Source organism: Hippopotamus amphibius, chromosome 6, assembly GCF_030028045.1.
Source record: "Hippopotamus amphibius kiboko isolate mHipAmp2 chromosome 6, mHipAmp2.hap2, whole genome shotgun sequence".
NCBI lineage: Eukaryota > Metazoa > Chordata > Mammalia > Artiodactyla > Hippopotamidae > Hippopotamus > Hippopotamus amphibius.
In genome coordinates, this window is record NC_080191.1 from 20,468,808 (window position 1) to 20,540,896 (window position 72,089).

Below are 72,089 nucleotides of genomic sequence, written 5' to 3' on the forward strand. Positions count from 1 at the left end.
CCACACATTTCTGGCTTTCAACTTCTTTGTGGAGAAAATGTAAAATCTGGAACAGTTGTGCACAAAATGCCTGTCATATAATAGGTTTTCAATAAGTTGAATAGAAAAATTGTGCAGAAAAATTTGTGTGGATGCTTACAATAATCAAATAGATATATGGAATAAGTTAAATATTATAACTTTCAGTTAGAATTCAATATTGCTAGTAAAGCAACTGATCACATTATTCCTAGACACATGAATTTATTGTATCATTAATACTTAAGTGCTAATTATAAAGATATCTTTTTATTAAGTCCCAAATCTCAAGACCTTCTCTTAAAATAATAACATATATTGGCCTGCTTGTATGTATTCTTTGGTTTAAATGTACATACATGTGCCCAGGTATATTAATAAATGCAGGCAGCACTCAAGATGAATAAAAAATTTAAAAATCAGGTTTGTGTGTTCTAAGTTCACAAGGTATGCTTGGAAATATATTTGCTTTTGTGTTTATTTAAATTAATGTACTTCTTAGAAACAGTTCTATAGATTCTTTTAATTGTTACACTATCATTTCTTCATATTCATTTATGCAAGTTATTCATTCATGCATTGGTCATGCATACTGATGTACCACTTTTTAACATTTCTGGATACCATCCACTCTACCAGAAACTTGAATGGATTTTAAGGAGATGTAAGGAATAATTTTCACTGACAAGATATTAGCAATATGATTGCAGAGACCAATCCATGGTGATGCAAGTTAAAAAGTTAAGTGTAAAATAACATTAAAGAGAGAAAGGATGAGTTAATGTGAGCTAGATTGGTTAGAGAATGCTACAAAAAGAAGGGCAAATTTAAAGAAAAATGAAATTTATCACAGATAGAAAGGTGGAATTTGTAAAGCATTCAGAGGGCATGTAAAATGAAAAGCATTGTGATCTGTGAAGAGAATAGACTGACTTTAGGAAAGCTGCTGCCATGACGCTGGGCTAGCTTTTGCATCTTTGGGTCAGTGGCAAAACCTCATAGTTGACCCATGTATGAATTTAGAGAAGACTGTGGAATGTATATTTGATAAATAATAAATAAATTTTCCTTCTCAAATTGATTGTCAGGTATGACCATAATTATTAGCTATCTAATAGTTGTGCTCCTCTTCCATTAAATAATTTTGCTCTAGGAAAGGAAGTGGCTTGCTATTTCCCAGCACCTACCACCACACCTTTACCTCTAAGTGGGCACTCGTGATTGGTTCCAGCCAATGAAAGGTGAGGGGTACTGCTGTGTGTTATTTTCAGACAGTCTAGAAATGGTTAAGTGAGTGTGCTTGTATGCATTTCTCATAGTCTCTTTCCCCATCTATTATCCAAACAGAGGATTTCAAGGCCCTAGAAAAAGGCAAAGAAACAAGATGGAAACCTGGGTCCCTGAAAGAGCATATGGAAGGATCATGTCAGAAAGACAGAAATACTGTTGGGTTAAGCCACTGAGATTTTGGAATTTACCTTTATAGCACCTAGCTAATACATCAGTATATTTGTCTCAACTTACCAGACAATTAAATTTTAATCATAATATTATCAGAGAATCGTATTTTTATTCTTCTTTAGAAAAAGAGCAACCAAAATTTGACTTAATGTGACTCAATATACAGAATTCCTTTTAATATTCCATTCTCTGAAAGTCAATGTTCTAAAAGAATAGAAATAAGTTTTTAGAAATAAATTTACCTACAGAGGCAAAAACCCCACAAACAAACCAAACAACAAATCATGTAGCCTAGGAAAGCCAGCTACTAGCATGAGGATCTAAAGAATGGTGTGCTGAAAATTTTACAGGTAGATAATGCAGGGGAACTTTTTAAAAAATGTTTATTTCAAATTCTACTACAAGGTGATTTAGGAAGCATTCCCTTTTTATAGCATCATTTTGGGCAGTGTCCAGTGTCTTTTAGCAGACAATTTAGCTGCTTCAGTAGATTTTATTGCTTCTTTCTAAATTTGTCAAGTTGTCCTTCGCCTATAGCATCAACTAGAATGGATGGCAAGAGAATTGCCTCCAGTCGTGATTGCTCTGTTTCCCTATGACACTCTGAGCCCTCAGTGTTAAGGCTTTTCCCAAGTGTTGTATCAACACTCAGATTCAAAGGTTACTTTGTTTTGTTGTTATTTGGTGGTATGTCACCCCGCGAGCTCATCATTTCAGGCAGTTTGTCTTTTGTTATAGTGTCCTTATGTCCTAAACCCTCAGTGCATTATTTATATTACTAGCAAATAGAGCTGATTTTAAAATGTAGAGCTTTGTTTTATTTTATTCTTTCCCTTTTTCTTTTTTGCCACTTAATAGTGATAGGTACAACTTTTTAGTATCTGAGAAGGCATGAGTATTCTTAGCATAATCTGGCACATTAAATGCAGACTTGTAAATTTAAAATCTGCAATACTTCCTTCAATGTGGAAATGTAATAGATGTGTTTAAGACTAAATTTATGTTTTCATTAGGTACTAAACATTAAATACATTCCAATCTAGTGCCTAAGTGTGAAGGGAAGGTTAAAAAAATGTGTGACTGTTTATAGGTATCTTGCAAATAATGACCACTTATTGATTAAGAGAAACAATCTAGGCTTTGCTACACTAAATTAATCTTATGTGACCTTATACCAAACTGTTGAAAGACATTGTATCCTTGCTATAACATCTTCTTAAATTGTAAACACATATGTAGGACTTTACAAGCATTTTATTGTTTTATCTGTGTGTATATTATGCCCCTTTTCATAAAAGATTTGAAGAAATTTTCTTTTTTAAAAGACCTTTTTAACAAATTTAACTAAATGGAGATAAAAAGGGAAATGAAGATCAAGGAAAAAAAGAAAGTGTTCTAACTATGGCTAACTCTAAAGTTATGAGAATGAGAGAACATTTGTGTCTGGGCTTCAGCAAAGCCATGTCAGCCATGTCATTCCAGAAGCACCAGTCTGAGAAGCAAGCTCACGTTCAAGTTCCTGTTCTGCAGGTCAGCAAGTCTGGGCAAAATCACATTATTTCTTCAAGCTTCAGTTTCCTCATATGGAAAATAATGGGTTAAACTAGGTCACTTCTAAAGTGTCTTCTAGATAGAAAACTGGTCACTGTGTTTGCTAACAGAAACTCATAAGTTCTTGGAAATGAATTCACGAGAATGCTCAGTTGGGAATTTGCTATTTGTCTTCCTAGCCATTATGCTAATACCCCTACAATTCCCTCCTCACCCAACCTAACTTTAAAATGTACTAATAAATCTCAGAATACTGAAACTTATTACGGAAAGGAGTATTTTGTTTTAACTGAATTATTTTCTATGAATATAGCTTATCTGAGTAAACTTTAAAAAAAAAAACAGATTTGTTTGAATGGCCGAAGAGACAAATGAGGAATAACTCTACATCTGGTTAAGTAAAAACACCAAGATTCTTGTGCATATAAAAGGAAACCTCATTTAATTAGTTCTTCTCAATCAGAAATAGAAGCTTTCAATAGAGCATGATATTTATTTTTCATTGTATTAACTTTGTAGCAAAATACTACTTGAAAAAAAATTCAATTTTTTAAATGCATTTAAGAAATACATTTCTTAAAGTATGGAGAAAATATTTTTTGACATCTTAGAAACTGCTATTTTTACTTACAAACAGATGATATCAAATACAAATGATACCAGAATTATAAATAGGCTTTTCTTAAGGTGCCCCTTAAATAGAAACAAATTGTTTCCATATTCTGAGATATTTCATCAAAATTCTCTTTTACCTCAAGTTTTTAAAAAGTTACTTTGATAAATTTTGGGTTTTGACCTTTGTCAGTATTTAGTCTAGTTACCACACCATCCCTGAGTGCTATATCCTCTTATTGTACATGTACTTATTGTCTACGGAGTGGTCTACCATCACTTTTTATTTAGTAGTCTTTTTCCACTTGTACCTGTATCTTTTTGTGTTTTCTGTTAAAGGTCAATGAACAATTTTTTATACCTTAAAAAAATTAGTTTTACTATGTGGTGGAGCTATTTTCTACTTTCACACCAACCCATCATCTGTCCCTTGAGTCTCTTAACTTTCCTTGGGCTGCTGAGCATATTTAATGGCATCATGGTAGCAGAAATCTAACTTTTCTTTAAAAAAAATTATATAGTTTCTATGTATTTGCTAGAGGTTAATGTGCTGAATCAAATTTTATTTTATTTTTGATAACACTGATAATTTCAACAATTATCATTTAACATAATATTGGATGTATTAGGTGTTAAATTGTAGGAAGACCTGCATTTCTAAGCAGTTGTATCAGTTAAAAAGGATTTGGGTTGTATATCATAGAAAATCAAATTAATAGTGCCTCGAAAATGTCAGGAATTTATATTTTAACTGCGATGACCAAGGAACTATTTAAAAGTGACATAAAGATATATCCAGAATAGATAATATTTAGGTTTGTGGTTGGCCTGGAATCACGTTTCCATCCTTGTATAAATTCAGTACCCGTAGGTAATAAATCATAGATATTTAGTGAACATTTTGTTGTTGTATAAGTACTCAGTGGAAAATTTCACTTTGAAATCCTAGTGTCATACAATGTCTTGGACTATATTTAAGTTATATCAAACCATACTTAGGTAGGCATATATTGCCATAGTTGGTAGTACTGAGAATGAAACCTACTGTCTTGCTGAAATAGTCTGATAACCTTCAGGGAAGATGTGAAAGAGGAAACAATTATTTCTGAACATTATCGACTATTTTAAAAAGCTACCAATTTTGGCTCCTAAACACATCCAACATGCCTGCTCATCCCAACCCTCTTTATTAGGTAAGGGTAAAGGATAAGTTCTTGTATCTCACAGAATATGGATGTAATTTTAAAAAATAGAGTAAATAGGCCTTAAAGACAAATATATGTGACCATAGTTATCCAAATATTCAAGCAAAAACAAAACAAACAGGATTCTCACTTTTTCTTACCTAATCCAGATAACTGAAAAAAAAAATTAGGCACTTATTTTTGAGAGTGTTTCAGCACGTAAATCTCTTGACAGTTGTCAGTTGTCTGATGTACTTCAAGTCATGGAGACCTGGTGTTCATTGCAAAATCTCACAACAGGAAAAAAAAAAAATTCTCTGCTATTATTAATCAACAGCCCATAATACCAACAAAGGTTTAACTCAGTCTACGCTGCCATTAATTCTATGCAAAATGCTTTTGTTAATTTAATGTAGTTGAATATTCACATCTCTGTAAGAGATATTACCAGTCCCATATTTTTAGCTGATTGGGTAGTTTAAAGAATTTAGCTAATTTGAATTTTGAGAGGAAACATCTTCCTTATCTAGATGTTACGCATGTGTATATACACCCGTCCTCATATTGCCCTAATAATCTATGTGTACATATGCATAAACATATGTGTATATGGATATATGTATCTGTACCTATGTGCATATATGTATGCATTTCATATTTCCTATGTAGTTGTATCACTGTTAGCTTTGCTCTGAGTGGAACTTGTTGCAAACTAGAGAGAGCAAGCTGCTGATGGCAGCATTTCTTTTAGGCTTAGGCGTAGCTCTGAATTGTGCAAAATCTGTATCTAATTTGATCCCCTTTTCCTGGTCTGTAGTATTTGTTTTCTTTTGATGTTTCCTTTTAAAACATTTGGGACAGATTTTAAAATACTATCACAGGAGAAAATAGATTATTAAACTTTTTTACAATGAGTAAGGAGGCTAATAAGAGTATGAAACCAAAACATAAAGACTAAGTTTCTAATGGCTGGGTTTCAAACATTAGGAAGAGAGTAAGAGTGAATTCAGCAGCCTCCGCAAAACCTACAGCTCCTACAGGTGCCTAATATTTCCATCTACTTATCAGTCTCACCCAAAGGAGAATAGAAGTGCTAAAATTTTTAAAGTCAGTTAATGTTTAAAAATAGCTACATTCTATAGGTTTTAAATATTTGCTTTAGAAGGTATCTTATAGGTTGTGAAAGAAAAAATACATGTGAATTTGATAAAATTACATTAGCAACCACTAAGAAAACAATCCACATGTCCTCTCACTGTCTGGCAGGTCCTTTAACATTTGAAATCTGAGCATGGGCAGACAAGGTTTGTGGTATGGAGAGCATTATTAGCCCACATAAACTTTGCTAGGTTTACCTACCACACCTTAAAATGCAGTCCCAGACCAGAATTTCTAGATTCACTGGAGTTCTTTGATAAGGTAGACTGTACACATTTATCTCCTAAAGCCTGATAGGTCTAGATTAATCATTAAGCTCATCAGTCTCAGACCCTTTTCTATTGATATTTCATGGCAAATAGCAGTGCTGTGTCACATTTGATGTGCTTTGAATGTCAAAGGTGTCTGAGTAACTCTAAGAGGGAATTGCCAAAATATATAAGAATTAGAGTTTCATTTACTGCACACAACCTTCTCAGCACAAACCTTTATGTATTGATTGTAATTTGGTATTAAGCCATGAATTACTAGTTACTTAATATTTTGGAAAATCACTATATCTGAATTGCTGTGGCTAAAATACTATAATTGAACTAACTAAAAACTATATCTGTTGTTTGTGTATATGTATGTTTGTGTGTATATGTAAGTCGTGTGCTAAGATCTTAATTCCTTGGGAAACAAATCATATTATTTAAGAAAACACATTATTTCACTATACATATATTTATTATCTATTATTACACTAGGCTCACTACTTTCAGGGGGTCTAGATAAGATGGATTTTTTCTTATGTGTATTTTCCTATTTTAGGCAAGCATCTAAAATCTGCTTAGTAGTCATGTTACCAAATTAATCACCGTCCCCATTGGTATGTTTGTAAAATTTCAGAAGTATGTCCTCTCATTTCCAGAAGAGAGGTAGTTTGTTCCAATCCAACCAGGACTACATAATCCTTATACCCCAAAAGGCACTTGACTGCTTTCTGATCAAGAGAAAAGAACATTTAAAATTTAAAAATAAGTAAGTTTCTAATAATTAAATACCTCTCTTAAACATCATTTTGCTTTTGACAAGCAACTTTCTTTTGATTTCTTTGTATAAAAGAGTATGAGCTTCATGCCAAAACTATAAAGTCAAAGGCGATGCTCTCTCCTTTCACAATCTAACCAAGGAAAACTAAGCCATGATGACAATCCCTGGCTTTTGCTATCAAGTTGTAAAAGAAGAAAACAGGAAACACCATGGATCCTTATCTCTGTCCTTTGAATAAGATTTCTTTAAACTAGAATGTGGAGAATGGAGTTGAGGACACTGGGCTGGGGACAAAGTGAGATAGTAGCATTGACATATATATACTACCAAATGTAAAATAGATAGCTAGTGGGAAGCTGCTGCATAACACAGGGAAATCAACTTGATGACTGGTGATGACTTAGAGGGCTGGGGTAGGGAGGGTGGGAAGGAGTCACAGGAGGGAGGGGACATGGGGATATATGTATAAATACAGCTGATTCACTTCGTTGTACAGCAGAAACTGGCACAATAGTGTAAAGCAATTATACTCCAATAAAGATCTGAAGGAAAAAAAAAAAACTAGAATGTGGGATGGAGAACCCTATGAAATCTTAGTTTTCAATTTTAGATAATTATTTTCTTCACACATTTAATACTTTTATTAATTTCCATGAGAACAGGTACAACATTGGCAATATTTGTATTTCTTCCAACAATAAAAACTACCTTTTTTCATGGACCTCTTCCTGGACAATCCTCATCCATTTTATAAACTGGCAGGAATAGCCCTCCTCAGCTCAGTTCCAAAGGGAGGCTCTTCCTTGAACGTTGCAGTGAGAAACATAGAAAGCATATTTCCTTGTGTAACAGGGTGGAAAAGAATTAGTCACAGCAGGAAAACAAGAGTGATTCAGTGAAGATGCCATGGTTCTTTTGAAGCGTAAGCTGAGGTGATAGCATAAACTGGGAAGCAGGTGCAATTCCTGCTATTTTCTACAATACTTGGATGTGATTGATGCAAAATTTACTTTCTGTTCATAATATCACCTACTCAAGGCACAAACTTAACTACATACACCACTGTTTCCTCTCATATGCATTTAAAATAGTGCATTTTTAAAATTCTCACTTTTAAAATAGGTTTTTAGCATTACTAGATTGAGGTTACTTAACGTTTAGATCATGGACTCAATAATCTCATGAAGGTTATTTTCTGTCTCTCTAGAAAAATATGGATATACAATGTATACAATATATCCACATTTTACATACAATTTTTCAAGAATTTACTGAATCCATACAGCTCACTGACTGTAGGTTACAGACTTGTGTCTGAGGTTACAAAATGTAAACTTTGATCTTTGATTTAACAATTAAGCAGTTAAGATTAAGTAACTCTAATCTTGTGTGTAGTAAAAACAAACTATTTCAATAAGGCAGCATTTTCAAAGTGTGTTCTGAATGTAAATAGTTTTGTTGAATGTTAAGGTATTTTACATTGAAAGTATTTCCTTGGCTTCATCGTTAAATAAGCTTTTAAGAAACACTGAGTTAAACAAAAGTTAATTATAAAACAGCTTTCTCTTGAACAGGGATTTCTCAGAGCTCTTAATATTCTAATCTATGTTTTGATTCTTCAATAAGGGACATAAATTCAGAGAGTTTGCAGAATATATTTGCACATTGAACTTTTTTTCTTTCATGGAGCATTTCACAGGAATGGTGTTTCTCTGAATCTCAAGAATTTGTGAAATGCTGCAATAACCTTTTCCAAATTATACCACAAATATTTCCATTAGAGATGTAACTACTTTGGACAGCTCTTTTAAGCTGTTTGAACACAGCTGAATCACACTGATTCAAGCATATTGATACATCTTGAAGTTCTCACAAATGAGTTTCGTTGATATTTCAGATTTTAACTGGCATTGACATGCAAACCAATCAGTAGGGTATTTCTCTTATAACTATGATCACATATTTAAGAAAACTCAAGAACATAAAATAAATGAATGTGAATCACTTTTGAACACATTCAATGAATAAGTCCCTTTATTAAGTGAAATTGCAAATTGATTTCTTAAGAAACAGATTCAATATTATGTTTCGTGTCTTGAGTGGAAATTCCTTTAGTAGAGGATTCAGAACCAAATTCCAATCACACTCTGATTCTGACAATGAACTTAATTAAAAGCTAGCTATTCTGTGTGTCAGATTAGGGTCAATTCTACTTATTTGGTTTTATTGGAGTTATATGAACATGGAAAGAAGAAAGATTCATGAGCCTAGGACAACATCTAAAGATGCTAGACCACTAATCCTATTCAGCATCTAAAACATTAAATATATATAATTAAGATCAAGATGAGTATGTTACACTGTAAGCTGATCCAACAGTAAATGAACTGAGCCAATTTTGCTTAAGTATATAAGCTTCTTATATGGAATAAGTTGATTGTTTTCGAAAAAATCAATTAATTTATGACATTTAAATTCACCACTTCAGTGACCTGATGAATGCAATGACATTTCCAAAGTACTTAAGATATCTTCATTCAACAGTTAACCAGGAAAATTTAGGCCAGAATATGTGTAAGTATTCAGAAATCTTTGAATACAACTTGCTCCTTCTGAGAGAAAGACAAATACCATATGCTATCACTTATATGTGGAATCTAAAATATGACACAAATGAATTTATCTATGAAACAAAAACAGACTCACAGACATACAGAACAATTTGTAGTTGCCAAGGGGTTGAGGGGTAGGGGAGGGATGGATTGGGAGTTTGAGATTAGCAGATGCAAACTATTATATATAGAATGGATAAACAACAAGGTCCTACGTGTATAGCACAGGGAACTATATTCGGTATCCTATGATAAATCATAATGGAAAAGAATATGAAATAGAATGAATGTATATATGTAACTGAATCACTTTGCTGTACAGCAGAAATTAACACAACACTGTAAATAAACTATACTTCAATTAAAAAAAAACAAGTTGTTCTTTCTCCATCTTGGTTTCTATTTCTGCCTCTGTCCTCATCTTTATCTCTGCCACATCTACTTTCATATCCATATCTACAGCTACATGTGTATCAGCATATAGTATCCCTCTCTCCTAGCCAAGATCTTGGGAAATATAGTTATTTTCCTCTTATAGATTTTTGGTGTTTCACAAATAACTCTTTCATATTTATAAAACAAATTCATAAAACACATTTTCGAACAGGAATGATTTCTAATGTCTAACTTAAAAATGTGATTTTAATATCTTGGTTTCTTTATTTCCCAGGAGATTACATTCCACCATAGATTCAGTACAGGCATATTCTATCAGGACTCATAATTAGAAATGAAATTGCTCTGGAATAGTTTTGTCTGTGGTGGAATCATCTTACCTTTAGTTACATGCTTGAACGGATGTAGCCTAATTATCAGCTCTCAACTGAAAATGAGTACCCCAAGCTTCTGCTGCTTTGGAGCCTGCATTTCATTTGCTTTTTTTTTTTCTCATCAGTGAGGCAAGTGTAGCATAAATCTGTGAGACACAAAACTGAGACTGGAGACTCAACACTTTTTATGGCTAAATTAAGCAGAATGTCATACAAGCAAACACATTGCTATCTACAAAGTTAAGGGAGTGGAGTTTATAAAAATCCAATATTCTGGTCAAGAGAGAGTCACTATATCACACCAGTACAAAATTATACATTTCCAAAGGATTAGAATATGACAAAAACCACAACTCTAAATGTATAACAACAATAACTTGACTTTTCTTTGATTAATAAATGGAATTCTCTGGGTCTTGGAGTCATTATTAATAACTGCAATCATGATAAGAATAAATACAGAGGTGTTAATACACATTTTAAATTTTGCAATTAATATACTGCTAGAAAAAGAAAGTCTTGATATATTTTATCTACATGTCAATAAAATATACTCTGAAAAACAGTTAACTCACTTTGGATTCGTATTGCATGCAAATTGAATTATTTAAAGTCTCTTGGAATGTATGAATTTGGGTGGGAAAAATATGTATGAATGTTCTCAATTTCTATACTCTTCCTTTAATCGGCTGACATGGGAGAGATAAATAACAATTGCATTTGCTTGGATTTCTGTACATGGGCTTATGCCTTATGTTCTCCCAAAGGTTGAGGTTCTAAAAATTCTAGATGTGTGAAACTGAATGAGAATTGTGTACTGAGTATTCAAAGGAAAAGGAGAATTGAGCCTAGAAATTGTCGTATTTACTCATGTTGTTTTCCTCCTTGCAGGAGTGACCATGGAGTGCTTCGAGTAGGCATAACGGGAAGTCTGCCTAACTCCACCTTTGTGGACTGAATTTTTCTGATTCTTGTTTATGTAATATGTGTACACCAGACAATTGCTTAATCTCAGTATTGCTCTGAGTTGGCTTAATTTTAAAAACAAAAGCAAGTATTTAGACAATGGTATAGCGTTTCAGTAATACCACTTTAATGCTTTCACAGAGCAGAAATCAAACAATTGTAGCTGCCTTGTTTAATATTTGCTTCCTTTATTTCTGTATGAATTACTGTAGATCCTCTCTAATAAATTTTCTTTCAGCAGGTTGATTAGATTTGTAACCTTTTTGGAATTTGGTTCCTGTTTTAACACAATATATTTCAGCTGAGCTATATATTAATGTCATCACTGATCATCTGTAAAGTCCTCCATGGAGAATTTACATTTATGCTAGATGTGCTGGTAATTTATTGGAAAGAAAATCCATAGTATAATTATAAAACAACATGGATGACCCATTTTTCTCTATTGATTCCAGTTAAATGTATCTTTGTTTTGTTGGTTAAGCTTCAAGGTGGCTCTGTATCTGCTTCCACTGAAAGTATGATAAAGAATTACCAGCATGAAAATAATGAGAGAAAAGCACTTCTGAATATATTTTACCCTAGATGTTGATTTACACCTTGGGGTGAGATGCGTGGATGCTCGTATCTGTCATGCATTGGTAAGCTAGACTGCTGAGGGTCACTTTCTTAAAGCATTCATTAGGTTGTACAAACAGAACACAATTTCTAATAAAGAGAGTAATGTTAATATAATTAAGTTGTAGGTTAAAAGAGAGGTGACTTGTATGTATCCATTCCTCTAACTAAAATGTATAATGCTACTACATATCTAAGAAATAGGAAGCTCTCTTTCAATCACCAGAGCCAATCATTATTCTCTGAATATTTTTAGACTAGCAGCGCCTAAGATTGGCAAGAACCATTTTAAGACAAAACTCTTTTCTAAGTCTGGCTTGTAAATAAACTGGAATAAACAGGAAGCATCATGCTGCTTCAATTCAAATTAAATATTTACTGAGTGTACATAATGTGGAACAGCAAATTGCTAAGTGATAGGGAAGGTTTTCTTAAATTGACCTTTTTTCCTGCTGGTGAAAATTACGTATATGGATCTCTATGCCATTTTAGTTTGATTATATAAAATAGCAACTAAAAAAATTAACAGAATTGAAGCATGGGTTATCCTAGGTAAATGAGACATCTAAATGAGAGCCATTTCAGCGAACCCTGGGGGCACAGACTGAGCTAGTGACTGGACTAGGGATGGCTCTCTCCCTCAGGGTGTGCTAATTATTTCAGCCTTGCAAATTGACTGTGAACCAAAATAGTTTTAACAGGAAATGGAAACTGGATGATAGGTGTATAGGAAATGAGGATTTCTGAATTAAGAAGACACTGTCTAGAAACCTTGTTAAGGGGAAAACAGAGCAGCTAGTCTTCTGATCGGCTTACACAGCCATTAGTATGGGAAGATTGAAAACCTTAGATATAAAAATGCCATTGTTAACTGAAGGCTAATCGTGTGTGACAACTAAAATGTAAAGGACCTAGAGAAACAAAAAAAGTGAACAGGAGAAAAGTATGGCTTATAGAATTTAAAGCCAACTATCTTCCCAACAGTGTGATGGAGATGTAGTAGACCCAATGGAAGGACTGAAGCAGAGGGGACCCAGATCACAGGACATTCTTCTCAATGGGGGTTGGGCAGAGGGAGCGGGTCATGGACTCCAGGGGCTAGTAGAGAGTCCACAAAGAGACATAAATGAGATATCTGAATATTCAGTGCAAAGTATCCTGCAGTATAGAAATAAATTCAGTGGACAGAATATTCCTTATTTAAGAAGATGAGGTAACAGGGAAGGAGTCAAGACCTATGAAAAGATTGAGAAACTGCTACTGGCAAGGGCTGATGCTCAGGCCCTATTCAGAAATGGGAATATTTTCTCAGTTAAAGTACAAGTCATCTGATTGTTTTCCTGCATCCTGTAATGAGGCTTCTGGATATGATCTGGTGAGGAAATCATGTACTCTAGATTAGAAATTAGATCAACAAGAACTTTATAAGACTTCCTGATCCATTATAAATTCCCTACTTCATTATTTTTGTGATTCTTCATTTCTTCAGATTAAGAATCTTCAAAATACTAAAACAAAAAAGATGGAGATGATTTGCTGGCTGGGAAGGACACATTTAGGCTCTTCTCCAAAGTCAATCTTTGGAGGAAAGGTGTATCCCAAAATGGCAAAGAAAACAAATAATTGTAAAATGGAAAGAGAAGTAGGCTTTATGTTTGAGTCAGTATGATGAAAAGAGGGCTTCACAGGATATAGGCTTGGAAATCTCTGTTACTTAGTCTCAGGGAGACTGACATTAGTGGAGGATACACCCCTACGGTGGTCATTTGTCATGTTTACCACTGTGTCTCCAGACACTCTGCCTATTAGAGGAAACTTCCAGGACAGCTGGAAAGTAGGCCCCTGACCAACATTCACTCCCCCAGCTTCCGGAGCCAGAGCATGGGCATAAGCTAAAACGCTTGATACTCCTGTCCAGAGCTCTGGATCTGGGGCGAGTGATGCAAAGGTGCCTGACAGAGCTTAGAATTCACACCAGTGAGAACAGCAGAAGTGGCATCTGGTGCTGCGGCAGCTGGGAGGTGGTGTGTTCATGTCCGTTACCAGCCACTGTGGACACATCAGCAGGGGCAGCACAGTGGCCCATGTGCTATTCCTTTTGGATCATTTTTAGCTGCAGTTCTTGCTCCCTAGACAACTTAAGCTGTTTCCAGTTTCCCAAGTCTGTATTTTTAGCCTTTGTGTTGATTCTGTGAAATAATGCCATCTTTCCAATAATTTCTTTTCACTCAATATGAACCAGGGTGGGGCTTCTTATATTTGAAATCAGCAATTCTGACTGAGAAACCATTTTACCAAAGAAGAAACTGTTTGTTGACATAATAGTGGAGGGAAGACCATTTGAGAAGAAAGCTGTAGAAGTGATGAGTTATGTATAAGGAATCAGAGATATCTTAATGTGGATATGAGTCTGGTGTGAGCTGTCTCTAACATATAGTTGCTATTTGCAAATTAACCTCTTTAGATTTTCTTTATATGTAGGGTGATAATACTTATCTTGTACAATCACTAAGAGACATTATATATAAGATGTTTAGAAAGAGGCCTGGAACATAGCTACGACTTAATATTTATAATTATTGTCCTTATTTATTTGCAATTCTTTTCATACATTTTTATTGAATTATAATCATCACATGATATACACCAGGCACTGATTTTGGCACTGCGGATAGAAGAGTGAACATGAGAGTTAAAGACCCTCATGAAACTTACATTCTAGTAAGAGCAGAGGATTTCCATACTTAGGGACAGTGTGTGGGGCAGATGTTGGAAGGCAACCAGGATGAGCAAGGAAGCATGGAAGGCTGCAAGGCCAGCTCATATTTAGGGAATAGCAAGGGTCATGTGTGGCTTCTCCCTCATACAGTTATGCAGGAGACACAGAAAACTATGCTGAGGCACAGGAACCCAGATGAATATCACTGATACCTGAAAGTGTGCAAACTTTCCCACTGTCTACTGACAGGCCTCTGGCATGACACAATTTTTTGCCCTTTTTCAGAAATTCTGAAGTGCGTCCTCCTCAGTCTGGTAAAAGGTAAGGTGATTTTATCATAAAAAGTAGACAGAGTAGCGTGAAGAGAGATTAAGAATCTCAAGGGGACATGGGTTCGATCCCTGGTCTGGGAAGATCCCACATGCCACGGAGCAACTAAGCCTGTGTGCCATAAGTACTGAGCCTGCACTCTAGAGCTCTCGAGCCACAGCTATTGAGCCCAAGTGCTACAACTATTGAAGCCCGGGCGCCTAGAGCCCATGCTCTGCAACAAGAGAAGCCACTGCAATGAGAAGGCCACGCACCGCAACAAAGATTAGCCCCCGCTCCCCGCAGCTAGAGAAAGCCTGCACACAGCAACAAAGACACAACAAAGACCCAACACAGCCAATAAATAATCAACTAATTTTTTTAAAAAGTCAAGTTAAAGAAACAAAATTGTTATCTGTTTGGTGATTTTTTACTCAGTTTCATTATCATTTCATATTTAGTTTTTATTTGTTTTCATTTGAAAGACTTTTATTTGAAAGCTTATTATATTTGAAAGTAAACAAGTTAATAATACTTTAGCCGCTTTACTTATATGGAAAAAGCTGGCATGATTTGAGCAAGTGATTTTTGTTTTTATTTTCCTAAAATGTTTTGATCATAAAACCTTTAAATAGTTTTTCCTAAATATTCAAGCATTATGCTTTTATCTATGCATCTTGATGTGCTCAACATGAATGTTTGTTTTGGTTTTTGACTACTTGCTTAAGACCACAGATGAAGGTGAAAAAAATTATGTGTCTTTGAGAGATTTATAGGAATAAGTTAATGAAGATTTTCCACGCAGTTCATTCCTGATTTTTCTGAAGTCCACAGTAGATGAGTTTCCAGATGAAATTTCAGTTGAAGTTATAAAACATATGAAAATCGAAAACTCAATAAATCTTGCTTAAGTAGTCCAGGAAGAGCATTCATCATGCTGTTCACACTCTCCAATCATCACATTCAGAATTCTTAAGCAATAATGTGAATTAACCATCTCCATTTGATTAAACAAAGATTACCTATTAACATGTCAAGACTGACTAAATGAAAGTCACATTCTCCAAAATGACTCTCTTAGTAAGGAGTTGTATGGATTCTAAATGAAATTGATTCTGTTACATTTATAGGAGAAAATTGCTACCAATTTGAATACAAAGTGGAAACACTGGCCTCATTTCACATCTTAAACAGTGGAGAAAATCAGAATATATTGAAAAATATTTTAAAACGAATACTTTCAAAAATTGATAAAGCATCTAGTTTCACAGGATACTGCTCAGAAGTCCTCCCACTGTTCTTCCTTTATTTATTAAAAATGTCCACAACTCTTGAATATGTAGTGCCCAAAGACATAGTTGGTAAGCTGAACACACCATTTTGTATAGTAGCAACACGATACAAATATATTTCAGATCTGATATAAGTAGTTTATTTTATCCTACTTTTATTTGCCTATGTACACCAGCTGCCACAGCTTAGATTTCTCCAAGGAGAGCATGAAGTGAAAAATTTTAAAGTATAAGCTATGAGCAGTTGAGGTTTAATTCAGGAATTTATAGACTCACCACTGGCAATAAGTTCTAAGCAGTACATCTAATATAGTGCATTATGGCTGCATCATTCAGTGTACTGTTAAGGGCTTGTCAGCATTTCTATTTTAAACTCTTCTGGTGTTTATGATTTGATCATTAAGAATTGCTGGCGCTTGAAAAAAACAGTTTGTAAAGATTGAGTTTGGCAGCAAATTGTATCATTTTCATTTTTGACTGGTAGAATGAACAGCAAAGTTGTATAAAAGAGTCAAATCAGGTCAATTAAGTTAGGACTTCACCTTGTGAAAGGAGGGGAGGTAGAAATCTCTTAAATGCATTGTGCACTAGATGCTTCAAATATATAGCCAGAAGTGGGAGAATTTAACAAGAAATTGAGTTTAGGATTAAGAGGAAAAGCCAACTGAAAGTGAAGAAAATCATCTTTTTCACAGCCTTGTTGTTATATGTGATACACACTTAAGATATCACTTATTTAACAGGAGAATGCTATTGTGTGAAACATAGTGTTAAGTTTTTGGGAAATGAGTTATATAAAAATGAGAGATATTAACACCTGGCATATCTAGGAATAAGGAGCTTTGTTTCCTCTGTGGTGGTTGTCTATAAGCTACCATAGGGGTTTACATGCCAGCTCAGGATGCTGACTCTGAGCTTACGTTCCAGCATTAAATCAGAGAAACACACAAATAAAATAAAAACCTTTGTGTGTCTTTACTTACATGACTAGAGTAAGAAGAGAGGAAAGTTGCATGGTGGGAGCAGAAGTGAGAGCCAACAATTAGATATCACAGTGTAGAAAGAGACAAAAAACAATCCCCTAATAATGTATATAGTACTACAGTCCATAGTTCCCATCATAGACTCTTCTTAACCAATTGTAGTGGGTTGGATTCACTTTCCCACTTTTCAGGAAAGTTACATGACACCAATTCCTTAAATATCCCGTGTTTATTCATAAACTGTGATTCTATAACCAAGCAGGACCCTATGGAGCCTTCCTGGAACAGATACCACCACCACCCCCATCCCTCCTTCTGCCATGTCCTTTGCCTGCCTCTTGTCTGTAGAAAAACTTTAGCTCCCTAGACCTTCCCCAAGTTCCAGAGGATTAATTTAATCAGAGAAATAAGAAAGGAAAACAGTCAAGCAAGACAAAATAATAATACTTTAGCCATTAAGTTAAGGAACTTTAGCTCCTCCTTTATAGATAATATTCTTAGCTGTATCCTTTGAGCTATTTTGCAGATACTAAAACCGCTGCTAGGTGGAAAAAGTTAACTATATGTTGCCTATGTGCTGTAGACCCCAGACCGGTTAAAACCAGAAGGTTGATGATGTTGACTCCCAATTGCCTCACCACCTGCCAATCAGAAGAATGTTCACAGCCTGATCACACACTCCACAATCCCCCTCCCTCACCGTATCTTTAAAAAGCTTTCCCTGAAAGCCTTCAGGGAGTTCAAGCCTTTTAAATACTAGCTACCTGGACTCCTTGCTTGGCACCCTGCAATAAATGCTACAATTTCTTTCACCAAAACCTGATGTCAGTACATTGACTTTACTGAGTGAGGGCAAGAGGACCCAAGTTTGGTTCAGTAACAATTCCACTCCATGTCATCAGTTAATTGGTTCAGATTGAGCCTCAGGACTAAGCTGAGTCAACTAGAATCACCTTCCCAAGGACTTAGAATTAGGAATAAAGGAGAGCAGGGCAAAGGACACCATTCTACAGGGAGAAAGAGAGGAAGGGAACAGACATACAAAGAGATGTAAAGATAATAGAGCAGAATTCTAACAGCTTCCTGGTTCTGGTTTGTTCCTGAGGCTCAACTGCATATCTGTTCTTGAATTCTCTTGATACTCCAGTGATCATTAAATTAATCCTCTTCATGTTAAACTTCTTAGCACCTATTACTTAAACTAGGATCCTAATGAATGCATAAGTTAACAAAACCATATCAGTATAAGAGCACTTATTCCATTTCACAAAACAGTAAGACTTCATTCATTTTTCTGATTTCTCATATATTAAGCTTTTCTACACTGGAGATCAAATTAATGAACTATTTTTTAAGAGTTATTTTATTATTTCTGCATTTATTTTATTTTTGACTCATTGGGTCTTCGTTTCTGGGCACGGGCTTTCTCTAGTTGCGGCGGGTAGAGGCTACTCTTCATTGCGGTGCACGGGTTTCTCATTGCAGTGGCTTCTCGTGTTGTGGAGCACAGCCTCTAGGTGCACAGGTTTCAGTAGTTGCGGCAGTGGGCTCAGTAGTTGTGGCACACGGGCTTAGTTGCTCCATGGCATGTGGGACCTTCCCAGCCCAGGGATCAAACCTGTGTCCCCTGCATTGGCAGGCAGATTCTTAACCACTGCATCACCAGGGAAGCCCAAATTAATGAACTGTTTTTGATCTTAATGTTTCATTCAAATAGAGTCCAGATTTACTGAAGCCTATTTTTATTACCAACTTTCTCATTTCCCTCCTCTGATTGTCTATTAGTTTATTATTTTTTCTCCTTGGTGTCTTGTCCTCTAAGATCTGATCCCTAAAGTCTTAGTATTTACCTGAGATATAAAAGCTCCAGATTGATCCTAGTCTCTGATTTTAGATTCTTTTGATGATAAAAGACAAAAGTAATACAGAAATAATAAAAACCTCAAATAGGATTAAGTAATAAGGGATATTTTTCAAACCTAGGTGGAAAAAAAATAGGTCTTATTTCTAAGGAAACCAAATCTAGTTACCTTTTTAGGCCCCCTCTTTCATAGTCCCCCAAAGCTCTAGTTTTTTTGAATGAAGTTGCAACATGACTACAGCAATTCCAGCCTTTCTACAACACATTACAACATCCCAAGGAAAATAGAGAATCTTTTCCAGTAGCTCCCCAAAAAAGCATGGGATTCCTTTTAATGCATTGGCCCAAACTAGGTCAAGTGACCATCTGGGCCAAAGGGAATGAGATGTGCGAAACCGGCCTAAATCAATAAAGGTCCACACTTAAGGTCAGGAAAAAGGAGAATCCCACCCAAAATGCACTTCTGATAATGGGAGAGATATAACTTCTCAAAGAATAATCATAATATGCCTGGTGATATAAAGAGGGAAAAAGTATTGGGAAGGCAACAAGAATATAGCTGCAGTACCATGCATCTGCATCCTTTCCCAGAAGTGAGGTTAGTTTAGAGGATGTAGATCAGATGGTATGAAATCTCTGTTTGTGTGAGAAGATGAAGAATGGATGGGCCACAGAAGAATTAAAGATGTAAGATATAGGAGCTCTGTGGCAATACAGGTAGTATTTATACAGGCAGATAATAGTGAGTGTGCAGACCACTAGAATAAAGGGAGCAGGGGCACAGAACTGTTAAAGCAGAACACAGCAGCAGCAATAAATCTAGGAGAATGTGAGCATCCTAAATCTGTATCTGAGCTCCCCAGACCTCAGGGGAATGAAAGAATCAATGTCAAAAGAGGAGAAACTCTGAGACGTTTTCACTAATAAACAGAACATTATACTTTACTAATAGAGAAAAGGACTGTTACATACTTAAGAAAGCAAGTTAAATTATACTAGATGACAGATGTCTTTATTCGATTCTTCAGCCACTTGTTTCACAAGTTTGTATTGTCTACTTATTTACTGTGTCTCATGCTGGCTCCAGAATACACAGATGTAAAACAGACAGGACAGTGACCTCCTGATGCTTATAGTCTAGGGAACTTATAATTACATTATTAAAATACTCTAATAAACATCTACCCAGGTTGCTCTAGGAGCAAATAAGAAGGGCAGCTAATTCACCCTGGAGGTGAGATCTTAGAAGGCTTTTGACCATAGGGATGCTGAGCAGAATCATAAGGAATTAGTGAGAGATAGTTAGGTATGGAGAGTTAGCCAAAGTGTTCTAGACAGAGGCACTGCTTTTGTGCAGATCCTGATATAAATAAAAAAAAGGAAAAAAAAAACAGGTCAATCATCTTCCTATTTCTTCCTGCCAGGGACAGAAAATAACATCATGTATTTAGAGCATTTTAGAAAAGAAATAGATCTGGTCTTCTTGACTAGATCTTAGAATTCATAAATTCTCAGATCATAAATTCTCATACATTTTCAGACAGGGGTCTGAGAATTCATAAATATCCTGCAATGATTCTTAAGGGATCTATGAACTACCCCTAAATTGTATCCAAAAATGTATTTGTGTAAACGAATCTTTATCTAAACAAAAACTTTAACCCAATTATCATATCTGCAAAGGAGTTTATAACACACAATAAGAAGATAGAAAGAAAACTTCAAAAAAGAGTAGAGAATCTCTGACAGACAGGTCATTTAGAGGACAACAAGAGAGGATGATTAGAGGTTCTAAAGAAACTCTTTGCTTCTACAGGTCCTCCTGGAAGTAACTGATGTTACCCACCCCAGTGGTCTCAACAGTAGCTCCTTAGATATTACTTCTTTCTTTATATCCTTTAAAAGCTTTAATTCTGCTCTTAGAAAACAGCTTTTCGTAAGCTGCCTGCAGGCTCCCCATCCACTTCCTCAGATTGTGTTGTCTCTCTGGGAATAGCTTCTCTGGTGTTTTGTTGATAGAGAAAATTACAAACATCTCTTCCTGGTTGACTTTAACTGCTCTTGTAGTTTATTTTGTTCAGCCACAAAATGGAGATGGTTCCAGTGTGCTCCACTGATGCGTGGCTTGTTCCCTCGCAAATCTCCTAGGAGCCATGAGAAGACTGGCTTCCTCTCCCCACTGAACTCCAAGTAGTCGCATCACAACACCTCTTATGATATCTATGTTCCTTATTTGCCCTGCAGTGTAGTCTTGGCCCTTCATTTCTTCTGTGCTCCACATAGACATGAGGGACCTGCAATCCATACACTCTGGGAGCTGGAACTTAAGAGTGTGGCTCTGACTCTCTTTCCATCTGGCAGTTGCCCACCAGGCCAACTGATTCCAGTTCTCTTTTCTTTTGTGCTACATGCGGCACAGAGAACTTAGCAACTCTGCTGCCTAAGCAGACATCCCAATAGGGAATAAAATTCTCTTCCTTCCCTCTTAAGAAAATCCCAATATCTATGATTGCTTTTTCTTCAAGTCATATTCCAACTTCTCTTTGAATAGAAGGGGACTCTTCTTTCTCCTGATCGTCATAAAAAAAGGAAACAGTCTGTCCACAGAGTGCTCCTCACAAGGTTGGGGTGGTGTTCTAGTTGGACCTCAATTGTGGCATCTCTCAACAGATGCAGTGAAGGTTGCTTTCAGTTGCTGGTGATTCCTTTAGAATATGGCAAGCTTTGCTACTTTCATTGTACTCTTAAACCTACCTCACCCTCTCCAATCCTCAGAGCTGGACCCACTGTTTATCTCACCTACAGATTCAACCTCACTCAAATTCACTGGACAATCCAGAAGGAGCAACAAAATAGCACATTTAGGTGTGTAGGAGTGGGGCATTTAATAACTAAGCCTCTCTCTCACTTCCAAGGCAGATATAAAGCCTTAGTTCAGCTCCATGTGCCATTATTCCTGAGAGGCAGACTTTTTCCACTTTTTCCACTTCTACTTCTGAAGCAGTGGAGAAATGAAGTCTCATGTTGCACATACACTGCCTTGGGACACATGGGCTACAAATGTCCTTATGAGCTGAGAGTGAGGGGTGGGTGGGTAGGGAACATATTACCGTGCCAAAGGATGGGAGACAAAGTGGAAAATACTGAGTCTCTACTGAGCTGGCACGTGGAATTGGATGATCCACAGGTCCTATAGATCCTGCTCTATTTTTCTACTTACCTGAGGAGATTGCTGAATATCAGAAGGCAAACATTCTATTCAGCAACTACTTTGAGTGTAACCACCAGATTTGTAAAATGCATGTTTACTGGGTTTTTGCTTTATCCTTTTACAGAGATTGAAATCCTGGCTTACTTCCTTAGTCCATTCCTGAGTGGTGATGATTTGCCAAGAAATCACAGACTGCTGCTCGCTTTCCCTTCTAAAATAGCTGTTTCCAATTAATCTGTAAATGACCACATTTTAAACTCTAGTGGAAAATTGCCATTTAGTATCTGCTATCTATGATCTGTTCACCATTTTCAATTTCTATTGTAAGAGAAGTCACTTTATGTTTTGGTGGAAAGCAGACCTTGCTACCCACACTCAACGCTGGAAACAATGAATATTCACTTCTCCCAATGCCCATTTGAAGCCAGAGCACAACCACCCAGACTAGGCTTGGCTATTCAGATGCAGCTGCCCTGAACTTTGATGGAGAGAAGCAAGGTGGTGGTAGGTGATGGCTAAGTCAGTGGCAACACTGAATTCCCAGGTCCAGCAGTTTCTGATTTTCCAGTGGGGCTTAAAGTGTCTGGAGGCAATGCCAGTGGGGGACCAGATGTGCTCAGCATCACCCAGTCTTCAAGAGCAGTGGCATCATGTCCTCACCAGGTGCCCTTTTTTTGGTATAATCTTTCTCAGTGGGTTTGGCCACTGTTCAGTCTCCCTGGCCCCAACCAATTTCTGAACCTGGTTCTCTAGCAGCATCCCAGGTGATTCTGAGAACTATCCAAAATCCTATTCTGCTTAAATCAGCCAAAGACAATTTCTGACACTTGCAACGAAGAAGATAAATTGAAATTTTTCTCAACCTAGCTTAAGAGGAACACAATATTCTGGCTGGCTGGGTGAATTCTACTATCAGCTCACATAGCTGACTTTGCTCTCTTGTGATTTTCATATTTGGGGCTCTATTCCTTCCAGTTTATTTTCTTGGGGAGAAATTAAACCTGAGAAATGACAGAAATAGAAGACAAAAAAAATGAAATTAATATGGTAATATTTATTGGCTGGATACGTCTTTTAAGGAAATATCTTAAAAATGTGATTGTACTTATGGAGATGAAGGATGTATTATATTATTTGTGGAGATTAGCTTCCAGATATAGACATATGTCAAAATGTATATAATGGCATATCTAATATGTGCAATCTATTGTACACCAAACATACATAAATAAAGCTGTTCATATTTTATAGCATGCAAATACTTCATTAGTAAAATTAATAACTAATGTTTGTAAATCTTTATACTATATAAATCATGCAAAGAAAATTCTTACAAAAGAGCCTGAAAAGGATACCAGATAATTGAAAGTTGTTAAGTGATTATTATGACAACATTTTTAGTTGCTCAAACATATCACTTGGAGAATTAGTCTTTGCAATGAAGCAGTTTTTTCTGAGAAAGCAAAAAGCAGACCTTGCCAGAAGGGACCCTGACTGGCACTCACAGCTGGGCTGTGATATTTGCTTATTTAACATTAATTTCACAAAGAAGCCCACCATATTACCATGACGGATCAAGGTAAACACACGATCAATGTGGAACTGTACATGAACACACTCACAAAAAAAACCCAAACACCATCCAAGCCATAAAAATGACCAAAGATCTCCCAGTCCTGGCTAATAGGAGTAACTTCTGCCCCATCATGGTATAAGCCTCTCTCTATTCTTCCCCACTTTCAGAAGAGAATGATCACGGCTGCTTCCTCACAGCAGCCATTCCAGAACAAAGCTCCACCACCACTGGAACCCTCCCCCGAATCACTGTACACCAGCCCCAATCCTATAACAAGTCCTACTAACACCCTCTTACTGAGACACCCTACAGCTCCCATAGTGTGCTTTCTCTGTCATGCAAAGAGGCAACTGATACAAATTTGTTCAGTTACAGGTATATTTCTGGTGGTCTTTGGTCCAAGGACATCGGCAGTTCAAATATAAATTGTGCTTAGTTTTAAAGTACACAATGGCCCAAAAGCATGTCTGCATTTATCATTAATGTTTACTTTTCAGGGATATTTTTTCCTACCAAGATATTATATGCAATGAGTAATATGCTCCATACAATTTTCTTAAAATTAACATTAAACTTAATGTTAATCAGAAAACTTAATATTAAACAAATAGGTAATTCTTTTTTGTTGGTCCATCAGAAATCAGGATTTTAAAAACCCCGTGTTTTACAAAGGGCTTTTTGTAACAGATTCATTTTTCTCTGCTGCCCTCTTGTTCCCGTATTAATTACAGAACCATAAAAGCAAATTATGCTTGTCAGGAGCTACCTGCTCTTCTGTTGCTTGAATGTCATATTGCTATTTACATTTAACTCTAAGTGTGATTTTCAAGTTGCAAAGGATATCCAGACCATTTTTCTTTCATACCAAAAAATTGCGGTTGAATATTTAGGTCTGAAGAGAATCTTATTTACACAAAAGATAAGTTCATATTTCTACCATAAGGCATCTAAAGAAAAGAACTCTGTTGCCCTAACAAAACTGAGTTTACTAAAGTTCACATTGACGTTACTATCATTTTTAGATCCTCTGGTCTTTACTGTAAATTTATAGCAATTTCCTTTGATAATCTTTAAAAATAAATATTCAGGTGAGAATAAATATAGATTTCTCATTGAGGTAAATTTTAAGCTGAAGAAATATGCTTTCATCAGTCATCTTGCCAGCAGCTATCCAGCTCTACACCAATTCTAACAAATTTTACACAAGCACAGAATGGAAGGCCTCCAACTGAGAGCAAGGAGGTGGGGGGTGTGGCTAGTCATGCCTCGCATAAAGTGACTTACGATGCTCAACAGAAAAAAGGACAAACATTTTTTATTTAGTTTTGTTATGGTCAAAGCTAGATGCTGGAAACTTATAATAGAAGGTCTTTAAAATATGCAAAATATTTGCAAGTGAATTCAGGTAGAGAATTGCAAATTCATTAGATTTTTTAAGAAACTGTTTTCTAAATGTATGTATGACATGTATTTCCACAAAGTTGAAAAAAAATTAGTATATTAGCCTATGTTCACAGAGAACACAATTTAAATAATCCAGGTATGTTTGAATCTTAGCAAATACAATTTTTCCATAGTTATTAATCAAAGAGAGAAAGGCTTTTTTGGACGAGAAATGTCAAAGGGTCATTTCTAATATGGTATAAACGGCTTAATAATTAAAACCTTCCATTAGTGACTCTTAAAGTAACTCAGCTACTGATTCACAATTCTTAACACACATCAGTGAACATTTTGTTCTCTGTAAATATTATAGCAATGGTTTAATTCATAAGACACCTGAACAGGAGCTAGCAAAAAGGTTTTGCATTGGTTGATAAAGCTATCTAAAAACAAAAAAACACAAAACAACAACAAAAATCTTTTCAGGTTAAGACTGCCTCCCTGATCTGGTGCACTTTGCACTCCTTCTTTTTGATTCCCAGTGCACTGACACACCAGGTCTCAGACTTCTCAGTGTTTCTGCATTCAAAGTCAAACTTCCTTTTTTTTATGTGTTTTTTCCTTCTGTGTTCCATCAACCACTAGGCACCTTCTGGCCTCTGCCTTTTCCACACGGTCTCTGTCTGCTCTTTAGCTGATATCCTACTTACATGTAACTTGTCAGCATTCTCTGACATCTAGTAATGCCATAGGGGTGGGTTGGAAAGGTATTTACTTGTATGATACATATTCTTTTGGGGGATATATAGATAAATTCAGATAAATGCCATTATCATATCAGAAGCATGAGGCTGACAAATTGATCTTGTTGGGATGATCTTTACTTCTTTGGAACCATAGCCTAAGGACTGAGTTAATAAAGGAGAAAAGATAAACCAAAATGCAAGCAATTTAATTCTCCTTTCCACAGGTGTTTTTCAAGAACAGTGCCTACCACAAGGTAAAGGGTCAATAAATAGTTACTGAATGGTGAACAAGTGTTAAAGGGGAAAGGGAATCCAATCCTGATTTATATTCTCATGTTTATATTAAGTGACATTTACTGGTTAAATGTAAACAAGGCATATGATATTTAAGGGAAATATAAATGCCACATTGGAATAATAAAGTTCCCAGGGTTCCCTCCATCCTCCCAAAATAGACTAGAAAGATAGCCTTAAAAGGAAACATACAACAGTTTTGCAGTCTGTACATCAGTTGGTACCTATAATAGGACTACAGGACTTTATAGTTAGCTCTGTGTTTCCCTTTATATCCCTTCAAAGGATTATTTTAGATATGCACTGTTTTTTTGATACACATAATTTGTTTAAAAAAATCCCTTGAAGTCTTTTAGATCCTTTTTTGAAAGCACTGCTACACTGGGAGGATGAATCAATTCTAAGGAATCAATTTCATTTTATTTTTATACAGATCCCTTTTGAGAAAGAGACCCTCTAATCTTCACCATAAAAACTGCTCATAAAAAAAGAAAAGTGTTTTTTGTATTGATGAAATAATCATGAAATTTACACAGAATAATACTCTGAGCAATTACAGTTAATCAATGTAATCAAGTATCAGTGTGTCATCTGCTCTTAGTAACAGAAACTAATAATAGTTGATTTTTAAAAGAAGACTCTCGACAGTAATAAATAACCAGTGGTCTTTTTTAATTTATCCTGAAACATCTATCATTTATGATTTGGGGATACAGACATCTTTAACACAGAGTTTCAGCAAAGACAGATAGGCTTATCTGTGTACTGTTCCAAGCCCCTTAGGGTATTATTTGCAATGCTGTTCATTGCATTCATGTTGCTTCAGTTAATCAAAAATAATGATTAAGGTCAAGCATATTCAATTATTTTTAAACTACTACAGATTAATCATAGATTTTTTTTTTCTGTGTTCTCTCTCTTGTACCGTTTGCATTGACCTACAACTTGACCACTTTCTCAAGTTACTAGTCTTATCTCAAGATTAAAAAGGGCAAAAACAACAGCAACAACAATAAGAATTCTCTATACTTGGTGAAAACTGAGGCCCTCCCTCTTTTCCAAGATACCAGGCACCTGAATATGTAAAACTATGAACAAATTTATGCTATGAATAAAAATATTTTGGTGTGCCAGATTGTTTTCCTGTTACACTTCTGACATAACTCTTCTGATGTATTTCTGTTAAATTTCTGATATATTTCATGACTTTACCACAAATAACAAAATTTAACTTTTTTACACCTTGAAAATTTCTTCAAGTAATAGTTCATTCATTATCTTTTAAAGAAGGACTTGCTTATTCATGCAGTTTACGAGAGACAGAGATCTCATTTATCTACAATATTTATGTTTTCAGTGAGTGATTAGTAAACACTTATAAAAGATATACGACAAAATGTCAAAAGTGAATTTATTCATGCATCTCCAAAATAGCTAACTTCACTTACAAAAAAGGGGGGAAAAGTCTAAAAATAACATAGCAACATAGCCAGTATAGCATTATACTAATTGTATCATTAATTACCATGAAAATAAAAATGTAACTCCTTTTTATACTTTTTAAAAAACTATATCAGCTATTTTATCAATGAATCGGCAGAAGTGGCCATAGGCAGTGTTAAATTTGGGGAAAATAAACAACTACCACTAAACATTGAAAGTCTAAGTTATGCTTGTTTAGTTCAGTCCTGGGGGCAAGCCTGGTTTGGGGCAAGCTGAGGATGAACCCAAGTGCAGCTGTCCTCTGGTACCTCATTTGAGGATCCCCAGGTCAGAAAAAAAGACAGGATTTTCTCGGAAATCATTAACTGTTACAAACATCCTTAAACTGTAAGATACATTTAAATGTTTCTTCCACTGTTTTGGGATAATTACGGCAACAGAATATTTTGCTTGTATTAAATATAATTTTTTAAAGAAGCCCAACCGAGTTCTGTATCCCCCTCAAACAGATAAATTTCACTTCACAAGACAAGAGGAATTTGTAATGTTTACCAGCTCTGAGAAAAATCTATTTAAAATTGATCTTTGAAATTTAATATTACAACTAAACAAGAGAGAACTGTGCATTAAACCTAGCCAAACTACATGAAGAGAATCACGACTGTACATCATAACTGTCAATCACATCTCTGCAAAGATTATAAAAGGGCCAAGAACACCTCCTTCCTTTGAAATGACATCTAATTAAAGATAAAATAGTCAGCGTTTGCTTTAAAAATAAGTGGATTTTAGTTAGGTTCTTAGTCTATGAAGAAAAGACTAAATTTTATAAAAGATTCAAAATTAGTGTGGTATTATCTAAAGAACTATAATATTGTCTTTACTAGAGAATATAGGTAAGAAGAATACCATGTTGGTTAGTTTCTAGACCACATTTCAACCTGGTATATTTGCCCCATTGTTTATTTGAAAATAACTGATTCTTATGCTTGGGCTAGAGAAGGAAGTCATCACTGACATTTGGCAAGTAATAAATACAAGAGGATGAGGGTGCCTGCTGTTGGGTTAAGAGGAAAACATTATAACATGATAGAGAATATAAGTTATAGTAGGAAAGGAAAGCAAGAAGGGTAATCCTGGTTATCCAAAAAGTAGATGGGAAAAAAAGAAGGGCAAAGAAATAAGTTCTATACATGGAATGGGAGGTTGGAATAGAAGATTAGAGGTAAGTTCAAAATGCTTTTCTCATTGGGCTATAATTTGACCATTTCCTCAAGTCAGCAATCCTACATTATGGAAACAATTGGCTAAAACACATTTCTCTGTGATTATCATATAGTACACAGACAAGATTTGATGAGGCACTCAGTCTTTCAAAAGATTAGAAAACCCAAATAACTAACTTCACTAATTACATTATGGTACATATTCTTAACCTCATCAAAGAACAAGGCTCAGAAAGAAAGGTAAAGTAACTTGGTCATGTTTCACTGGCAGTAATCCAAAGAACCTCATTTTAAACCCAGGTCTCTATGATCTGAATGCTCTATGACTTTAGAACTTTTGCTACTCTTTTAACCAGTGACAATTTACAGCCACTTTAATGCAACGTCAGTAGATACCAAAACCAATTGTATTGAAGAACAGGTGCATCTGGAGGGCTTTTTAAAATTACAATTTCCAGGGCCAACAAATGCAGATTTTTAATTCAGTAGCTCTGAGATATACCCCTAAAAGCTATTAGGATATTCCCCAATTCTTTTTCAATTCCTTCATTTACAAAGTGATGTCAAAATTTCTTCTCTTTTTCACTACTTCTCTTTAGACCTGGGATGTCCAATATGGTAGCTACTGGAAATACCTGGTTATTGAGCAATTAAATGTGGATTGAGATATAAAATGAATGTAGAATACCCATTAGATTGTAAAGACAGTACAAAAAATAATGAAAATAATTAATACATTTTTGTTGGTTACTTTTTGAAATAATTTTTAGAAGTATTGTGTTAAATATAATATTGAAATTAATTTCATTTACTTATTTTAATTTTTCTCCTCTTAGTAACACGGCTTTATGATTAAATATCAATTTAAAGCTAACTGCTTCTTTAGAAGAGACATTTATAAAAGAGGGAAGCACTTTGTGAAAAGATAAGGGAAATGCAATTAGTTGTGCTTTGCAATGCCCATTTATGAAATGTAATCATTCCAATTGGTAGGCCATATATATTCAACAGTTAAAAACTAGGCGAAATTTTCTCTAGTGGTGCTCTACTGTATATCTTAGCATTTCTCTTTCCATGCTTGGAATTAGTGTTTCTAATGAAAAAGGCTCTAGAAAAGACTTGAAAGAAAACATTAGCCCTAAAGTCCTTAGCAAAGTTATTAAAATCAGAATTTTTTGTTATAACATTATATTTTTTCTAACACTCAGTACTATTTGCACAGACATTCAAAGCAAAGTGGATACAACATTTTTCAGCTTCTGCTATTGCATGATAATTACATATTTCTGACAGAGGTAAGCATTCATCTGAAAATACATTCCGCTGAAGCACAGAATTTCATATAAATCCCTTAGGTCACAGATTTACTATAACACTGTACATTGATTGCAAAAAGTCTTCGTTTTAGGATATTAAAGTCATATTAGTATATTTTTCTTAGCACTATGATTTAAAGAGTAGTTAACTTCATCATTAACACGACTCATACCCTTTCCGAGATCTCTCATTTTTAGCCGAAGAACTTATATCTGTACTTTAGGTTTTTCTTCTGTAATGAAACATTAAGATTATTCACTCTGTATGTTTTTTTATGAATTAATGGAGATAGTATGTCCATTTTTAAAGGTATTTAACAAAGAAAAATGCTGGTAATACAGCTTATTCTCTTCCTCTTTTTCCTCCTTTCTTCCTCATTTGTCTGTTCTGCAAACATTTTATATTTGGTTCCAAACAAATGCCTCACTTTTTAAAATAGTTGGGATGTTTTATACATAGAAAACAAAATCTCTGCTTCAAAGAGCATATCTGTTAGCACTGAGGTAATAAAACACCCCAAACTTAGAATTCAAATCAAATTAACAACCACTTATTCACCTCACGAATCTATGGGCTATGCTCAAGGCTGGCGTACTAGTTCCTTACTGTTGCTGTAACAGATGACCACAAATTTAGCGGCTTGAAACAACACAGATTTGTTATTTTACAGTTTTGGTGGCCAGAAGTCCGAAATGGGTCTCACAGGGCTAAAATGAAGGTGTCAGCAGAGCTGTCTTGCCCCTGGAATCTCTGGGGGAACATCCGTTTCCTTCCTTCTCCAGTTTCTAGACGCCATTTGCATTCTTGGGTCTATGGTCCCTTCTTATACCTTCAAAGCACCAGTGTAGTATCAGCAAATCCCTCTCTCTGATCTCCTTCCCTGGCCTTACTGCCTATCTCTTCTAAGAACCCTTGCGACTCCATTAGGCCTACCCAGATAATCCAGGATAATCTCCCCATTTTAAGATTCTTAATCAAATCACACCTGAAATGTCTTTTGTGTCATTTAGGTGTCACTTATCTATTCCCAGGTTCTAGGAATTACAACACAGATATCCTTGGGGGATCATTATTCTGCCTACCAGCTGGTTAGAGCTAACCCCACTCAGGGTTCTACACTGGACTGAGGGTCAGACAGCTCTGCTTTTGGGGCTTGTTGCTGGCTTTCTTCCAAGAGTCTCATCCTATGAGTCTACCACAAACCTGCACACACAACTGCCAGCCTTGCCTTATTCACATGGCGAAAGCACAGCCAAATTGCCAATGACATGGATTCAGGGAAGGCATTAACTGGGACCAAGAATGCAATTCGTCTGCCACAGTAGGTCTCTGATATTGAAGGTTAATGGAAATATAATTATTTACACCAAATAAATTGATAATCTTGAATTTGTATCCATTTTATCTAGCTCATATAGCATAATTCCATTAAAAAATTAAAAGGTACTTAGGTTTAGGTAGGCATATCTGATATCTCCCATTACCAAGGAGATTATAGGTTCAAACTGTAACTTGATTATAGCTGGGCCACTCCTTAGTCTGAGGTCACCCCTCTTCAGACTATAATATAATGATTCAAATACCTTGCATTTCTTTGTTAGTAGTTTCTTGGACCTTGGCCATTTATTTGGAAAAAAACAAAAAAGGCTTTTTTTGAAAGGTGGCAGGTATCAGTAGTAGGTATCTAAGCTTGATCAGTCATAAACTGTGTGCCTTTGAGCAAGTTATGTAATGTAAAGTGTTAAGTGCTCAATAACTATTCTCAATTATCACATATAATATGTGCAATGTTATCATCTAGTGATTCGCATCTCCTGAGCAGCAGACCACACCTAAGGAACTGAGAAGGAACTGGAGGATATCTGTTAACATAGGTTGATATATACCCACACTTGAGCAAACATTAGTTTGACTGTCAACTCAGCTCACCACAAGATTTTCATAATGAAATAGGAATGTCATGCCATGTATAATACACACATTTTATGATGTGACCTGTGACTGAATTGTCCTTTTCAAAGTTTTTTTTTTGATGACTGAGGACCTCTGTGCCACACATAGAGAATTTGATAATCAGCCGCTAAAATTTCAGGATGAATTCCTTTTGTCTTACCCAGGAGATAAGACCAAGGGAGCACAAATATTAATTCAATCACTAATTTATTTGTGAATTAACCATTAGAAAACAGTATTTATTTGGTATTTATGAAGATGTGGAATCGCATATGATTCATCTAACACTGATTCTAAAAAAAACTATGTCAAAAATTTTAACTTGAGTAGCTCAGTTAAGGAATATTTGTAAAATATGACTTTAGCTTAATTTACCTCTCAAAGAAAAAGAAGTGAGTTACACTGGCAGATTCCTACTCTTCAAACAGTAATTATAAAACATTTTAAAAGTATTATGATTACAATGGATGTGAAAGTGAATTCGTCTCATTACAATGTAAAGCCTGCTCTCTAGTGGTACCAGGCTGGTTATAAATCCAGGCAAAACAATTTAATGGAAGATTTTAATACTCAACAGTGGTTTATCATTTATTTCCTTTAAGAAGTAGCATGCTGAAAATATAACTACCATAAACAAAATGCATCAGCTCCCCTGAAATGTATACTAGCAAAGTATCTCTACTACAGATGCCACTTAACAAATTTTTTAAAACAAATGTATATTAATTGACGTGGAATATTTATTAAAAGTTAAATTAAAACACAATTTTGGGTTTCACTTCTGGTTTTCTTGTAACATTTCCAATTTTACTTGTCCCAGTTTACTTGTTGCTGTGATGACTGACAGTGAATAGGAAGTCATTCTTAGCGGCACATGTGACCTGCTGTTGCGTCAAATGGACTAAGAAACCTGTATTAAAAAGCTTGAGTCTATTTCACTGACTTATTTTGGCCTAAGTTACCAGATTATTTTTTAAATTGCCTATATAATAGTAATTAGAAATCTAATGGGTAGACAAAAATCTAGCTGAAAAATGTTTGTTTATAAAAATAAAAGAACAAACAAAAATGCTTACTTTAACATATTGGGCCCTTAACACCTTGTTAACTATATAGGAGAGTCTAATTAAATTGGACAATTCTTGAACAATTTCAGAGGGCCCATGGGCAAAAGAAGTTCCATTTCCTTGTTAATTCCACTATAGACATTTAAAAAATAAAGTGGTAGTTTGAGGCTCCAAGATACATTAAACATATTGATCTATTACCTAAATTTGTTTCTGTTCCACATTATGGGCTTAGTTTATTTGAAAGATTGTTTTCATAGACATTCTACAAAATTTTTATGCTCCTTTCCCTTGTTGAAATACACATAAGATGATTTTTTTAGGAAGGATCAATCATTTTTCTGATACTGTGCTTAGAAAAAGGATCTGTTAATAAACTCATGCTCTCCTCAGAGTCACACGAACAACCCAACAAAAAGTAAATAAAGACTGCCCCATAAAAGGGTTTCTAAAAGATTCTTAGAACAAAAGTTAAATAAGTTAACTGTGTTTAGTGTGCAGAAAAAATTATATTTAATTTTCTGTTTCTTTTATGTTTCTTCTTATCAAATTTTGATACAAATACTGCATCCATTTAAAGAGCAAAATTAGATGCATTTTTATGGCTGCATATGCCATGAAACCACCACCATGAGTGAGGTACAGGATATTTCCTCCACTCTCTCCAAATTTCCTTATGCTGCTCTGCAGTCTGTCCTTCTCTCTTTGCCCCTGCCCAGCTGCTGATGTGCTATTTGTCATCGTTTACTTTCCATTTTCAATAACTGTGCAATTTCATTTCTCTTGGTGAAATATCTAGGTGTGAAATGTTAGGTGTCGGTGCAATTTTTAGGAAATCGCCAAACACCGCATCAGCAGAGATTTTCAGTGGTTCCACATTTTTGGCAACCCACTGTATCGTCATTGTCTTTAATGTGGGCTTGGTAGTGTTTTGTTTTTTCACTTGCATTTCCTGATGACTAATGAGGTTGAGATCATTTATATGTGTTCATCTGCCATGTGTTTATCAAGGAATTTTTCTATTTCAACTAAAGTGTTGACTATTTTGGCCTATAATTTTTCATAAATTCTTTTTCTTTTCTTTTAAAGTTTATGGGATTCGTAATGTTAGTCTTTCATTAACTACATTGACAGATTATATTCTCTCTTTTTTTCTTGATCGATCTAGCTCAGTGTTTATTAATTTTGTTAACCATTTCAGAGAATCAGCTTTTGGCTTTGTTGAATTTCTTTAACGGTTTGTTAGGTTGATCTCTTCTCTTTTGTTTATTATCCTCTTCCTTTTACTTACTTTGACTACATTTGTGGATTTGTAACTTTCTCCTTGCAGTTCTACTTCCAAGTTTTTGCTTCTGTATTTTGAAACTCTGTTATTAGGACAAAAAAAGAAGCAACTCTCAGTTTCCTTGGTTTTCCTATTGTTTTTCTAGTCTCTATTTCAAAAATTCTGGTTTTTACTATTATTTATTATTTTCTTTCTGCTTTCTTTAAGATTCTTTACTCTTCTTTTTCATGTTTCTTAAGGTGATTCTTAAGGTATTGATCGATTTTTTTATCTTTCCTCTTTTTGATTACAGACTTTTACAATTATAAGTTTCCCTCTAAGTACTGACTTTGCTGCATCCCACAGCTTTGGTATGCAGTAGTTCCATTTTCACATATTGCAAAATATTTTCTATTTTTCATTGTATTTTTTGAACAGAATTGTTATTTAGGAGTGTGTTGTTTAATTTTCACATATTTGTAGATTTCCCAAATTTACTTCTGTTAGTGATTTTTAATTTAATTCCATTTTGGTTGCAAAATATGCCCTGTATGATTTCAATCTTTAAATTAACTGAAGCTTGTCTTTAAAGACTAAGATATAGTCTATCCTACAGAATGTTTCATGTGCACTTGAGAAGAATGTGTATTATGCTATGGTTGGGTGGAGTGTTCAATAGACGTAATTAGATCCAATCAGTTTATAGGATTGTTCAAGTCTTCTACTTTCTTGCTGATCTTCTCCCTAATTGTTCTATCCATTATTGAAAGTGATACACTGAGGTCTCAAACTCTTATTGTAAAATTACCTATTTGCCCCCTTGACTCTGCTATTTTCTTGTTTTGTGCATTTGGGGGCTATTTTTATGTGTACACATGTTTATATGTTATGTTGCCCTGACTGATTGACCCTTTTATCATTATAAAATGTACTTAGTCCCTACTAACAATTTTTGTCTTAACATCTGTATTAGTGTAAGTATTCTAGCTCTCTTCTCAGTATTTTTTGCATAATTTTTTTTTCATCTTTTTACTTTTAACTTATTTCTGTCTTTGAATGTAGGGTGTGTCTCTTGTAGGCAGCATACAGTTGGGTCACAATTTTTTATCCATTTGATCCGTCTATTGGGTTGAAGTGTTTATTTTTATTTAATACAATTACTAATGAGGTAGGCTGATGTCTGCAATTTTTTTACCTTGTTTTCTGTAAGTCTTATCTTTTTTGTTCTCCTATCCCTTTACTTATTTTTGTTAAGTACATATTTTGTGTATGCCTTTTTAATTCCCTTGTTGTTTCTGTTACTATATTTTTTTCAGTTATTTTCTTAGTGGTTTGCCCTCAGATTAAAGTCAACATCTTTATATATAATAATATATTACAGACTAATATCAGCTAAATTTCAATAGTATTCAAAAACTTTCTCCAATTTATCTCTGCTATTCTCCCTTCTTTATACTAATGTTATCATAAAAACTATATCCATTGTATATTATAATGCCATCAACAGTTTTATAACCATTGCTATATGCAGTTGTCTTTCAATCATATAGGAAAAAAAGAATTACCAACAAAAATATATGTATATACCTTCTATATTTACCTATGTAGCTAACTTTACTGGTGCTCTTTATTTCTTCACATACAATATTGTCTAGTGTCCTTTTATTTTAGCCAGAAGGATTCCCTCAAATATTTCTTATAAGGCAGGCCAGCTAACAATGAATTTTCTATTTTTGTTTATCTTGCTATAATCTTATTTCTCCTCCATTTTTGAAGAGCAGTTTTACTGGATATGGATTTTTTGGTTGACAGTCTTTTTCTTTTAGCACTTTGAATATGCCATCCCATTGCCTACTGGACTCCATGGTTTCTAATGAGAAGTAACCTTTTAACCTCTTTGAGGATCCCTTGTACTTGATGAGTAACTTTCTTCTTGCTGCTTCTAAGATTCTCTTTTTAGTTTGGCTTTCAATAGTTGCCCTATGATATGGATAGATATTTGTGCCAAGTTTATACTAGTTGGAAGTCATTGAGCTTCTTAGATGTGCAGGTTAATGTTTTCCATTACATTTGGAAAGTTATTGACCATTATTTCTTCAAATATTCTTTCTGCCCCTTTCTCTCTTTCTTCTCCTTAATGGACTTCCACTAGATCTTGTACGTTTGATAGTATTCCACAATTCTTCAAGGCTCTAATAATTTTTCTTTATTATGTGTACTTTATGTTACTCAGACTGGGTAACCTTATTTGACCTATGTACTAATTTGAGTAGGTCCCCTCCAAAATTCATGTCCATCTAAAACATTAGAATGTAAGCTGATCTGGAAAAGAGTTTTTGTATATGTAATTAGTTAAGATGAGGTTATACTAGGTTAAGGTGGGCCCTAAACCCAATTATTGACATTGTTATACGTTTCTTTTAGTTCTGTAGATATGATTTTCTTTAGCTCTTTGAATGTATTTATAATAGTTGATTAAAGTCTCTAGCAATTTCAACATCTAGGCTGCCTCAGCGACTTTTTCTAGTGACTTCTTTTTCTATGTTCATACTTTCCTGTTTGAGTATCTCATAATTTTATTTATTTATTTATTTTTTGTAAACTAGACACTTGAAATAACAGTATTATTCACAGTAGCCAAGCTATGAAAACAAAAAACAAAACTCTAAATGTTCATCTATGGATGAATGGGTAAAGAAAATGTATATACAAACAATGAAATCTTGTTTAAAAAGAAGGAAATCCTGCCCAGTGTGACAACATGGATAAACCTGAAGGACATTAGGCTAAGTTAAATCAGCCAGTCACAGAAGGGCAAATACTGAATAATTCCACTTACATGAGGTATCTAAAAGAGTCAAACTCAGAGAAGCAGAGAGTAGAATGGTGGTTTCCAGGGGTTGGAGGGAAGGAGAAATTGGGAGTTGTTCAATGTGAATAAAGTTTCATTTAGGCAGGATGAGTAATTTTTAGAGCTCTGCTGTACAATATAGTGCTTATAATTAACAACACTGTACTGTTCACTTAAAATTTTTGTTCAGAGGATCGATGTCTTAAATGTTCTTACCACAGAACAGAACAAAAACAGAGGTGTATGAGGAGATCTTTGAAGAAAATTTTTAGAGGCGATGAACATATTTATTATCTTGATTGTGGTAATGGTTTCATGGGTATATGCTCATACCCAAACTCACAAAATTGTATACATTAACTATGTTCAGTGTTTTGTATATCAATTATACCTCAAAAAGGCTGTAAGAAGTAAAGAAGAAAAGGAAGGAAGCGAGAGAGGGAGGGAGGAAAGAGAGAGAGAGAAAGAAAAGAAAGAAAAGAAAAGAAAAGAAAAGAAAAGAAAAGAAAAGAAAAGAAAAGAAAAGAAAAGAAAAAAGAAAGAGAAGAAAGAAAGGGAGGGAGGGAGAGAATTCTGGAAATCAGATCCCTTCCTCCCCAGGGTTTTCTGTTGTTGTTTTTGTTGTTGCTGTTAGTTTAGTGATTTTCCTGGATTAATCAATTATATACAGTCTGTATTCTTTGTCATATGTTACCACTAAAATCTATGCTTGATTGGTTTAGTGGTCAGCTAAAGATTGGACAGAAATTTCCTTAAGTGCCTAGATCAAACAATTCCCACATTCTTTGCTGAGGTGTGTGTGTGTACGCGTGCATGCGCATGCATGTTGTGCCTTAATATCAATGCTATGATAGGCAGTTTACCACTCTGCATTAGCCTTCACTTCCTGTTGGCACACAGTCTCAAGGTAACTCAGAAGTGAGAGACTAGGACACTCTCAGTTCTTTCCAGAGCATCTGCATAGCCCTGATCATGTGTTTTTAGATTTCTTTTTAATTTCTAGAATATATCTTATCTTTCAAAAAAATTTTATTGAAATACAGTTGATTTACAATGTTGCATTAGTTTCAGGTGTATGTCTTAGCTTTTTAAAGTTCCTAATGAATATCTTAGTCCCTAGTTTAAGTTTTCTGTTAGCCTCTTGTTAACTCCAGTAAGTTATACAACCTGAGGCAGATGTGAAGTTAAACTATTGCTATTGATTGTTTTTGACAAATGCCCAGAGGACAGGGCTCCTCACTTAAAGTAAGAGATTTGACTAAGACCAAATAAAGATAAGCCCTGAGAATGGTGCTTTTTAGCAAGCTGCTGGATAGGTCAGATAGTGACAGATCTCTGGGGATGGACTTTTGGTGAGTTCATATGTCATTCTGCTCCAAACTGCTCATTTTAATAGCTACTATGTTTGTAAGACATACTTTTTAAGGTTATAACAGAGCTGAGAACAGGGGAATCAGATAAGGGTAAGTTAAAATTTTAGAAATCACACTCTTCTTCCAGAGATTCAACTGTTTTTCTTGTATAAAAATGACTGACAATATTCAATCCTTTAGTTAATGTCCTGAGTTCAGAAAAAGTTGATTTTGACATTTGTCAGAGTTCTGGTTTCTTTAATGGAGAAGTGGATTTTCAGAGGTCCTCACTCTGCCATTCTGGAAGTCAAATTCCTTCAAGTTTTAAAAGCACCATTGGTCCTTATTTGGTATTAGCCTAAAACTGTGAATTAATGGATGGGAACCTGCACTACTGTATCCCTATTACCCCAGATGAATATCTGCACAGGGCCTATGCCTCTCCCCAACCTTTTCAGTTACTGAGCAAAACAAGAGCCTCTGTCAATCCTAGTAATCATAGCCGCAGCTCTGGCCTTAGGCACTGGAATCGGGGCTATCATACACTCTTTCATAACTGCCCACTAGCTAGCCAACTAAGACTCCTACAAGCCCAACTAGACTCCCTAGAGGCTGTAGCCTTACAAAAGAGAAGAGCATTAGATTTACTTACAGCCGCACCAGGGGAAACCTGTGCCCTTCTAAATGAAGAGTGTTGTTTTTATACAAACCAATCTGGCATAGGCCACTGAAATCTTGATGATATAATAGATCAAGCCAATAAACTCAAAGAAAAGGGTATACAAAGGGGATTTGACTGGTGGAATTTTAAATTCAACATTTGGTCCTGGTTTCCCTGGCTAACTCCACTCTTGGGCCCTATATCTGCCATAATCTGTCTCCACCTTTTTGGCCCCTGTCTTATCTGGCTTCTCCTCCCCTTTATCAAAAACAGTCTTACTCATACAGATGGCCAACAAACACATGAAAAGATGCTCAACATCACTAACCATCAGAGAAGTGCAAGTCAAAGCCACAATGAGGTATCACCTCACACCAGTCAGAATGGCCATCCTCAAAAAATCTAGAAACAATAAATATTGGAAAGGGTGTGGAGAAAAGGGAACTCTCCTGAACTGTTGGTGGGAATGTAAGTTAGTACAGCCACTATGGAAAACAGTCTGGAGGTTCCTTAAAAAACTAAAACTAGAACTACCATATGATCCAGTAATCCCACTCCTGGGCATATACCCAGAGAAAACCATAATCCAAAAAGAAACATGTACCATAATGTTCATTGCAGCACTATTTACAATAGCCAGGACATGGAAGCAACCTGAATGCCCAACAACAGATGAATGGATAAAGAAGATGTGGCATATATATACAATGGAATATTACTCAGCCATAAAAAGGAATGAAATGGAGCTATATGTAATGAGGTGGATAGACCTAGAGTCTGTCATACAGAGTGAAGTAAGCCAGAAAGAGAAAAACAAATACTGTATGCTAACTCATATATAAGGAATCTAAAAAAAAAAAAATGGTATTGATGAATCCAGTGACAGGGCAAGAATAAGGATGCAGATGCAGAGAATGGACTGGAGGACACAGGATTGGAGGGGCAGAGGGCAAAGGGGAAGCTTGGACGAAGTGAGAGAGTAGCACAGACATGTATACACTACCAGCTGTAAAATAGATAGCTACTGGGAAGTTGCTGTATAACAAAGGGAGATCAACTCAATGATGGATGATGCCTTAGAGGGCCGGGACAGGGACGGTGGGAGGGAGTCGTGGGAGGGAGGGGATATGGGAATATGTGTATAAATACAGCTGATTCACTTTGGTGTACCTCAAAAGCTGGTACAAGAGTATAAAGCTATTATATTCCAATAAAGAGCTTTAAAAAAAAAAACGAAACAGTCTTACTGCCCTTACTGAACCTCCTCCCCCATCAGTCTTGCTTTTTGGAAAGTTTGATTCCAAGACAACCCACATGCCACCCCCACCCCCCCCACCCCCACCCCCTCAGGTAGGGACAGCTCTACACCCCAACCCAGCAGGAAGAAGTTACAGAAGAGACCTCTGCCCCAATTCCCAGTAAATGGGCCAACCACGTTTCATATAACACTTAAGAATAAGTTAATATTCAGAGGGGGAGAATGTAAACCCACACAATATGATTCAAAATGGAGTAACACCTGTCAAGGACCCCATCAAGTCTCTTTCAGACACCCAAGAACTGGAAAATTACTGAGGACAGCAGGATTATTCTCGGAAAAACCACATCCTATAGAGATACAGCCAGCCCAGATACTGCTGTGGACCACAACAGACACTAAGAGGGCTGTTCAACCCCTCTTTCCTGCACCTTGCCCTTAAAACTCAATAAAAGACTCAAACCCCCACCATTTGGGGCTGATGCCACTCTATGCGTCTGGCCCCTTTCCTCACTTGGAAAGTGAATAAAAACTTTCTTTTCTTTTGTTAATATTTCTGAGAATTCTTTCACAACCTTTGTAGACTCACCTAACAATGGCCATCGGCAAAAAGTCTACAAACAATACATGCTGAAGGGGTTGTGCAGAAATGTGTACCCTCTATGCTGTTGACGTGATGTAAACTAGTAACAGCTACTAATCAGAACAGAATGGAGGTGCCTTTCAAAGGTAGAAATTGAGCTACCATTTGACCTGGCAGACCCACTACTGGGCCTATAACCTGAGAAGACCAGAATGGAAAAGACACAGTAGGCACCCAAACATGGACTGCAGCAATATGTACAATGGCCGAGACATGTATGCAACCAAAATGTCCATCTACAGATGAATGGACACAGAAGAAACGGTACATGTCCACAATGGAATATTAGCCACAAAAAAAGAATGAAACAATACCTTTTTCAGTACCATAAATGAGCCTAGAGACAATCATACTACATGAAGTCAGAAAGAGAAACACTAATATCCTCTGACATCATTTATAGCTGTTATCTAAAAATTGATACCAGTGAACATATTTCCACAGAGAAAGACACTCGGACTTAGAAAACAACCTTATAGTTAACCAAATGGAAAGGTGGGAAGAATGCATAAATTAGCATGTTGGGGTTAACATATACATACTAATACATATAAAATATATATATAAACAAGAACCTACCATATACCAAAAAAGGTCTACACAACACTCTATAATAACCTACATGGGAAGAATATCCAAAGATAAATAGATATATGTATATGTATAAATAAACCAGATTCCGTTCACCTTGAACAAACACAACGTTGGAATCAAATTTACTCCAATAAAAAATAAAAATTAAATTAAAAAAACAAGCAAGAAGGAATGAGACATAAGCTTTTGGTGTTTTGTCCTGGCACATTCCACTCTAATTTACAACCTAGGAACACGACTTCCAGGAAGGCTCTTTTGCCTATCTAAGGCCCTGATGCTGTCAATAACTAAGGTCCTAACACTATCCCTAGCTGATGTCCTGACGCTGTCCCTAATTAAGTCCCTGACTCTGGTTCTAAGGCCCTGACACTGCCCCTAAAAAGGCTCTGATGCTATCAATAAATAAGTCCCTGACACTACCCTTAACTAAAGTCTAGACGCACCCCTTACCAAGGCCCTAACACTGCCCCTATGTAAGCCCTGGCACTGTCCCTAACTAAAGCGCTGATGCTCTCCCTAACTGAGGCCCTGATGCTGGCCCTAATGTAGGCCCTGATGCTATCAATAACTAAGGTCCTGACAATATCCAGAGCTAATATCCAGATGCATCCCTTACAAAGACTCTGGCACTGTCCCTAAGTAAGCCATGACACTGTCCCTAACTAAGGCCCTTTCGCTGTCTTTAACAAAGGTCCTGTCACTGCTCCTAACTAAGGCTCTGAGCCTGCTAACTAGGGCCCTGAGGCTGGTCCTAACTAAGGACATGATGCTTTCAATAACTCAGGTCCTAACACTATGCCTAGCTACTATCCTGAAGCTGCTCATAACTAAGATCCTGATGCTATCCTTGAGGCCCTGATGCCTGTCCAAACTAAGACCCTGATGCTGATCTTAACTAAGGCTCTAAGGCTGGTCCTAACTCGGGCCCTGATGCTGCTCCTAACTAAGGTCCTGACTCTCGCCCTGATGCTGAGTCTATCTTAAGCCCTGATGCTAGTTCTAACTAGGCCCTGATGCTGTCAATAACTAAGGTCTGCACACTATTCCTAGCTAATGTCTTGACTCTACCCCTAATGAAGGCCCTGGTGCTGGTACTAATGATAGCCCTGCTGCTGTCCCTAATAAAGACCCTGACGCTGTCCCTAACTAGGCCCTGATGCTATCAATAACTAAGTTTCTGACACCATACTTAGTCTGAATGCATCCCTTACGAAGGCCCTCACACTGCCCCTAGGTAAGCCCTGACACTGTCCCTAACTAAGGCCCTGCCACTGACTTTAACAAAGACCCTGCCACTGCTCCTAACAAAGGCCCTGATGCTGCCCCTTATAGCCTAAGCTATCCCTAAATAATGCCCTGTCTGTTACTAACTGTCTATAGCCAAAGCCCTGAATATGCCCCTAAGAAAGTCTCTGACATGCCCCTAACTCATGGCCTGAACTGTCTCTCACTAAGGCCCTCAAGTTGTCTCTGAGGCTCTGACACTGTCCCTAACTAAGGCCCTGTGGCTGGCCCTAACTAACATCCTCATGCTGAACATAACTGAGGCCCTGATGCTCTTCCTAACCAAGGCCTTGATGATGACTCGACCTGAGGCCCTGACATCGTTTGTAGCTAATGACCTGACTGTTTCCCTAGCTAACACCCTAATTTTGTCACTCATTAATGCCCTGACACTGGCTGACACCACAGCTCTGATGCTGGCCCAATCTAAGGCCTTGATAATATCCCTAATAGCCTTAGATGTCCCTCACTGTTGGCACGACCCTGTCCCTAACTAAGGCCCTGACCCTCTTCCTAACTAAGGTTGTGATGATGTCTCTGCCTGAGGCACTGACACTGTCTATAATAACGGCCTCTTTCCCTAACCAACATCCTGATGCTATCCCTAATAGCCTCATATGTATCTCAATAACATCCTGATTCTGTCCATAACTAAGGCCCTGAATATGTCCCTAAGTACATCTCTGATAATGTCCCTAACAGCCTGAACTGTCTCTTACTAAGGCCTTCAAGTTATCTCTGAGGCTCTGACACTGTCCCTAACTAAGACCCTGATGCTGGCCCTTATAAAGGCCTCGCCCGCGGGTTGTCCCAGGCTGCTGGGCAGCTTTCTCTCATCTACGTCTCTAACCAGCTGCCTGCCATTGGCCAATCTAAGATTCTGCAATGCAGTGGTCCCATGTGGGATGTGCCTGCGTAGGCTCACCTGTGGGAGGAGGGTCACGGCCACTCCACCCTCCAAGGGACCACGGCTCAGGCTGGGAATCTCTCAGCCAGTGTCTGAACACAGAGTTCTGTGTCCTTGTTTGTTGTAAAACACTTGGAGTTACCTCTAACATTTTTAAAGTGGATCTAGCCCTCAGCATATTTGTAATATAAAGTATTTATTGCATTAAAATTCAGGAATGACATTATCAGAATGAGCAGGAAGAAACAAGATGCCCCCCTAATGATCTATTATTTGGAGGATTCTAAAACTTGAATAAGAAAACACTCACTCTCATCACCCTCTTGGGGAATCAGCTGCATTCTTTACTTACGCCTCTGATTTTTCCAGAACCTTTCCTTTAAGGAGAAATCTCTGGGCTCTGCAGGAACTGTGAGTGGTGACCATCAGGTAAATCTGAGACTGAAAAGAAAGAGGAAAAGAGACAGGAGGAGATGAGAAATGGTGACAGAGAGATGCAGGGGCATCCACATTCAATCTCAGGCTAAGAGTCTGGGTTAATTTCCAATGAACATCAGGACAACTAGGAGCTGGCCCCACTGGCTGTGTCACCTGGTGTGAGGATTGGGGACAGCCAAATGACCGTGGCCAGTTTCAGAGAAATAAAGAAGGTGGGAGGGCACCCCTGGGAGCCAGATTGAAAATGGTCATGCTGTGAAATAAGATGCACTTTTCAGAAAAGTGAAGACTTTTCTTAGTTTTCAAAGATTTGCAAACACTCTGTGTTCTTCTGGAGGCATGCGGAAGCCTTCAGCCTTTGAGGGCACTAATAGAAGGAATCTGGGCTCAACACAATCCAGCACGACCCCTTGAGGGTGCTGAGGATGACCAGTGTCCACCCCTTGCAGGCTGTGGGGCCTGAAATCCCCTTATCACCCAGGATGGGAGGTGCCACACAGACATTCCACCAGCCCAGCAGGGGGCTTGGCTGGTGGGCTACAGACCTTTATCAGATACATGATTTGCAAACATCTTGTGCCATTTTGGGTGGTGGATTGTCTTTTCCTTGCTCCTTTTATGCACAACTGGTTTTCATTTTGAGGAAGTCCAATTCATCTATTTTGTCTTTTGTTGCTTATGCTTTTGGTAGCAGATCTAAGAAATCATGGTCAAATCCAAGGTGAAGATTTACTCTCATGTTTTTGTCTATGAGTTTTATAATGTTGGTTCTTACATCTAGGCCTTGACCCATTTTGAGTTAATTTTGTACACGGGGGAGGTAAGTGTCCAACTTTATTCTTTTGCATGTGGGTATCCAGTTGTCCCAGAACCTGTGATAATTGTTTGGGAGAAAATATCTGCAAATGATGCGACTGACAAGGGCCTAATTTCCAAAAAATACAAACAGCTCATACAATTCAAAAAAAAAAAAAATCAAAAAATAGGCAGAAGATCTAAATAGATATTTCTCCAAAGACGAAATTACAGATGGCCAAAGGTTCATGAAAAGATGCTCCACATTGCTAATTATTAGAGCAATGCAAATCAAACCTACAGTGAATTATCACCTCATAGTAGTCAGAATGGCCATCAATAAAAAGTCTACGAATAACAAATGCTGGAGGGGATGTGGAGAAAAGGAAACCCTCCTACATTGTTGGTGGGAATGTAAATTGGTGCAGTCACTATGGAATACAGTATGGAGGTTCCTCAAAAAACTAAAAATAGAGTTGCCATATGAACTAGCAATCCCACTCATGAGCATATATCCAGACAAAACTATAATTCGAAAAAATACATTCACCCCAATGTTCATAGCAGCACTATTCACAATAGTCACAACATGGAAGCAACCTAAATGTCCATAAACAGATGAATGGATAAAGAAGATGCAGTACATATATACAATGGAATATTAGCCATAAAACAGAATGAACTAATGCCATTTGCAGCTACATGGATGGACCTAGAGATTATCATACTAAGTGAAGTAAGTCAGGCAGAGAATGACAAATACAGAAATGACATCACTTATATGTGGAATCTAAAATGAGACCCAAAGGAACCTATCTACAAAACAGAAACAGACTCACAGATATAGAAAACAGACTTGTGGTTGCCAAGGGGAAGATGAGGGGAGGGATGAATTGGGAGTTTGGGATTAGCAGACACAAACTATTATATGTAGGATGGATAAACAAGGTTTTACTATACAGGACAGGGAACTATAATCAATATCCTGTAATAAACCATACTGGAAAAAAATATGAAAAACAGTATATATATATTCGTTTTGCTATACAGCAGAAATTAACACAACATTGTATTTCAGCTATATGTCAATAAAATATAATTTTTAAAAATTAGGTTGAGATTATACCATCAATCAGTTTGAAGGCACTTTTAAAAAGTAGGACGTATTTCTCTTTTCCTTTCATAATGAGACAAAAGTATAATAGACAGAAACTAACCAGGATTACTGCAGTCTGAGCTCATATCACACAGAATTTTAATTATTGAACAAACTATTAATACCAGTTATGCCATAGGGATGTGCTAATCCAATATCAAGGCTGTAAATCTTGCAGATTCTGCAAGCCTGCAGAATCCACTAAATTTGGAAATTCAGACTGAAGTGGACCCAAATATCCTGTGACGTCTCCAAAACTAGTCATATAACAATCAACTGGAAACGATATGCAATCAAATGAATGTAGACAGAAACAACTATGCCCTTCCTTTTTTTTCTTTTTAGATAAAGATGGTATTTAAAGTGATGTCTTGGGCCATTTCAGGGTGTTACTCAATTTCCTGGGTATCTCCCATGCACACAGGAGGTACACATGTTATTTAACTTGTTTGTGCAACCATATGAAGGTAGCTAATACCACAAAACTGTATACATAAAATGAATTAAATGGTAAATGTCATGTTTTGTGTTTTTAATGACAATGAAAAAAGTGTAGTGCTGATATTTGTTACAACATAAATGAACATTAAAAACATCCTTAGTGAAAAAAGCCAAACAGAAAAGGCCACCCAGATCCCATAGTCATCTTGTCTGCTTTAAATTCATCGGGTTTGTCCAAATGAGGGAAAAACTCAATAACGGTTCCAGAAAAAGAACACTGGATCAGGATGGAAAAAGACATTTTCATACAGTCGGGACAGCAGGTGAAAGTTGAAGTGGGCCTGTGTATTAAATTATTATGTGGACATCATGATTTCCTCATTTAGGGGTTATATGCTGGTTCCTCAGGAGAGTGTCTCTGTTTTGGGGAAAACACACTGAGCATTTTGTGTGAAGTGGAAAATGTGAGTACTCTTTGCCATTATTGAAACTTTTCTGTATATTTTAAATTACTGGAAAGTAAATTACTTTACAAAACAACCATGTCAGTACCATGTCAGAAAAATCAGATTAGAGAGCCATCAAACTTTTGTTATAGAGGCCAAGATTTACCCAGACCAAGTTCAGCTTCAACTTGTGATTCTTATTTCCCTTGTAGGAGTCTACATGGTATTAAAGGCACCACGGGAGGAATATATTAGTAGCTAACATGTCTTGGGTCCTGTGGACTACCTGGGATGCAATAGACACGGTGAGATTTTAGCATTACAATTTTTCATTTCATTGCAGCACTATTTATAATACCCAGGACATGGAAGCAACCTAAATGCCCATCAACAGATGAATGGATAAAGAAGATGTGGCACATATATACAATGGAATATTACTCAGCCATAAAAAGGAATGAAATTGAACTATATGTCATGAGGTGGATAGACCTAGAGTCTGTCATACAGAGTCAAGTAAGCCAGAAAGTGAAAAACAAATACCGTATGATAACACATATATATGGAATCTGAAGTAATGGTACTGATGAACCCAGTGACAGGCAAGAGTGGAGATACAGAAGTAGAGAGTGGACTTGAGGACCCAGGGCTGGGGTGGGGGGCGAAGGGGAAGCTGGGACAAAGTGAGAGAGTAGCATTGACATATATACACTACCAACTGTAAAACAGATAGCTAGTGGGAAGTTGCTGTATAACAAAAAGAGATCAACTTGATGAGAGATGCCTTAGAGGGCCAGGACAGGGAGGGAGGGAGGGAGTCGCAGGAGGGAGGGGATATGGAGATATATGTATAAATATAGCTGATTCACTTTGGTGTACCTCAAAAACTGGTACAAGAGTGTAAAGGAAATATATTCCAATAAAGAGCTTAAAAAAAAATTCAGTAAAGTTGCAAAATATGGAATCAATATGCACAAATCAGTTTTGTTTCCATACACTAAAAAAAACCACCAGAAAGAAAAATTAAGAAAAGAATCCCATTTACAATTCAATCAAGAAGAACAAACCATTTAGGAATAATTTTACAAAGGACAAGAAAGACCTATACTCAGAAAACTATACAGCATTGATTAAAAAAAATTGAAGACACAATAGGAAAAAAAATCCTTGCTCATGCATCAGAAAAATTACTATTATTAAAATGTTTATTCTACCCAAATCCATCAACAAACAGTGCCAGGAAAACTAGACACCATGCTGCAAAGAATGACACTGGTCACCATCTACACTGCACATAAAACTAACTAAAAATACACAGTATTCCACATTAAACCCTTTCTCTCCTGAGTCCCCTGAAGATGGACCCCGCTCCCCTCACCCAGCAGTCAGATGCACAATAGGAAGCTTCTCCCCACTTTTTCATTTCTTCCTCTTGTGGAGTCTCCTCACAGGTGGGTGCTGAGAAAATGCAGCTCCTGTCCACATTGTCCAAAAACCTAAGCCCTGACAGGTCCTCAGGAGACAAAGCTCCTGTCTGCTTGTCACAGAGCAAAGTCTGTGGGCAGGATGCACCTGTGCTCCAGGGGTCAGAGAAGTGGGTTCTGTGCCCCCTGTGGGACATCAGAGAAGTGCCAGAAGCACTGCACTTACAAACCCAGAGGCCTCAACTGAATGCAGTTCTGCTGTACATACTAAGTTTGGAAATCCAAACTGAAATGGAGCCAGGTATCTCACCGTATCTTCTCAAAAGATGGTTAAGGAACAATTCATTAGGAACCATATGTAATGAAATGAATGTAGACACAAACTTTACAACTTAAACCAAAATTCACTCAAAATTGCCCATAGACAAATTTAAATTACCAAACTACAAAAAGTCTAGAAGAAAAAAGAAAATCTACATGACCTTGGATCTGGTGATGCATTTTAAAGACATAATACCAAAAGTCTATCAACAAAAGAAAAATAATGAATAATGTGGACTTCATAAAATTAAAAATTTCTACTCTATGAAAGACCTTATTCATAAAACCAAAAGACAAACCACAAATTGGAAGAAACTATTTCCAAAACACGTATCTGATAAAGTTGTACTCAAATTATACCAAACAATGCCAGTAAAATTTGTAAAGACTGAAACACACACCCGGCCAAAGAAGATAAACAGTAAATAAGCATACAAGAATATACTCAAGATGCTGGTGAAATGCATGTACAACCAACTTTGGAAGACAGTTTGGCAAATTTTTCCAAATCTAAACAGTCTCACCTTAGGATCCAAGAAGCATATCTCTTGTATTTAGACAACTGCTGTGAAAAACTGTGTACAAAGAAAAAGTAGCATCAAGTAATGCCCAGCAGCTCTATTCATAATGGCTAAAAACTTAAAGATATTGGGATGCCTTCTGTGGATGAATTCATAAGCAAATTAGGGCACATACATGTCAAAAGGAGCAGAACACCCCAAAATATGCCCAGTTGACAAAGGGATTATTCTGGACACATTAATTTAAAAAACAGCAAACCCAGGAGAATCTTTTAAAACCAAGTAGAAAATGCCCTTTATGAGATAAATTTACATTTATTAAGGATATCTCCATTTGTAAGGGTGTGTCCCTCTCTGGACCAGGAATTGAATGATGACTAAATATCAAGAAAAGCTTGTATTCCCCCCGATACCGCACGGCCGGGTACTCCTTCAGGGTGGCGCACAGAGTTGCGATCTGCTCCGCCAGGCGCTCCAAGATCGGATTCTTCATCTGAGCCTTGTGAGGACTCTAGAAGCTTCGGAAAGAGTCAGCAGAGTCCAAGGAATACACCTGGGATTCATATGGGAGAAACGCAATGTTGATTTCCGTCAGGGTTTTGATGACTTTGGCTGCTCGAGATTTCACCAGCTCGTTAAACAGGGCGTCTGGACAAGAGTCAGTGAAGAAGACGTGCGCAGCCCGGTACTTGGAGGTCGGCGGGTCCTTAAAGTCACTGATGAGAGAGTGGACAGACTTCTCGGACGGAGTGATGAGATACACAGCCTCCAGGCTGGGGAGCGGCTCCCGGCGCTTGTTGATGTCTTCCACAATTGTTATCCCCTCGGTCATGTTGTCGGTCATCTTACAGCAAGACGACAGCATTCGCATGCTCAGCTGATCCACCACCAGCACCTTCCACTCTCCCTTCTTCTTTACCTTCTTTATCACATCATGCATGATCTTCTCTCCGACCACCGCTTTGAGGCCAATGGGGGCCATCGTACCGCGCGAGTTTCTGGGCTCCGAGCCTCGTCACGCGAAGCCCGCAGACACCGCCGCCTCCCCGGGTGGGCGCGTTCCGCTGGAGGACAACGCTTTGCTGGCTCAGCTAATCCAGGACAAGCTCGACGCCTACAAAGCCGATGACCCGACCATGGGGGAGGGCCCAGACAAGGCACGCTCCCAGCTCCTGATCCTGGACCGCGGTTTTGACCCCAGTTCCCCCGTCCCTCATGAATTGACTTTTCAGGCTATGAGTTACGACCTGCTGCCTATTGAAAATGATGTATACAAGTACGAGACGAGCGGCATTGGAGAAGCAAGGGTGAAGGAAGTGCTCCTGGATGAGGATGATGACCTCTGGATAGCGCTGCGCCACAAGCACATCGCGGAGGTGTCCCAGGAAGTCACCCGTTCTCTGAAGGATTTTTCTTCCAGCAAGAGAATGAATACTGGAGAGAAGACCACCATGCGGGACCTGTCCCAGATGCTGAAGAAGATGCCCCAGTACCAGAAAGAGCTCAGCAAGTATTCGACCCACCTGCACCTTGCCGAGGACTGCATGAAGCACTACCAAGGCACCATGGATAAACTGTGCCGGGTGGAACAGGACCTGGCCATGGGCACAGATGCTGAAGGGGAGAAGATCAAGGACCCCATGCGAGCCATCGTCCCCATCCTACTGGATGCGAACGTCAGCACCTACGACAAAATCCGCATCATCCTTCTCTACTTCTTTTTGAAGAATGGCATCACCGAGGAAAACCTGAACAAGCTGATCCAGCACGCCCAGATCCTGCCGGAGGACAGCGACATCATCACCAACATGGCCCACCTCGGGGTGCCCATCGTCACGGATTCCACGCTGCGTCGCAGGAGCAAACCGGAGCGTAAGGAGCGCATCAGCGAGCAGACCTACCAGCTCTCACGATGGACCCCGATCATCAAAGACATCATGGAGGACACTATTGAAGACAAACTTGATACCAAGCACTACCCTTATATCTCTACCCGCTCCTCTGCCTCTTTTAGCACCACCGCCGTCAGCGCCCGCTACGGGCACTGGCATAAGAATAAGGCCCCCGGGGAGTACCGCAGTGGTCCCCGCCTCATCATCTTCATCCTGGGGGGGCGTGAGCCTGAATGAGATGCGCTGTGCTTACGAGGTGACCCAAGCCAACGGAAAGTGGGAAGTGCTCATAGGATCCACGCACCCCACAGAAACTGCTGGACACGCTGAAGAAACTGAATAAAACAGATGAAGAAATAAGCAGTTAAAAAATAAGCCGCCCCTCCACAAAAAGAACCCTCTCCCCGAAGTGCTCGCAGCCCTGACGGCCGACCGCCTCGTTTCCTTTGCTGAACCCCTCTCCCTCCATCGCCTGCCCCAGCTCTGCACGCCCGCCGGCCCTGTCGCCGCTGCGTTCTCATGTTTGGTGATGCCCTCTTCTCGTTTGAAACAAAATTATGCATTGTGTTTTTTAAAAAGAGTACCTTCTAGATGTATCCTGGAGGAGACGTTGGGTGTGAGGGACACGCTGCTGGAGGGTTCCTGGAACTGTTTAGGATGAATGGACACCTCCTCCCCGTCAGTCATGAGTTTATGACCTTGTACATAATCCAGCTTGACATGTGCACATTGCTTGCGTATGGGAAGGTCGACATTTGGGTGTTTTATTTTAAAACCCTTTTGGGGTTGTTCCTGTTCTTGTTGGGAATCACTGAGATGCCCGTTCTTGGAGTATTTCAAACTGAGGATGAGTCTGTCATCTTCATGCCAGTTCATACCCCTCGGCACCGGCTCTCATCCAGATTAACTTGGAAGTGAAGCTCAGGTGACATCTCGAGAGGTTTGAGCTGGAGTGGACCTCTGCTCTCCCCAGGGGCTCGTTCCCCTCATCTCCCAGGGCTGGGGCTGGGGGCATCCACGGGAAGTCAGGCTGGGTGCCTGCCTCCGCTCCCTCCCTGACCGCAGTCTGTCACTGCCCCCAGAAGAGTGAGGAGCAAGCTCCCACCGGGGACCTGGGTCTCTTGGATAAGCCGTTAGACCTAGTCCTTCAGACCAGACCGCATCCTTCCCCAGGTATCACCCCAACAGAGCTCCTCTTTCTCAGCGAGGTCAGCCTGGGGAGAGCTCCAGGGTCAGAAAGAACCAGAACAGAATGGGTTCCGCAGGCTCCTGGTCAGAGGTCCCTTCCTGTAGAGCATGGTCTGTGCCCTAAGACTTCAAACCACCTAAGAGTAGCCTGCTGGATTTATCCAGACCCCGAGACCACTCAAATGATCCTCCGTTTAAGATACTTCATAGTACTTTATTTTGTGTAGTGTGGGGTCATATGTCGTCGTGCTTGTAAGAGAAAACAATCGCTTTATTCTCTGTATGAAAACATAGCTGTATAAACCTTAGCTCTGATGCAGAAATTAAAGAAGCAAATGCAGGAAGGATGTCTCGTCGTCCTCAGGACTCAGCAGCTCATTCTCCCGAAGGGAGTGCACTATTTTTTCTGCTGCTGTTGTGAAATATAATGACAGTGGAAGTCACAAAAATGTCCCACTCCCTCCCCCCCCACCCCCTTTAGCCCCTGCAGACCGTGTGTGTATATTACTATCTCGTGGCATCGTCCTTGCAAATGTGGTGTGTGCTAGTTCGCGGCTGCCCCCGCCTCCCTTTCAGAATATACTTCTCACCCGCCTGGTTAGATGCATCATGGAGTTCTCTTCTCAAGGCTTTGAAATCCCCCCTTTGCATTCAGTTTAGTTTTCAGGTCTGTCTCCTTTCCCTTATGAGATCTTATTTCCTTAGGATAGACTTAGGGACCTGCCTTGGTTTGTTTCTTCCTGTTACTGCTTGTTTTGTCCCCTGCCCTTGACCAAACGATGCTCATGCTTCAGGACCTCGTTTGTCCAACATGTTGGTTTTCCTTTTTCTGTTATTTATATAAAAATAATTTATCAAAAGGATATTTAAAAAAAAAAAAGCTAGTCTGTCTTGAAACTTGTTTACTTTGAAATTATCAGAATCTCAGTGTTTGAAAGTATTGAAGCACAAACATGTATCATCTCTGTACCGTTCTGTACTAAGGCACTCAAGTCTAATAAATAAAGAAATCAGCGCCCATTCAAAAAAAAAAGAAAGAAAGAAAAGCTTGTTATGACTTCCCTGGTGGTCCAGTGGTTAAGACTATGCACTCCCAATTCAGGGGGTCTGGGTTTGATCCCTGGTCAAGGAACTAGATCCCACATGCCACAACTAAGACTCAGCACAGCCAAATAAATAAATATCTAAAGAAACCAAAAAAAAAAAAAAGCTTGTCAATGAAATAGGCCTGGATGTAAATGTACATAACAACCATATCCTTGTTTACTGTGCCTTCTTGCCTAATTACCTCTCTTAAATGGCTTCCTCCTTTCCCTAACATCTTACTTTTTGTTCTTAGCTGAAGATAGCATTTAGATAAAGGCTTGGGCCATTTCAGGGAGTGACTCAGTTTTCCTGGGTATATTTCAACTATACAGGAGGCATTCATGGTATATATTAAACTTCTGGTTGTTTTTCTCAAGTTCGTTTCCTTTTCATTACAAGGGGGATCTCAATGAAGAACATAGAAGAGTATAGGGGAAATTATTTTCCCTCTCACATACATGCAATGCAATAGTATTCAGAGTTATAAAGGAATGAACCATCAACCCATGCAAAAAAAAAAAAAAAGGATGAATCTAACACATATTGTTAAGTGAAAGCATCCAGTTTGAAGCACTACACTCTGTATTACCTCATTTATATGACATTCTAGAACAGGGAAAACAGATATGATAAACAGTTTATGCAATACATAATTGAAATAGTCCATATGATACTTTAGTCGTGAATACCTGTCACTATGCATTTTTCTATACCCAGATTTTTTTCTTTACAACACAACAAGTAAATTGCAATCTATTTAAATTTAGTTACTTAGGATATGGGAGTGTCAAAGATTCCATGTTACATTCTGTATATTTCATATATTTCTAAATCCAGTCTAACTAATTTAGAAATGTATGAAAAAACTCACTGCTGGTGGTGGGACAAAATGGGCTGACCTAAGTTAACTTTGGAATTGAATAGAATCTGTAGGCCAAAGGCAAACTGTGCCATGAATAAACAGTGGACTCCAAGTTCTTTCCCAAGGGGGTAGTAGCTAACAGTACTGAAACTACTATATCAGTAATTAAATGAACGAGCACTAAATTCAATAAATGACAAATGGTAGAAGCCAGGTTCCTTACCACTAGAGTGGGAAGTTACAGACAAACAAAGGGAGAAAGTACAATATTCATGTCATAACAGATCAGGTTGGAGACATCAGCATAAACTATCTTTAGCCTAATGGAAATTTCTATTTCCACATGGAAATTTTATAATTATGTGTATATGCATACGCTGGGACACATATATTTCCATGCATTGTCAGCTGAGCATATTTAGCTTCAACATATAAGTTTTGGGGTTTTTTTAGCTCTTTATTGGAATATAATTGCCTTACACTGTTGTGCCAGTTTTTGCTGTACAACAAAGTGAATCAGCTGCATCCATACATATATCCCCATGTCCCCTCCCTCCCATGACTCCTTCCCACCCTCCCCATCCTAGCCCTCTGTCATCACCCATCATCGAGTTGATCTCCCTGTGTTATGCAGCAGCTTCCCACTAGCTATCTATTTTACAGTTGGTAGTGTATATATGTCAATGCTACTCGCTCACTTCATTCCAGCTTCTCCTTCACCCCCCACCCCAAGTCCTCAAGTCTGTTCTTTACATCTGCATCTTTATTCTTGCCCTGTCACTGGGTTCATCAGTACCACTTATTTTTTAGATTCCATATATATGAGTTAGCACATGGTATTTGTTTTTCTCTTTCTGGCTTACTTAGCTCCATATGACAGTCTCTAGGTCCACCCACCTCACTACAAATAATTCAATTTTGTTCCTTTTTATGGCCAAGTAATATTCCATTGTATATATATGTCACATCTTCTTTATCCATTCATCTGTTGATGGGCATTCAGGTTGCTTCCATGTCCTGGCTATTGTAAATAGTGCTGCAATGAACATTATGGTACATGTTTCTTTTTGGGTTATGGTTTTCTCTGGGTATATGCCCAGGAGTGGGATTACTGGATCATATGGTAGCTCCATTTTTAGTTTTTTAAGGGACCTCCAAACTGTTTTCCATAGTGGCTGTACAATTAACATTCCCACCAACAGTTCAGGAGAGTTCCCTTTTCTCCACACCCTCTCCAACATTTATTGTTTCTAGATTTTGTGATGATGGCCATTCTGACTGGTGTGAGGTGATACCTCATTGTGACTTTGACTTGCATTTCTCTAATGATTAGTGATGTTGAGCATCTTTTCATGTGTTTGTTGGCCATCTGTATGTCTTCTTTGAAGAAATGTCTATTTAGGTCTTCCACCCATTTGTGGATTGGGTTATTTGCTTTTTTGGTATTAAGCTGCATATTTTGCAGATTAATCCTTGTCCGTTGCTTCATTGGCAAGTACTTTCTCCCATTCTGAGGGTTGCCTTCTTGTCTTGTTTATGGTTTCTTTTGCTGTGCAAAAGCTTTTAAGTTTCATTAGGTCCCATTTGTTTATTTTTTTTTTATTTCCATTATTCTAGGAGGTGGGTCAAAACAGATCTTGCTTTGATGGATGTCATAGAGTGTTCTGCCTATGTTTTCCTCTAAGAGTTTTATAGTGTCTGGCCTTACATTTAGCTCTTTAATCCATTTTGAGTTTATTTTTGTGTATGGTGTTAGGAAGTGTTCTAATATCATTCTTTTACATGTAGCTGTCCAATTTTCCCAGCTCCACTTATTGAAGAGGCTATCTTTCCTCAATAGTATATTCCTGCCTCCTTTATCAAAGATAAGGTGCCCATATGTGCATGGGTTTATCTCTGGGCTCTCTATTCTGTTCCATTGATCTATATTTCTGTTCTTGTGCCAGTCCCATACTGTCTTGATCACTGTGACCTTGTAATATAGTTTGAAGTCAGGGAGTCTGATTCCTCCAGTTCCGTCTTTCCTTCTCAAGATTGCTTTGGCTATTCAGGGTCTTTTGTATTTCCATACTAATCATAAAATTTCTTGTTCTAGTTCTGTGAAAAATGTCATTGGTAATTTGATAGGGATTGCACTGAATCTGTAAATTGCTTTAGGTAGGATAGCCATTTTCACAATGTTGATTCTTCCAATCCAAGAACATGGTATTTTCTTCCACCTGTCTGTATCATCTTTGATTTCTTTCATCAGTGTCTCATAGTTTTCTGCATATAGGTCTTTTGCCTCTTTGGGGAGAGGGAACAAAGAAAACAAAGAAGGGAGTAATCAAACCAATAAACAAACAAATCCATATACAACTATATAAAGATTAAACTAACAAACACATAAAACCAGAGACAAGTCAAACATACCAGGAAGTCCTTAAATACTTCCAGGTAGGTCTCTGCATCTGCTGTGGGGAGAACTGTGGAGAGCTCAGACTGTGATCTATTAGTCCTGTGTATTTGCCCCCACAGTCCACAGCTGCCCCCTAAGCCTATAGCCTCTATTGTATAAACACTCGTCTATTCAGGTGATCCACAGATGCAGGGGCTATCAAGCCTATTGTGGGTATTAAATCTGCTCCTCCTGCGGCTGTTTCCCTTTCTCTTCTTTGGTCCTGCAGTCCTCGGGGATCAGTTTTGGTTTCGGTCCCTTCTTTGCGTGTGGGCTGCTCTTAGGAGTCGGTTCCTCACCCAAGCAAGAGGGGGCGAAAGAGGGTGATTGGGGCTCACTTGCAAATTCAGGTCAGGTGGCAATGACCTGCCTTACACACAGGACCCTCGACAGCGGCAGCGGTGGCAGGCTCTGTGTTTCGATTTAGCAGCCGCAGGTTAGCCTGTGAGTTTGCGGAGCAGCAAGCTCCTCTCGAGCACCCCGAAACAAAGGTCTCCTGCCTCTCCATTAGGCCCAGGCTTTCCCCCAAACTCCCTCCCAGCTAGCTGTGGCGTACTTGCCCCCCAGGCTGTTTTCACGCAGCCAGCCCCAGTTCTCTCCCTGGTGTCTGTTCTCCGAAGCCCAAGCCTCAGCGCCCAGCCTCCACCTGCCGCTTCAGGTGAGTAGACCTGCATCTCTGGCTGGGAAGTGCTGCTTGAATTCTCCATGCAGGAATCTTTCCACTCTGCCCTCTGCACACCTATTGTTGCTCTCTCCTCCTCTCCTCCAGGAGCTCCAAAACTGCCCCCATCTCTCCCCGCCAGCGAGTGGGCTTCCTAATGTGTGGAAGCTTTCCCCTCTTTACAGCTCCCTCCCAGAGGGGCACATCTCCTCAGGATTCCTTTGTCTCTTTTTTTCCCTTTTTTCTTTTGCACTACCCAGTTACGTGGGAATTTTCTTGCATTTTGGAGGTCTGAGGTCCCCTGCCAGCATTCAGAAGGTGTTCTGTAGGAGCTCTTCTACAAGTAGATGTATTTTTGATGTATTTGTGGGGAGGAAGGTGATCTCCATGTCTTACTCCTCCTCCATCTTCCTGTCTCCCCACATACAAGTTTTCAATACCATTCTCTAATAAAAGGAACAAGGGCTCTTTGAAGAACGGGCTGATACTAGGACTGAGAAAGTAAATATGCAAAGCACGGTAATCTTCAAATATCAGAAAGTAAAAAAGGACTGAAAAAAAACACAAAAGAAAAATTATGTAAAATGAAAACAGGAGCAAATGCAAAAAGCTCTCAATAGTCAAAGCGAGACTGAACTAAGCAGTCTGATAATGTAGTGCTGGATTATAACCAAAAGTTTAAAATGGTTATTTTTGTGTCCAAATTGGTAAAAATAAATTACATAGTTTTTTGTGGGCTTTTTTAAAAAATTTTTTAATTTTTTTATAAATTTATTTATTTTATTTATTGGCTGTGTTGTGTCTTCATTGCTGCACATGGGCTTTCTCTAGTTGCTGACAGTGGGGGCTGCTCTTCATTGTGGTGTGCGGGCTCCTCATTGTAAAGGCTTCCCTTGTTGCAGAGCATGGGCTCTAGGCTCAGAACACAGGCTCAATAGTTGTGGCTCACGGGCTCTAGAGCATAGGCTCAACAGTTGTGGCGCATGGGCTTATTTGCTCCACGGCATGTGGAATCTTCCCAGAGCAGGGCTCAAACCCATGTTCCCTGCATTGGCAGGCGGATTCTCAACCACTGCGCCACCTAGGAAGTCCCAATTAAATAGTTTTGACGATTGGTGTTAAATAGAAATCTCCTATGCAGAAAGATTCTAAACAATGCATATAGACACTCAGCTGTCCATCAAACATGTGAAGCTAACTCCCCTCTCCTCAAGTGTGGGTTCTCCATTATGACTTCCTCCTAAATAAGACACACAGGATGGACACGGAAAAAAATTAACTTCACTGTGGGAAAACTTGAAAAACACTACCTCAGCTAGGTGACCAAAGTTAAAAACATAAGTGGTAAGTTCCCTCGAGAGCCTATTCTCTTGACACATAGTTAAGAGGAAGCACTTTACCTCTGTGATCTGCTTTTTCAAAGTCAAGTCTAATCATGACAAAACACCAAGCAAATCCCAGCGCAGGGTAGTCTATGAAATATCTGACCAGTCCTCTTCCACACTGTCAAGGTCATAGAAACAAGGAGAGTCTGAGCAACTGTCAAAGCCCAGAAGAGACTAAACAGACATGATGATCACATGCCCTTTGTGTTCCTGGAACAAGGGAAGGTATAACAAAGGGAACATGAATATGGACTTCAGTTAATAATAAAGCATCAATATTTGTTCATTATTTGTGATGATTCTATAGAAAATTACAAAGGAAAAATTAAACGTCAAATAAGAGAAACATTGTAACAAACTGGAAATCTAGAGGAAATGGAGGATTTCTTTGTAAAAACACATTACCAAAATGGACCCTAAATTAAGGAAAATACAAAAAGACCAATTAACCACTGAGGAACCTCTTCACCCTACTGGTTATCCTATCACTGTTCCAGGGTTTCCCTCTCCCAGGACAGGGAAGGAACAGGGACAGAGCTGTTTGGAAGCTCCCCTAATATCTGACCCCACCTAGGGTCTTCATCTTCCCCAGGCATGCCGTACCCAGTAAGAAGACATGAGGAAGGATCAGGGATTATTGATTTGGATGTATCAATTAGGACTTTTTTTTTATTCCCAGCCACCGCACACACTGAAGTAAAATAAATTCGTATTTATTGTAATGTTAGAAATAAATTAATACTTGCAAGTGGCAAGTTTAACAATGGGTTTAGACCTAGCAGGTCCAGTGGTTCACACTCTCTCAGTTTGACCTTGCTCCTCTCCAAACTTTTGTCCTGCTCAGTGCCTTTGGGGGACCCCATTCACAGGCACAGTCTCTCTCACTGCCTCTTGAGCCAACAGCAATTCTAGGCTGACAACCATTCACCATCCATTTTCCAAGAAAGAGTTTCTCCATTTCTTGGGTTCTGAGAAAAGTCATGATTTTAATGCCTTTGGCCTGGCTTGGGTTACATTCTCATCCTTGACCCATCACAGGAACCAGAAGATGGAAAATGCAACTGGCTAGATGTGGGTTGTAAACCCATTTTTGAGCTGGGTGGAACATGGGGTCATCCTTCTGGAACTGTTTGGATTGGAAGCAGGTAAGATATAATTCCCAAAGGAAAACCAAGGCACTAGACTTGGGCATGAGAACAGATGTTGGCTGGGAGAAAGCAGCAGATTCTATGTCAGTGACAGCTCACTGCACAGCATAGAATCTGACACAAAAGTAAGAAAGGGGTTCACTTAGGGTCAGGGGCTACAGCTTCTCATCCAGTGCTATTATTGTCCTCCCAAGACTGCAAGGAAGTTCTTTAACTGCTGAAAAGGCAGGATGGCTGTTCATGGTAAACTCAAGTTTTTGGACCTTGGGCATTGAGTCCTCATATCTCAGAGGCTGGCTCAGAATAGCCCATGTGCACTCAGAAGACACACAGACCTCATTCCTGCCCCTGAGAGGTGAGAGCCCTTGAGTCATGCCAGCTCCCTGGCCATATTCATCACCCATCCCTGAAGAACCATACTGCTCATTTTCCAGTTTCTTCTGTCTCCTTTACTAAGGGAAGGAACCAAATGCTAGGGTGGTAAGGAAACTCTTGTGCAATGAAGTAATGGGAGGCTTAAGAATTATTCCAGGCCATGGAACCCATAATTGGCAGGCTTTCCAGAGGCCACATGGATGCATATGGCTCTCCAAGACCATGCAGTGTGAACCTCCCATACCTTTGATTCTTAATGAATATGAATGTCAAAAGTTTCTAACAACTGAAAAGCCAAAGGATTGCAGGGCCATGCTCTGCTGTAGGGTTGTTTTGTCTAGGACACACTTGAATGTTTAGAGAGTTATTACCTCTCTTGGTGGGCTATGAGGCTATGATGGGAGGCCTTTTTCTCAACCACACGAACATTGGTAGTTGAAACATCTCAAAGGAATGTCTATACTGTTCAGGTACCTCTTCGATTGCCCAGCAGCATGGTCAGCTCAGTAACTACATGAGGGCCTGACAATGCCCAGACTGGACTGAGCTAGAGGACCATAGATGCCTGCCTGGACAGTCAGAGGTCAAGGGCTGTCCTGCCTAAGACTTGATTGTCTATTGATGCCCACTCAGATGGGACAAAGAATGCCTTCAGTGCCAAAAAAGCCCCACCAGCCTTCGAGAAGTCAGCATCTAGGGGCTGGCAGGTCACTGCACCCAGTCCTCTATAAATCCACACATGTCCACTGAGTGCCCTCCTGTCTGGGCTGTGCTGGATCTTGGGGCTGCCCAGGCAGAGTAGGGCCAGATCACCCTTCCCAGGTGGGAGGGCAGAAGAAAACCATGTATGACTTCTGACACCCTCCCCAATCCTTGACTGAGGTTGAGTTGGATAAGAAACAGTTTGAGACAAGAACTAACATTTCATTCTTCTCCCAGAGCCCAGAACTGAGGGAGGGGAGGCCAGAAAAACAGTTATTGAGCTCAGCTCCCTGACTCCTGTGTGACCCTGGGCAAATCCTATTCATCCTGGAGGCCTCAGAGAGAAGCAGAGGGGACGGCAATGGGGGCCAGTTGTGCTTAAACCTAACTCTAACCTTAACGCTAAGAACCCCAACCTCTAACCTTAACACCCTAGCAACCCTAGCCCCAGAATCCTAGACCCTCACCCCTGACCCCCAAACTCTAATCCCTGACCCTTTAACCACAACCCTCCACCATGACTCTCCTACAATGACCCATAACCCTAAACTGTGACCCCTAAACCTTCACATTGACTCAAACCCCAGACCTAAACTCTGGGTCAGTGGATACCAAAGAATGACTATGACCTCTCAGATAAACGAAGGAATTAAATCTTCATGATCTTGCACTTAGCAATGGCTTCTTAGATTTGACAGTAAAGCATAAGGAATGAAAGAATAAAATAGAGAGATTAGATTTCCTCAAAATTACAAAACTTTGTGCATCAAAAGAGACTATCCAAAAAGTAAAAAGAGAGCCCACAGGATGGAAGAAAATATTGGCACATTATATATCTGATAAGCTTCTTTATCTAGAATGTATCCAGAACTTTTACAACTCATCAACAAAAAGACAAACAATACAATTCTTGAAACGGACAAAGGACTTGCATGGACTGTTCTCCAAGCAAGACTTACAAATGGTCACCAAGGACATGAAAAGGTGTCAAACATCACTAGTCATGATGGAAATGCAAATTAAATCCACATTGTGATACCCCTTCACACACACTAGAATGCTCATGTTAAAAATAAATAAAAATTACAAATGTTAGCAACAATGTAGAGAAATTGAAACCCTTAAAAGTTACTTGCGGAGGGACTTCCTAGGTGGCATAGTGGTTAAGAATCCACCTGCCAATGCAGGGGACACAGGTTCAATCCCTGCTCCAGGAAGATCCCACATACCGCGGAGCAACTAAGCCCGTGTGCCACAAGAGAAGCCACCGCAATGAGGAGCCTGCACACCTCAGTGAAGAGTAGCCCCCACTCACCTCAACCAGAGAAAGCCTGTGTGCAGCAAAGAAGACCCAACACAGCCAATAAATAAATAAATAAATTTATGAAAAAAAAAGTTACTTGTGGAGATATACAAGGGTACAGTCAATGTGTACAAATCTTTAGCATTTACTCAAAAATATAAAATACAGTTAACACGTGGTTCAACAACTCCACTCCTAGACATATACCCAAACAATAGAAAATAGATGTTCAACTCTTTGACATACATCAAAGCAACATCCTTTTTGACCCACCTCCTAGAATCATGGAAATAAAATCAAGAATAAACGAATGGGACCTCATGAAACTTAAAAGCTTTTGCACAGCAAAAGAAACCATAAACAAGACTAAAAGGCAACCCTCAGAATGGGAAAAAATAATTGCCTATGAAACAACGGACAAAGGATTAATCTCCAAAATATACAAGCAGCTCATGCAGCTTCATACCAAAAAAGCAAATAACCCAATCCACAAATGGGCAGAAGACCTAAATAGACATTTCTCCAAAGAAGACATACAGATGGCCAACAAACACATGAAAAGATGCTCAACATCACTCATCATCAGAGAAATGCAAGTCAAAGCCACAGTGAGGTATCACCTCACACCAATCAGAATGGCCATCATCACAAAGTCTGGAAACAACAAATGTTGGAGAGGGTGTGGAGAAAAGGGAACTCTCCTGCACTGTTGGTGGGACTGTAAGTTGGTACAGCCACTATGGAAAACAATTTGGAGGTTCCTTAAAAAACTACAAATAGAACTACCATATGATCCAGTCATCCCACTCCTGGGCATATACCCAAAGAAAACCATAATCCCAAAAGAAACTTGTAACATAATGTTTATTGCAGCACTATTTACAATAGCCAGGACATGGAAGCAACCGAAATGCCCATCAACAAATGAATGGATACAGAAGATGTGGCATATATATACAATGGAATATTACTCAGCTATAAAAAGGGATGAGATGGAGCTATATGTCATGAGGTGGATAGAACTACAATCTGTCATACATAGTGAAGTAAGTCAGAAAGAGAAGGACAAATATTGTATGCTAACTCACATATACGGAATCTAAAAATGGTACTGATGAACTCAGTGACAAGAACAAGGAAGCAGATACAGAGAATGGACTGGAGAACTCGAGGTATGGGAGGGGGCGGGGGGTGAAGGGGAAACTGAGAAGAAGCGAGAGAGTAGCACAGACATATATATACTACCAACTGTAAAATAGTCAGTGGGAAGTTGTTGTATAACAAAGGGAGTCCAACTCGAGGATGGAAGATGCCTTAGAGGACTGGGGCAGGGAGGGTGGGGAGGACTCGAGGGGGGGGGCGTCAAGGAAGGGAGGGAATATGGGGATATGTGTATAAAAACAGTTGATTGAACCTGGTGTACCCCTCAAAAAAAAAATAATTAAAAAAAAAAAAAAGTAAGATTAATCTTGTAGAGTTGTTCAACATTAAAATGCTTTTTATCAAGCAAAAAAAAAAGAAAATAGATGTTCAAACAAAAACTCGTACACCAGTATTCATAGCAGCACTGTTTACCATAGCCCAAGGTAGAAAAGATTTAAATGCCCATCAACAGGTTAAATGGATAAGCAAAATAAGGTAGATCCATAAGCTGCATTACTCTGTCTTATAAAGGAATAAAGTAGAACTGTGCAGCCGCTGTGGAAAACAGTATGGAGGCTCCTCAAAAACTGAAACACAGAAATAACGTATCCTCTCTCGATTCCAATCCAGGGTACATGCCCAAAATATTAGAAAGCAAGGACTGGAACAGATATTTGTACCCCATATTCACAGCAACATTATTCACAAGAGCCAAAAGGTAGAAGCAACACAAGTGTCCTTCAACAAGGCATGGATAAGCACAATGTAGTATATACACTATGGAATGTGATTCAACCTTTAAAACTAAGATAATTCTCACGCATGATACAATGTGGATGAACCTTGAAGTCACTGTGTGAAGTGAAACAAGCCAGACACAATAGGACAAACATCCAATGATTCCACTAGTATGAGGTATCCAGATAAGTCAAATTCAAAGACAAAGTAGAATAAGATTGCCAGGAGTTGAGGGGAGTTAGTGTTTAACGGTTACGGTTTCACATGGGGAAAATGAAAAAGTGCTGGAGATGGGTGGTGAGGATATTTTTACAACAATGTGAATGTAGTTAATGCCATAGAAGTGTATACTTAAAATGGTTTAAATGATAAATGGTATGCATTTTTAATCACAATAAAAAAATGAAATAATAAATGTTACAGTGTGGATAAACACTGAAAACATCCAAAGTGAAAGAAGCCACACAGGAAAAGCCACCCAGATCATGCCCATCTGGCACACTTTATATCCAACAAGGTTTTAAAGTGAAAATCCCCATAATGGTTCCAGGAAAGAAAACTGGATCAGAATGGAAAAAAAGACATTTCCACAAAGTTGGGGCAGCTGGTGAAAGTTGAAGTCGGTCTGTGGATAGGATTATAATGTGGAAACCATAATTATTCCTCATTCTGGGGTTATGTGCTGGTTCCCTGGGAGAGTGGCCCTCCCACTCTCGCAGGGTAAAACACACTGGAGTATTGCGTGAATGTGGACAACTTTGTACTGCTATTTAAAATTTTCTGTCCACTGGAAATTTACTAGAAAATAAACTACTTATCAAAACAACCATGTCATACCATGTCAGAAAAACAGACATCAAACTTTGCTATAGAGGCCAAGCCCTACCGAGATCCAGTTCACCCACAGTGGTGATGCTATTATAAGAGGCACCATAGAAAGAGTATATTAGGAGCCACTATGTCTTGGGTGCTGCGGATGACCTGGATGTGGCTGAAACAGTGGGATTTCTGAATTCCAATTTTCAACATCCAACCACCAAAAAAATGTTAGAACTAAAAAATGAATTCAGTAAAGCTGCAGGGTACAAAAAAAATCAGTACCCCAAAATCATTTCTGATTCTATACACTAATAATGAACTATAAGAGATACTTAAAAAAAAAAATTCCATTTACAATTGCATCCAAAAAGATCACTAGGAGTAATTTTAACCAAGGATGTGAAGGATCTGCACAATGAAACTGTAAGACACCGACAAAAGAAAGTGAACAGACAAAAATAAATGAAAAGGTACCCCGTGCTCATGGATGAAAAGAATATTGTTAAAATATGCATTTTAAGGTGGGACTTCCCTGGCAGTCCAGTGGTTGGGGCTCTGCGCTTCCACTGCAGGGGCCGAGGGTTTGATCCCTGGTTGGAGAACTAAAATCCCACATCCTACAAGGCTCAAGGTGTGGCCAAAAAAATGTAAACAATATGCACTCTGCCCAAATTAATGTACACATTCACTGCAATCGCTACCAAAATTCCAATGACATTTTTCATAGAAACAAAACAAATAATCTGTGTGGAACCACAAAGGACCCAGAATACCAAAGCGACCCTGAGAAAGGAGAACAGGCTGGAGGCATCTCGCTCCCTGACTTCACACTACATTACGAAGCTACAGTCCCAAAAAAGTGTGGAATTGGCACAAAAACAGGCATACAGACCAGAGGAACAGAACAGAGAGCCCAGAAATAAACCTATAGTTATGAGGTCAGTTAACTCACAAGAAAGGAGCCAAGAATATACACCGGGGAAAGGACAGTCTCCCCAATAAACGGTGCTGGGAAAACTGGACACCACACACCAAGGAACAACTCTGCACTCTGTCCACACCACACACACACACACACACACACACACACACACACACACACACGCTAAAAACCCAGACTTCCTCATCAAGCTCTTCCTCTCCTGGGTCCTCTGAAGACAGACACCCTCCGCAGTCAGCCACGCACAGGAAGCTTCTTCCCCACTTTTCCACACCTTTTCCTTCCGCTGGCACCACCTCTCGGCAGGTTCTGAGGAGAGCAGGCTCCTGTCAGAGAGAACGGGACCCCACACTGTCCCAAAGCTGAAGCCCCGGCGGGTCCTGAGGAGACAGGGCTCCTGTCAGCTGTGTGTGGAGCCAAGTCCCCGGCAAAAAGCACGTTCCCGCGGAGGGTCAGGGAGGCGGGCTCACATCCCCAGCCAGCCAATGGGAACGTGCACACCAAGCTGCCCTCACGGTGAAGCGGAGGCCCCGCCCTCTGAGGGTAGGTCTGCTAGATCCACTGAATTATGGAAATTCAAACGGAAATAGAGTCAACTATCCCTTGACCTTTCCAAAATAGTTAAGGAACAATGAACTGGAAACTGTAATGAAATGAAATGACTGTAGACACAAACTTTAAAACCTACACCAAAGTCACTGAGATTTATTAACAGACATTTAGAATGTGAAACTATGAAAATTATAAACACGGAAAATCTACATGACCTTGGATTTGGTTTGTAGATCATGAGCTTTGAGTTTTAACACACCACATAAAAAAGCCTATCCACAAAAGAAAAAAGTCACATTATGGACTTTATAAAAGAGAAAATGACAGAGGAACTTTTTGAAACTATGTCAGAAGTGAAAAAAAAAAAAAAAAAAAAGGCTGCTAGCACTCTGTCTCTGACCCCTCTCCCTCTGCTCCTCCCACAAATGCTTCTCTATCAGAATTGCCTGGCCCAGGAGCTCTTGTTCTCTCCAACTCTTCTGCTCCTGCTGCTCTCTCTTCCCCAGTATAGGAAGATGGAAAAAAAATTCAGAAGTGATTATAGCTCCCTTTAAGAAGAAACCTATTATAGGGAAAGTTGAACCATCCTCAGTGCTTACTTCCACACCGTGGACCCAAGCAGAACTTAGAGCCTTGGCTAAGGAGTTTCCTGATCGATTGAGATTTGCTAAGGAATTTGAGTCAACCACCCAGACCCACAAGCCTCTATATCAATTAGCATTTACCTAACTGGAAATTAAGGAAATCTCACCTAAAAATGAGGAGGCTTTTTATTGTGTACACAGTTAAGGTTTAAAAGTTGGCTAGATAAAAATATCTTTTCAGAATTCTGACTTTAAGCAAAAGCCTTCTGGGGGAAACTTACATTTCTCTTCCTGTGTCTTCAGATATAAATGTTCTACTTTGTCTTCCTAGGATGTTCTGTGTGAATGTGTGTGTATTTTATTAATGGCCAAATGATGGATCCTTTTAAATTGGAGAAACTAACAAATTGGTGAAACTAGAGCACTGATAAACAGCTGTTTTATAAAACAAAAATCAAACTAAAGATAGAAAAAAAAAGGGATAGATATATCTAATGGCTAAACTAAGAACTTTAGTTTGAAACAATAAAAACTGGATTGGGAAACTTCATTTGGGGTCTTTACTTCCCCTCAAAGGGTCTTTCAGATGCTAATAAAGTATTAAAATAATTAACGTTAACAGGAAAATCCTGTAAGGAAAGTCTGGCTACTATTTCCAACAAGGTAGAAATTTTAAAGGAATTGTCTCAAATGAATAAAGAAATCTTTAGATGGTTATTTAAAATGGAATAAATAAAATGGACTTTTATGTGATTAAAACACAAGGTTTTGATATTAATACACTACCTAAGGTTAAATGGGCCAAATGGGAGCCCCTACTAGTCCTCAACTTAAAAGTCAAACAAGTCTGTTCTATTTACCCCTGTTTTAAAATAGACATTTAAGGGGCTAGAAAAAATTTACACTGAGATACCTGACCAGCAATTATTTGGGGCAACAGTTAGGCCAAAGGGCCTGAGCTCCTCAGTTCAACTCCATTGTGGGGATCCCAGAGCCTTTTATATAAAAATAGATAAAATGGACAGAGAACAAAAAGAAGGAAAACTTTTACAACTCCTCCTGGGAGATAAAAGCTTGTTTATTGGCTCCTAATAATAGCTAAATTTAGAGGTATAAATATTGACAGAATGAGATGAAAGTGTATAAAATGGGTATACTTAAATGGCTTTATATAAGGTAGTTACATCTCTTTTGTTTCACTATATTGTGGGATAGACATGTTTCACTGGTGTCAACTAAAAAAATGCACAATGTGAGAGTTGCAAACTTAGTTTTATTTGGGGCAAAATGAGGACTGCAGCCCAGGAGACAGCATCCCAGATAGCTCTGAGAAACTGTTCCAAAGAGGCAAGGGGGAAGATCAGTATAGATGTGGTTTTGGTGAAAGGGAAAAACGTGCAATCAAGAGCATATTGTTTCCAGCAGGTTACTGCTAGTTACAGGGAGCAGCCTTCACCATGAAGGATTTTAGTGTTTTTCTCTGTATGAGGAGATACAAGAGTTGGGCTCATAGAGTTGGCTCCTGAAAATATCGGACTATCTAAAGACCTGTTCTGCCAGTTTTTCACAGAGCAGAGAGTGCCTCATTTCAGCTCTCCACCCTTAACACCATTCAAGGGGCCCTGGCAGTCAGCAGCTGCAGCAGCACGATTTAATCCTTGTAGAGGTAGGATGGCAAATGCCGATGGTGAGTACCAATTGTAGTTGACACTGGGAAATACTTTCCCTCCCTGCGTGGTATTACAAGACAGGCATATAGAGTGCCTCTCAGAAAATATTAAACATACTAAAGGAAACCAATAGGGTTACCTGAGCCATACAGTAAGTAAAAACTGGGAACTAACATTCAAGGGTTAATAAAAAATAAAAATAGTGATTTTGCTCTCGGCTTAACTTGTGCACTCAAAATGAAGGACTTTACTGAATGCCTTTTACAAACCTTTGAAGGCATAATAAGTTAAATGCTAAAGTTCTAGAACATAGAACTTGTAAAATAAATTTCAGTTTAGTTAGAAATCTGGTCACTGATAAAATACTTAGTATCAATTAGATGACAGACTTGTTCTTTGGGGAACTAAAAATAACTCTTTCTCTTGCACCGGAATGTAAATATAGGCTACAAGGACCTGAGACTGAGCCTAATTGGCTCAATCAGGCAAGACCCAAAACCAAGGGGGGAAAAAAGTGGCAGTTTTAAAATTCAAACCTCTGAAAATGCTTCCTCAGCCAAACTTTACAAATAGTAAAGCCTTAGTCATCTGAGCAAACAACTTTAGTGTATTCCAACTGTTTGTAAACTAGTAATTTTATACTGTAATACCTGATTGATGACTAAGTTTCTAAGTAAGCCATGAGATCTCTAGTTTTGCCTGTTTATATTATATATCTGTGTACACATTATACATATGCTATATTTCTAACTCTGAAAAGTATTATCAAAATTGAATTTATACAGAGCTCTATTCAATTTAAAAGTAAGTGCTTACAAATTAAATATAAAGGAAACTGGCCAAAATGACTTTCAGGTTCATGTGAACTTGGAAACATTCAATATTAAGTTGATACCTGATATTAAAGTTTGTTTGTTGATCTAATTAATATAGACTTGTCTTCAGAGTCATCAATATTAAGCATACTACTTCATTGTACCTAGGTTTAATAGAAATCAAGTAAAACCTTATTATATCTGTTGCAAGGAAAATAACGATATGATGAGACTTTAAATATAAATGAGATAAGAACTTCTGGTAAACTCTTTAAAAATAATTATATTTTATAAATGTCTACTGAAAATGATCTTTATAGATATTTGGTAACCCCAAGTTCTAGAGTTATATTAGTTTAAGTAATGGAAGCTTATTGAATAGATAATTTCAACAACAAAAAAATTAAGACACTGAGACATCAATTACTAAATAGAGAAACTAAAGATATTTAGGACTATTAATGAAAATGTTTGGTGTCACCCTGAGATGTTTTCTATAAGGAAACAAATGTTTTTAGAAATTATCACTGATATTTATGTTTACCAATCTACAGAATGCTAATGTAAAAAAAAAAGTTCATAATTGTTTACTTCTTAACTTTCACTAGAAATTAAAGTTTTTAAGAGTTGAGAATTCTAATTTAAACATGTAATTAAAGCCAATAGAAATAATAGGAAACATTTCAGTGTACAGTAGGAAAATAAAATGTGTGTTTTCAGTAAAGAAGATACAAGGAGGGACTCCTCCGGTTGCTCAGTGGTTAAGAATCCACCTGCCAATGAAGGGGACACAGGTTCAATCCTCCTCCAGGAAGATCCCACATGCCTCGGAGCAACTAAGCCCATGCACCACAACCACTGAAGCCTGCGTGCCTAGAGCCCATGCTCCGCAATGAGAAGCCACCACACTGAGAAGGCCACGCACTGCAACAAAAAGTAGCCCCCACTCACCAAAACTAGAGAAAGACCACACACAGCAAGAAGACCCAACACAGCCAAAAATAAATCCCACATGTTGTGGAGCAACTAAGCCCACGCACCACAACCACTGAGCCTGCGCTCTAGAGCCCATGAGCCACAACTACTGAGCCAACGTGCCACAACTACTGAAGCCCGTGAACCCAGAGCCCATGCTCCACAACAAGAGAAGCCACCGCAATGAGAAGCCTGTGTAGCACAACAAAGAGTATCCCCCGCTCGCCACAACTAGAGAAATCCCACGAGCAGCAAAGACCCAACGCAGCCAATAAAGAAATAAAATTAATTAATTTTAAAAAAGAAAAAAGAAAGTATGAGGAAATGAATTACATTTTATTGAGGGAAAAGAAAGCATGTCTTAGAAGTGGTTAGTTTATTTGAATGGCAAAAGAAGGGACTAAAACTAAAAATAACTTCTAAGGAAACAAGTCAGTTTTGTATTTCATCATTTTTGTGATGGCATAAATCTCTTTTGATCCTGTGTGATGACATGATCACAGAGTGCTCTTGCTTGGGCCTTACTCCATCACACCCAGTGGCCTTGTCTGATGACAATGTTGTTTAAAATGGTTTCTGTCCAGGGAAGTCCCTCTGAAGTGTATTTTGAAATATGTAACTACTGGAATGTTAGATAATTTTGTTTCTAACTATCATTATGTTCCAGTCTATCTTGCTACAAGCTCCAACATGTCCACTCACACCATTATTTTATACTTTCTTGGAATGATGACCTTCTCTGACCTTCTCTTTTCTCCAGGTCTTAACATATTTGTGTTGGGCCTGATTTGTAGAGCGAACATCTTCTTATAGTAGATCAGGTGACCTTGTGTTCCTAACTCTATCCTGAAAGTTATCATTGTGATGTCAGAAAACATGTAGGACTTTATTTCCTGATGGCATTGTTGAGTGGTTGCATTTACCCTGGACTTTTTGTTTCCAGACTATTCCACATGAGAAATAGGCACCATAGAGATATATGAAGCAGATCGTGTGGGTTCCTGTGCCCTTAAGGGATCCCTATTTGTTTTCTTTTAATCATTTTGTGACTGGTTAAATGAATAAGTATTGTTTCACAGTGACCTATGATCCT

General features: G+C 38.2%; 2 pseudogenes; one reads left to right on the top strand and one right to left on the bottom strand.

Moving 5' to 3' along the window:
- Positions 1–44,558: 44,558 nt before the first annotated feature.
- LOC130854866 (syntaxin-binding protein 1-like) lies at positions 44,559–50,718 on the bottom strand (annotated as a pseudogene).
- A 31-nt stretch (positions 50,719–50,749) lies between these two features.
- Positions 50,750–51,981, top strand: LOC130854867 (syntaxin-binding protein 1-like; annotated as a pseudogene).
- The last annotated feature ends 20,108 nt before the right edge of the window (positions 51,982–72,089 follow it).